A 72,089-nucleotide genomic window follows, 5' to 3' on the forward strand; every position below is an offset into this window, starting at 1 on the left:
AAGGCCCTAAAGCCTATATCTTAGAAGCCTATCTACCTGATTATGCAAAATGACCAAAGAATTGGTAACAAACAATCAGACATCAGCACCCTTCCAGAACCCTCTCAGCAGAGCCAGTTCTCCTCAGATTTTCCTAGCACGAGTGGGAAGCCAATATCCCAAAACATAGAGAACTGACTCTACGGGGAGGAGGGTGGGTGCATGTGAAACTATGAAAGATACCAATACTGGATAACTGTAGTTACAGGTAAGTAACTTGTTTTCTTATCCAGTATTGGGGTATCTTTCATAGATTCACATGCCTGAATCAGAGTAGCAAGCAGTATGCCAAGTATACAGTTGTTTGCGGATGGTGGGAGACTGTTGCTGATACACTCCCAATTGCGCCCGCAATTTGATAACCAGAGGTATAAGATGATCAATCTTAAAATTCAAACATGTAACCTACACAAGGAAATGAAAGATGCAGCTTAAAAAACAGTAACTATGAAAAGCAAATTTAAAACGTATAAATATACACAACACATGAAATTGTGCAGTATAAGTAAAACATAAATCTGACCTTAGTTTAAAAGATGTTGAAGTACGGCTTGTCCTACAGCTGTATCTTCCTGCAGAGTCGATTGTAGACAGTAGTGCTTTGTGAACGTGTGGACATTCCCCCACGTTGCAGCACGACAGATGTTTTCCAAGGTTACTCCTGCGAACAATGCAGTAGAAGCTGCCATAGTTCTAGTAGAATGCGCCCTGACTTTCCTTTGTAAAGGTTTGTTGGCTTTGTCATGAAAGAAATGAATTGTAGAAGCCAACCATCTGGCTATAGTTGCTTTAGTTACAGCAGCCCCAAGTGTAGCTTGACCATAGGCTATTAGCAATTGATTGGACCGTCTGATGTCCTTAGTCCTTTGCAAGTAAAATTTTAGATAACGTTTTACATCAAGCGAATGTAATGCTCGCTCAGATGGAGTGGCTGGATCTGGAAAGAAAACTTTCAGTTTCACTGGTTCATTTAAGTGGAAATGAGAGGGAACTTTAGGGATGAACTTTGGATTTGGTCTGAGAGTGACATAATCTTTAGAGAAGTGCAAAAAAGGCTCTGAGATGGTGAAAGCTTGGATTTCGCTAACTCTTCTAGCCGATGTAAGAGCCAAAAGAAGAGCAACTTTCCATGTTAGAAATTTAAGCTCAGCCTTGTGGATAGGTTCAAACGGTCTTTTCATTAATTGAGCTAATACTGTGTTCAACTCCCACTCTGGAGGAGGTGCACGAATTGGGGGAAAAACTCGGAAGAGCCCTTTCATAAATTGTTTTATTAATGAAGAGGAACAGAGCGAAGGTTTAGAAGCAGTCTTCCTGAACCTTGAGAGAGCAGCAAGATGAACTTTTATTGAGGAGAATGCCCAGATTTGGCCAAGGATAACAAATAAGGAAGAATTTGCTCTACAGGAGCTTGTAGAGGGTGGACATCATTACCCTCACACCAATGACAAAACCGTTTCCATTTTAAGCGATAAGTTTTTAATGTACTCTGCGCGCGTGATTTAGATAGAATTTCACGGCATTCCTGTGAAATGTTAAGATCTTTGTATTCTAAGAAATCAGGAGCCATGCGTGCAAGTGCAGCGACTGTGGATCTGGATGGAGTATTTGACCCCTCTCCCTTGTCAACATCGTGATTGTTGGTACTAGACGGATAGAGTTGTTCTGAGATAGAAGAAGCAGCTCCTGGAACCAATATTGTCTTGGCCAACGGGGTGCAATCAGGATGAAACGGCACCCCTCTATCTTCACTTTGCGGAGCGCTTTCGGAATTAGTGGTATTGGGGGAAAAGCGTACGCACAAAGCCCTGACCATCTCATGGACAGGGCATTCCCTCTTGATCCCTGTTGAGGGAATCTGCTGGCGTAATATCGGCATTTCTTGTTTTCTTTTGTCGCAAACAAATCCAGTGCTGGTTTGCCCCAAATTTGAAAAATTTTGTTTAGTTGCTTCTGCTCTAATTCCCATTCGTGACAGCCTGCAAGAGATCTGCTTAGATTGTCGGCCAAAGTGTTGTGAAGGCCTTTGACGTGCTGTGCTCTTAAGGTTATCTTGTGTGTTGTAACCCACTCCCACAGTTTCTGAGCTTCCTGCGAAAGAGACAGCGACCTCGTTCCTCCCTGCTTGTTGATGTAAAACATGCTGGTCGTATTGTCGGTTCGGACCAGCACTGAGGCACCTGCAATTCTTGGGAGAAATGCTTGCAGAGTGAGAAAAATGGCGAGAAGCTCCAATCTGTTGATATGCTGTTGACGGTATTCTTGGGACCATTTTCCCTGAATCTGTAAATCTTGGAGATGGCCTCCCCACCCCTCCATGGAAGCGTCTGTTGTTACAACGAATTCTGGAGGAGTTGGCAGAAAAGAAAGACCCGGAGCCAGGTTTTTCATCTGAGACCACCAAGCAGAGAGACTATCATGCGCGGTGTTATCATGATGGAGTCGTCGAAGGACCCTACAGCTTGTTGCCATTGCAGATGTAACTGCTCTTGCAGAGGTCTCATTCTGAGTCGTGATAACGGTACAAGATTTAATGCAGATGAACACATCCCCAGAAGAGACGCAAACGTCCGGACAGAAACTGACATTTCTTTTTGCGATTGATAGTGCCAGCTTTTGTAAACGAAGCTGACGGTCCTGTGACAAGAATGCCTTGCCTTGTATGGTGTCTAGCATCGCTCCCAGAAAAGGAATCCTTTGTAGAGGACGCAGTTGAGATTTGCTTTCGTTGAGAGAGAGGCCTAGATTTGAGAATAGACCTAGGCATGCTGAAACTGCCTCTTCGGCAGTCTGCTTCGAAGGGCCTTTGAGCAACCAGTCGTCCAGATATGGAAATACTTGTATTCCCTGAGATCTTAGAGTCGCTGCTACCGGTGCGAGACACTTTGTGAAGATTCTTCGTGCAGATTTCAGCCCGAACGGAAGGACTTTGAACTGATAGTGGACGCCAGCCACTACAAATCGTAGGTATTTGCGGTGCTTGGGATGTATAGGGATGTGAAAGTAAGCGTCTTCCAGATCCAGAGAAGCCATAAAATCCCCTTTGTTCAGGCAGCTCAAAACTTCGGCCAGCGTAACCATCCGAAAACTTTGCTTCTTTAGAAATTTGTTGAGCTTGCGGAGATCCAGAATCGGGCGCCACTCTCCTGACTTTTCTTGATGAGGAAAAATCAAGACTTGAACCCGGTTCCCTTTTGGGATGATGGAACCTTTTCTATTGCGTTCTTGTGGAGCATTTTTAAGGCTTCTTTGAACAATAAGTGAAGACGAGGGGGAGGGGGACCCTTGGGCGGGGTAGTGGGTGGTCGTTTTAAGAATTCCAGGGTGTGACCGTTTCTGACTAGGTCGATGACCCAACGATCCAAGGTGATCTTTTCCCACTTGTGTGCAAAAGTTGAAATCTTTGCGCCCACTGGGAGGGATGACTGGCGTCCTGCGAAAATCATTGCTTCTTGTTGGTGTCGCGACCCTGATTGTTCGATCGCTTCCGTCCGCCCTGGCGAAAGATACTACTCGAGGAAGATTGTCTGTATGATGATCTTCCATAAGGCTGTCTACATTGAGATTGATATTGCCTGTTTTGCCGACTTTGATAACCGCCCCTTGATACAAAGCCACGGCCTCTTGCACCACGGAAAGATCCACGTTTATATTGGAGAGCAGCTAGCGATTTAGCTGTATCCGTATCGGTCTTAATCGCTAGGAGGGCCTCATCTATATGTTTCCCAAATAAGGACTCTCCATCATAGGCCATATCAATGATCTTTGCTTGAACCTCTGGCCTAAAAGATGTTGCCTTAAGCCATCCTTGGCGCCTAAGAACTGCAGCACCGTCTATGATCTCTCATGCGGCTCGTTCTCCCTCCAATAGTATCTTCCTTGCCTCCTGTTTACGATCTTCCGGAATGAGGTCTATAAATTCCGACAACTCTGACCACATCTGGCGGTCATAACGACCGAGTATGGCCAACGAGTTTGCTGCTTTAATAGAAGTTGCCGCCATAGTAGAGAACTTTTTACCAATGAGATCCAATCTTCGTCCTTCCCTATCCGGCGGCGTTGATATCGGCATAGCTGGATTTTTGGACCTTTGTTGAGCAGCTTGCGATATAATGGAATCTGGTGGGGGATGACCGATTAGACAAGATGGCGTTTCTGGAGGAGCACAATATTTCTTGTCAATACGAGGGAGGACAGCAGGAACGGAAGCAGGTGTCTTCATAATTTTTAATCCCTCATTCCATATAAAATCAATGATGGGAATCGCTCTGGTAATTTTTCTGTGCTCCTCTTTAAAGTTATGAAGGAAACAATCCGTATGTTCCACTGCGATTGGTAATTGAAATCTGACTGCGGCACGCTGCATTAAGTTGTGAAAGCCGCCTATATCCTCAGGAGGAGAATCCGATGGCTGAGGAATGGGTGGAGAAGGCATAGGGATAATATAGTCATCCCAAGGATCCAGACTGGTGTCCTTATCAGGCACTTCACCTTCTTCGATCTCTTCCTCATCAGAGGAAATGGTATCATGGTGTGATTGCGGCCCAGAACCAGTAGGATGAGGTGGCGAACTTGGAATGTCCGTCGGAAGTGAGTGTGTCTCTTCAGCAGGTTGTAAATCAGGAAGAGGCTGTTGTGGAGGAAAATGTTGGCGGTAATCCGACAGCATTGCCTGAAGATCCTGTATCAGTGTAGGCGGGAGGTGACTCGTTTCTCTACGATCCCAATCCCTTCTGGGATGTCTGTAACCTGGTGTAGCAAGGCCTTCCTGATAAACATGCTCCTGGTAGTCGTCCTCCTCATCCTCATCTTGACATTTTATATGTAGTTCCGAGGGGTGCCGAGCTATTCCTAAAGGACCCTCGTCATCCTCCTCATCAAAATCATCCTCTGCATAAGAGTCTAGTATATGTGAAGGTAATAAAGGAGATATGTTGCTGTAATCCTGCCTGTGGAAAGTTTTCAACTGAATATGTGTGTAAGCAATAGGCGTAACCTGTGTAGTTGGTGGAATCGCCTTTAATAAACTTCTCGTCGACGGGCTTTTCGTCGTCGACGGAATTGCTGCCGTCTGGTGCGTCGACGGGATCGTCGTCGTCGACGGGATCGTCATCGTCGACGGGAACGTCATCGTCGACGGGATCGTCATCGTCGACGGGAATGTCGTCGTCGACGGGATCGTCGTCGTCGACGGACTCTTCGTCGTCGACGGGGTCTTCGCCGTCGACGGGGTCTTCGCCGTCGACGAGGTCTTTGCCGTCGACGAGGTCTTCGTCGTCGACGGGGTCTTCGTCGTCGACGGGGTCTTCGTCGACAAGGTCGTCCTTGATGGAACTTCCATCGAGCTCGACGTCGACGCGGTCGTCGACGGAGTCTTAGACGTAGATGTTTTAGAAGACATAATAGGTGAAGAAACAGACGTAGTGGAGACTGTAGCCGTCGACAGAGGAGCAGCAGAAGTCACAGAGACTGTATATGAAGACCCCAATGTCAAAGTTTTAACCTGAGCTTTACTCACGGTTTTAGATGTTGAAGATCTTTTGGATACCTCAGAGTGTGATGGAAGCGATGACTCCGAGGAAAATACTTGTGACCTCTGGTCAGAAGTTTCATGAGAGGCCTTATGATGCTTTCTTCCTTCACTGGAAGAACCATCAAGCGATCTAGCCCTCTTGCTAGATGTCGAGGCCTTGTCTTCTTCCTTAGCCGAGGAAGATTTCAGCCATAATAACAACCTTGCCTCCCTGTCCCATAAAGTCTTAGGAGGGAAAGTCCGGCAAATTCTACAATCCTTAGCAACATGCTTAGGATGTAGACAGTATATACAGTCCTCATGCTGGTCGTCCACATGGACCCTCTTCTTATCACAGGTCCTGCAGGGTCTAAACAGAGCTTTCTTGTCAGACATTTCTGAAGAAAAATGAAGAAACTGAGTAGGCACTCAGGAAGACTCCCTTCCACACGACGTGCGGTGAAAATCTGAGGAGAACTGGCTCTGCTGAGAGGGTTCTGGAAGGGTGCTGATGTCTGATTGGTTGTTACCAATTCTTTGGTCATTTTGCATAATGAGGTAGATAGGCTTCTAAAATATAGGCTTTAGGGCCTTTTCTTTGGGCCTACTACTAACACTAATACTTTTTGGCACTACTTTTTTATTTACCGGGACTCCCGTCTCGGCAACGGGGAATGATTCAGGCATGTGAATCTATGAAAGTTACCCCAATACTGGATACATTCTCTACCTCTAGGGACACTGTTGCTGCCACCAGGGGTATCTAACCCCTCTTTTCTAGAAGCTCTCTGGAGCTCAAAGGCTTCTCTATCTAGGGCTAATTGCCTGGTTCTGAGGGTAAGCCTAGATGCCTCATACTGGAGCATCTTGTACCTTCTTTCAGAGGAGGTCTCTCTATGGAAGTATGAGTTCCTCTGATGGACAGAATCCTTGTCAGAGTGATATGAGTGATTAGATTTCCTTGATAGGGACCTAGGCCTCTCTTCCACTCTGTCAACTCTCTTAGGGAGAATTCCTCTGTCCTGTTCAGACCTTTCTGGGTCTGGCCCTTCAATCACAGACTCCAGGTCATCTTGATTTTCATCATCAGACCCAGAGACTATGGTTCACCCACCCCCTGATCCAGATCCACTAGCTCCTATAGCTAGTCGAAGATCATCTGCTACTAACAGATCTATCGGGTGTTGGGATGAGGGACTCCGTCCTCGCTTCAGGTGTCTTTCAACACACATGGCCTTCAAGTCAGTGTAGACATATCCTTGTACTGAGGCTTGGTGGACCCACTGGCTCCACCTTTTAAGGACATTCTAGTGTTGTGCAGTGTTGTACTACCTACACTAGTTTGTGGCCTACTGAACCTAGCTTGAGCTGTAGCAAGGGTGTGCTATCCCTTCACAAACAGCTCTAAGTTCAGTAGAACTTATTGATACTAAGCTTGACTTTATATGTACCTTGAGTACCTTTAGTGGTTTTCAGTTAGTAATTCAAATAGAGATTTTCTGGTAAAACAATGGCAAGCTGTAATCCCACACGCTGCCCACCAATGTGAGAAGTTGGCCTGGCATATGCTGGTCACTAGTTATAGTGGCCACCTTGCACCAGTCTAATTCGACTCTAATGGTAGATAGGTTTAAGACAACCTTTTAAAGAAAGCTATCCTAGTGGTAGGTGTGGAGAGCAGCCTTCAGGCTAAGTCTCAGAGGAATGTAAAGCAGCTTGTTTTACCTTATAATCTCTTGAATTACCAAATGAAAGGACACCACACAGGTATATATATCAAATATATATATGTATTTATTACTAGACACACTCTACTAATCTATTTATGAGATTAGAAGCCAGATACACATCCAAATGTCAACGTTTCACAATAAATTAAGCACAAATATGGCTGGAGCCCTAGGGGCGTACCAGACCATATACTAACAAAATGGTATAACAATGTCGACTCGCAAAATGACAAGGCCTAGGGCCTGGGGAATCGCTGGGGCTTCACTACTGCAGTGTTAGCAGGTAAGTAACAGGAGACGCGTGCAGTGTGTGAACACAGCCGCGGGTTCCCTATTGATTATAATGGAGCAAGTTTTGGTTTGATTTTTAAAGTTTTAGGGTACTTCGAGGAAGCCTACAAGCAAGCCACTTACAAGGTAAGTAATTCGAGGTCCAACACACACTAGGGCACCAGAGTGCACGAGTTACCTCACCCAGGGAAGCCGGGTGCATAGGTGTCTTTTGGTGTCGGGTCGCGTCGCTGTTTTGGAGACCAAAGAAGACTTGCTGCTTGTGTCGACTGAAGAAGTGTCCGGTGAAATCCAAGGGTGGATTCAAGATGCTGAAGACCTGAAAATTGAAGGGACAGTGTCCAAAGTCACTTGCCAGTGACCGGTGACCGGTGGCCAAGAAGATGGATGACCACAGATGTCGGGTGAATTCAGGTCTTCGATGGTGTTTTGACTCTTCGCTCACGAGGTCCAGGAAGGATCGACGATGACCAGCAGCTGGATTCGGAGTGTCCCACAACGTCTGCAGCTGACTGCGGTGTCTTAAACCGGATTGGAGCCAACAAGCCTTGGCAACTGCAAGTCTCGTATAGACTGAAGAAAGTCGATGGTGCAGACCAGCAAGGTCTGAGGGACTCACCCAGCGAGGGTAAGTGAGGGCAGGCCTGGAGCAACCAGGGGAGCCCTTTGAGTTGATGAGAAAGTCTTCGGGGGACCCACTAGCCAACGAGCAAGTGATCATGAAGACGCCTCTTCAGGAAATGCTTCACAGGAGCCCACGGTCACTCGGGATGGGGTAGGCCTCTGATTTTTGCTGCAAAACCTGCAGGAGGCTTGGGCCACAAATGGTCCAAAGCACAAGTTCGTAGAATGTCGTGAAGGGATTGCACTCAACAATAGTGCACGGTCCCAGGGTATTGCTGTTTCTCGTCACTCGTGGGGTCCACTCGCCACAGCTTTGCTGGGGACTCACAATGGCCGTCGAGAAGTCAGGAAATGCACTTTCGGGGCAGCAGGGACTTCGAACTCCGGCGGGAGCGGGAAAGTTTGCAACCGTTGATTAAGGTTTTTGGTGCCTGCCAAGCAGGGGAGTCACTCCTTGACTCCAAGGGAGATTCTTTTGTCTTCCAAAGGTAGTGGAATGTCGAAGGGCCAGGATTCTTCTTTGTAGATCGTCGTCCAGGGTTATCTGCTTTGCAATGGCAATGCTTGCTATCTTATAGTGAAGATAGGGGAGGGACTAGCTCTATGACCACTCCTCTAGGGGGTCAGGGTAGGGGGTGGTTACACCCCCTTCCCTTTGTCCAGTTTTGTGCCAGAGCAGGGACAGGTAGCCCCTGAACCGGTTGGCTGGCATATGCACAGAGGAGACATATACCATAGCGCTAACGCGTAGCTGATGCTGCCGGTCTATTTCTTATGCTGTTTTAAATATTGCAACTCGCCGTTTTAAATTTTGCAACTCGCGCTGTCATTCTTTGCGCTTTGTACTTTCTGGGGCCTATTATTACAGGGAATAGTTAGGTCATACTTGCATCTTAAATTGGACAACTCACCTGCACTTTGCGGGATTTAGCCAGAATCGGGGGACTATCTGGGACGCGGTCGCGGCGTTCCGGCCGCCATCTTAGGTGAGGTCTACTGGATCAGACTGCCTTCGGGTGCCATCTTTGGTGGGGATAGAGGTGTGTCCTCGCAGGACTCCCGCGCATTGATCAGGATATTTAAGGTGCCTTCCTGTGCCTTCAGGTAGACATATACCATAGCGCTAACGCGTAGCTGATGCTGCCGGTCTATTTCTTATGCTGTTTTAAATATTGCAACTCGCCGTTTTAAATTTTGCAACTCGCCCTGTCATTCTTTGCGCTTTGTACTTTCTGGGGCCTATTATTACAGGGAATAATTAGGTCATACTTGCATCTTAAATTGGACAACTCACCTGCACTTTGCGGGATTTAGCCAGAATCGGGGGACTATCTGGGACGCGGTCGCGGCGTTCCGGCCGCCATCTTAGGTGAGGTCTACTGGATCAGACTGCCTTCGGGTGCCATCTTTGGTGGGGATAGAGGTGTGTCCTCGCAGGACTCCCGCGCGGACCGCTAGCCACTGTATATAAGCGATGTGTGTACCAGCGCGTAGCGTTGGCGCGCAGCGAGCGCGACGGCGGCGCGCCGGAGGTGCGCCAGAGGTAAGCCCGTTTGCGCCCGTTCGCGCACAGGTCGGGCCGGGAGCCGGGGTCCCTGTTTCACTGTCAAATGCCCGGATAATATATACCAGAGACATGCTGTTAAAATGCAACCTGGAATTGCACCATCAGCCACCTGCTATTGAGCAGTGTGTACAGCCTCTGTTGTGCGGTCTGCTGAATGTTAGATCACTGAACAAACATCATATGGAAATAGTATTTCTCATAGAGTCCAGTAAGGTCGACATTCTGTTCATGACAGAAACATGGACCAGAGCAGACTGCACGGTGGAGTTAGGGTTAGCATGCCCTCCGGGCTACAAGATCAGACACAACCCACGGGAGGGAGCTAGAGGAGGGGGTGTGGGTCTTATATTTAGGGAATCGCTCGATGTCTCATTGCTTGATACCAAGAACATCGTGGGCTGTGAGACTCTGGCCTTCTCCATCAAAGGGCACGGAGGTACCCTTTATTCTGGGCTGCTGTGCTATCGGCCCCCTGCCAGTACCCTGTTAGCAGTACCTGAGCTAATTGATACTATCTTTGAACTCTCTAACACCCATGCCAGGACTCTGATTTTGGGAGACTTCAATCTTTGTCCTGATGGCCCTACAAGGTCTGCTCTCTCGGAGCTGGTTCAGGCCTGCAGTGATATTCACCTGCAGCAGCTGGTTCACTCACAGACTCACTCTAAGGGCAATACTCTCGACCTGATCTTCGCAGATTCTGGCCAGGTGGTAGTTCGTGACATCCTCCCTCAATGCTGGACGGATCATGCTTTGGTCCTCTTCTCCGTTGTACTCCCTACGGGATCAACTGGGAGCGGAGGTATCGGCACTAGGACTAGGATGGGTAGGCAGTGGTCAAAGCTGCTTAAACAACCTTGCCTACCATCCTTGTTGGGTGGTGATATTTCCTTAGGAGATAGTGTGGATGCAAGCTATGAGTGCCTCAGCCGAAAAATCATTAATTCCCTAGATGGGCTGGCCCCTCTACACAAAATTAGAGATAGATCTAGGATTGCCATGCCCTGGTTTACCGCTGAGCTATTGCAACTGAAGCTCGGTTGTAGACGTGCGGAGCAAGCATGGAGAAAAAATTATTTAGACCCTGAGAAAGTTCTCTTTAAACAGGCCTTATCGACCTATAAAATACACATCAAAGCCGCAAAAGCACGATTCCTGGAGGATTCACTCGTAAATGCTCCAAATAAAACGCAGGCCTTGTTTAAGATTGTTGGAGACCTTGCCCGACCTGCCTCCGCTGCCAACGATATCCCTGCCTCCCAAGCTCTGTGTACTTCTCTGGCGCAGGCTTTTGAGGATAAGATCGCCCTGATTCTAAATAAGCTTGCTTTAACGACTACACCTGTTACTCAACCTGCACAGGGCCCCTTATCTGTGACTGCCACAGTGAGGGAAAGGGTAGCTGGCAAACAGGTATTGATGGACAGTTTTCCCCTCCCATCTTTCGAGGAATTCTGCTCGGTGGCTAATAGTGTATCCTCCGGCTCCCCGTTTGACCCACTGCCACATAAATACTGGAAAGTATTCCAGGCGGAGCTTTTTCCTCCGCTGCATGCTATTTGCTGTCAGTCCCTTTCCTTGGCACGTGTCCCGGAGTGTTGGAAACTGGCAGTGGTCTCACCTTTACTGAAGAAGGAGACCCTGGACCCCACCTGCCCAGCGAATTATAGACCTATATCGCTGCTCCCTTTTCCCATAAAGATTCTGGAGAAACTGGTTACTAGGCATCTATCCAGTTTTTTGGAGACCAATCTCTGCCTGGACATGTCTCAATTTGGCTTCAGACCTGCACATGGCACGGAGTCTGCCCTGGTGACCGCCTTAGACGATCTTCGTTCGCGGGCCGACACTGGTCGAGCAGCCTTTTTAGTGCTGCTCGACATGTCGGCCGCATTCGATACGGTCAACCACGACATCTTGGTCAGAAGACTTGAGGATGTAGGGGTGAAGGGCTTGGCCCGTGATTGGCTGGTTTCCTATCTGGGTGATAGGCAGCAGGTAGTGGCCTTGCCACCTTTCCAGTCGGAGACCAAAGCAGTTAAGCAGGGTGTTCCGCAAGGGTCTGCCATCAGCCCTATTTTGTTCAACCTCTACCTCTGCCCTCTAGTGAGTCTGATTAAATAATTCGGCATCTCGGTTATTAACTATGCCGATGATACACAGCTCATTTTTTCCATCGAGGGCAAAGATGCGGTGCCTTTGGAGACCTTCCATCAGTGTATGGCGTCAACTGCGGAATGGTTGAGGCAGAACTCTCTGCAGTTTAACGGCTCAAAAACAGAGGTATTACACTGCTCGTTGGATCGGGTCCCACGGCCGCTGCCTCCTGACTTTTGGCCTGCCTCTTTTTTGGATGCTCCTTTGGCAGCAGCCTCTGCCAGGAATCTGGGTGTAGTGCTTGGGCCCAATCTCCAACTGGACCTTTTTGTAAATAAAACGGTAGCCACTTGTATGATGCTGCTCCGTATGCTGTGGAAGATCTTGCCGTTGCTGCCGACCCATGTTCGGCCAGAAGTAGTGCGCTGCACCATACTGAGTAGGTTGGATTACTGCAACGCACTGCTTCTGGGAGCCCCAGCCAACTTGGTGGCTAAATTGCAACGTGTGCAGAATATGGCGGCCAAGTTGGCCTTGTCCCGGCGCCGTTCCGACTCTTCTTCTAGGGCACTAGCCGATCTTCATTGGCTACCTGTCCCGCAACGAGTTATCTTCAAAGCACTTTGCTTAGTGTTCAGAGGATTACATGGACAAGGACCGGTTCCGTTGCAAGAATTGTTCCAGTGGTATGTACCCACTCGCTCCCTTCGGTCGCTCTCAGCACATTTTGTGGTAACCCCTAAGGTAATGAGAGCTCGGATGGGTGGGCGAGCTTTTGGATTTGAGGCCGCCAAACAATGGAATACTCTTCCCTTGTCGCTAAGAAGCTCCGGAAACTTTTTCTCTTTTAAGAGGGAACTCAAAACATTTCTCTTTCCTAGGTCTGATTAAATCTTTTCAACTACTCTGTGTGGTGTTGGTATAATTGTCTGAAGCGCCAGGATACCCTTCGGGTGACAGTCTGCGCTATACAAGTACGCCATACATACATACATACATACATACTGCTCCCCCAGTGCAGGACTTCAAAGCACTCTAGGAGTGCACCCACCCAGCTCCAATACACTAAATCCTGTCTGGAAGGTGGCGACACCTCCCTGTGACAGGATGCCTTTTGTTGGGCTTCCTCCACTGCGAGTTTCAGTCAGCAGCAGGAGGGCAGCCCAGTGTCTGTGCTGGTGGCATCCATTTTGTGATGCCAGGGCTCTATAGGATTTCTATCGTTTTACATGTCGTCCCCTCTAGAAGGGTGGGGTTATGCTCCCACATCATGGACTGGTGTGGGGGAATGATTCCAAGTTGTTTGACACCAAACACGACATGAATTGATGCAGTCATTCCAAAGTTAGCATTTTAATGCACTTAAGAGTATATGGTTTAACCGCATCCACAAACAGCCATAGAGAATTGACTCTGGTAGCTGCAGAGGGGCCCCCTCACATTGTAAACCACGCACCCTGCCCTCAGGATTGATATGGCCTGCCATAGGGGTGGCTGATAGGTTTATATGTGTGTGTATGGTGAGATATAGGAACCTATCTCTGTGAGGAGTGCTAACACTACCTCACAGAGGCTGCAGTAGCAGGCCTGTGGTGTCAGATTGAGAATGCTTCCCAGGGATGGCATAATACATGCTGCAGCCCCTGGTAGGCCTGTGAAGTGCCTATGCCCTAGGTACCTAAGGTACCATATACTAGGGGCTCATAAAGTACCACAGTATCCAATCACTAGTCATCTAATATGCACACCAAGTCGTTTAGAGAGAACAGAGAGACTGGGGCCCTGATTAGCAGGGACCAAGCCAGACTATAGCCAGAAACCAGTGTATACATCAGAAAAAAAGTGGGGGCAACATAAGTGCAGATCCTACTCTCCTACACAGGGGGTCTGTAAATTAGCAGCCCTGAAAAGGTATGGGTGGGAGTGAAAGTAATGGTGTATTGACCGCATTCACAATCTGGAATGGGAAGGTGTTCCGAGAGTACATTTAAACTCCTCTTTAGCCACTATTGCGAGACCTCCTCCATTCTTCCCCATATGGTTGAATCTATGAATATGAAACCCAGGGCAGAAGCAGCACAAAGTATTAATCCGCTTTGCATCACTGGCACTACTGCTAGCCAAAAGGGGAATAGCAATGCACTGGCGAGCCCCCACAGGACCCCCAATAGCAGCATGGGTAGGAGCAGTGCACAAATGGGCAGCAGCGGACGAGGAAACACTAAGGTAGGAGGAAGTCAAATGGACAAGCAAACACCCATATCCATGGAGTGGACCTTACTGTCACACCAATTCAAACAACAACTGACACATGATGACTTAGACACTACACCGCAAGTCCGGGCAGATCCGCAACCATAGACCCAGACCGAAAGCACACGGAGCGTTCGGAGGCGTTTGCCCGGCGCTCTTGGTGTAAGAAGTGTTAATTAAATAAATAAAGGTTAAATCTTGCATTGGCTGCTGTCCATCACTGTGGGGGAAGGCAGAACATTACAGTGGTGACGAGGCTGGGACGCAGAGGACCCTGAAGGACATCCAGGAGAGAGGAAGCCCCCCAACAGCAGGAGCACCGGAGGAGACGACGCCCTACAGGGGCAGGAACCCCAGGGGGTCACAGGACAGACTCCAGGACACCGAGAGAGCGCGGCAGTGGCAGACGCGAGCCAGAGGGAGGCACGAGAATAAGCAGGAGTGCCAACCAAGTGCAAAGAAGCGCGGTAAGCGACCCAGGGGCGAGAGATAGAAGAGGCCCTGGCGGAATCGGGGAGGGACGGCGCAGAAGGGACCGAAGAGGCCCAGACGACCCAAAGAAAGGGAAAAGGGACGGAAGCACCAGGTAGTCCCAGGAAACAGGCGGAAACCAAGATGTGTGCACAGGCATCAGCGCTAACGACGCCGGTCCCGTTCCTACCAAGACCAGGGGAGCCTCAAATGAAATGGGAGAACTGGAGAGAATATTTCAAAAATTACCTCGAAGCACTGGAAGACGAAAATGAAGAAGCGTTCTCCAGCAGCCGGAGGAAAAGGATACTCTTGCATAATCTGGGACCAGAAGGCATACGAGTATTCCAAAACTTAACACCGGTTACCCGTCCACCAGCGGACGATGATGTGTTCAAACACGCCATTGAGGACTTAGACAACCACTATCACCCTGCAGTCTGCACATCTATCGACTGCTACAATTTCCAGCAGAGGAAGCAAGAAGCGGGAGAAACGATAGAGGACTACGTGGCGGCATTAAGGAAGCTGGCGATAACGTGTAAGTTCGGAGCTCTACACGACGACTTTATAAAGGACCAAATTGTCATGCACACAACAAGCAAAACGGTGCAGGATAAACTGTGGGCAAGCGGAGACGCTACGTTAAAAGACGTGATAGCCATTGTGAAAAGAGCAGAACTGACCAAGTGCTGCGCAGATGCAGCGAAGAGAGACCAGGCCCCGAGACCAACGATAAACAAGGTGGAAGACGCCGACCAATATGGTAGAGGAAAACCGGCGCCAGGAGAAAATAAGGGAATTTACAAAGGGAAAGGAAAGCCGGGACAAATGTGGAAACAGGACAAAGAAGGAACATCGAAGTGCTACAGGTGCGGGAGCCCGAGCCAATCGGCGCACGACAAACGTTGTCCCGCCTTCAGAGCTAAGTGCGCGTTTTGCGGCCTGGTTGGCCACTACGAGAAGGTGTGTCGCAGGAAGTGGAAACAGCGCGCGGTGAAATACGTGGCACAAGACCCAGGAGAGGAAGAAGAGGGCCAGGAAGAAGACGACGAAGTCCTGTGCGTGGAAGGGGGAACTACCTTTACAACGCAACTTTTACAACGCTGTGCTATTACAACGCTTTTTTTACAACGCTAAAACTTTTACAACGCATGCTTTTACAACGCGTGCCATTATATGGTAAGTACCTTTACAACGCATATACCTTTACAACGCATTTTGTGAAAATGCTTTTACAACGCATGTATTTACAATGCATGTGTTTACAACGCAAGATGTTATATTGTAAGTACTGTTACAACGCATATACTTTTACAACGCATTTTTTTTTGCAAAATATTTATCTTGTTAGATTTTCAAAATATTATTACTTGGGTAGCATTAAAATTAATACTTGAGTATTTTTTTTTTTTAATATAGCAATTCTAATTAAAAAAAGGGCAGTAGTTAATAAAAATAAAATTAATACTTGAGTATTTTTTTTTTTTTAATATAGCAATTCTAATTAAAAAAAGGGCAGTAGTTAATAAAAATATTAATATTTGTGTATTTTTTCTGGTAGAAATGTTTGGTTGGTTAGCAGTAAAATAAATACTAGAGTATTAAAATAATTTTAAAAAATGCAATATTTATTTGAAATAAGTGAGTAGTTTATAAAAATAATAATACTTGAGTATTGTGACTAGTAGAAAAGTTTGGTTTGTTTGGTGATAAAATAATACTTTGGTATTTTTAGTTTTGTTTAATAAAGCAATAGTAGTCTCAAAAAAGTGAGTAGATAATCAAAATATTAATGCATGTGTATTTTATTTTGTAGAAAAGTTTATTAATTGATTTTTTTAAATTTTAATACTTGAACTTTTAGTTTAGTGTTTTAAAATATAAAAAATAGATACTTAAAAAAAAGTTATTTTAAATGTTGAGTATTTATCTACTTAAAAATAAGTTTTCTTAAACATTAAAGAGTATATAATATTTAAATATATAGAAAAATGATTGAGTACCTATTTTTAAATACTAGAGTATTTTTATCACATATGAAAAGACAAGAGTATTTATATGTAAAAAAGAAAGTGTCCTTTTATAAATAAATGGAAGTGTTTTTTTGATTAATTTATTAAATAAATAAATTAATAATATATTTAAAATAATAATATCAACATTTAAAAATATTTACAGTAATAATTATACCAATTTAACATTTTTATAATTTAGAAATCAGAAATAACAATTATAACTTACTTTTTGAATTTATTTCCCACGGTTTTCCATTGAAGTCTATGTGCGGGTTTGTCCTTTATTTATTTTGGCAGCCTCAGCATATACAGCCCGCGGAACAAGAAAAGAAGGTACAGAAAGTGAAGTAAGAGGAAGTTTTGAAAGGAAAAGACAATAGAGCCAAGGTAAGGAACATATTAAGTAATTTTACATTTATTAAATAAGAATATTGGAGATTTAAAAACTTAATTAAAAATAATGACAGGAAACAATTTTTTATTTCACAATTTTATTTGATTTATAAAACTTGAAAAAAATAAACATATTTTTCATTAATTTTTCAAAGTAAGTTTTATTTTTTAAACAAAATAAAAATATTTTATTTACATATATTAACATTTATTTACAGTTGAATGTAAAAAAGTAGTCCGCCATAAATAGAGAAGCACGCGATGACGTAAGGACGTGTGCGTCGACGTAATACGCCATTTTGCAGAGCATCGGAGGAGGAAGCAGCAGGAAGCTGATCTGCGTCCAGGTAGGAAATATTTTCTGTTGATATTATAGATTAAACCTTTTTAAGGGATACATATATAGTAAGGAAAGAATAAGGGGAGGTTGCTGGAAAACTAATAGATGTTTTAAAAGTTGTTAAACATGTCCACATTAATGTCACTAATACATGCCTATGTCGGGTCGCTGAAAGTAAGTTAGTTATTGTAAAAAAGTATGTAACTCTTTCTAAATAAAAAGTTACGGTTCAGACAGTTGATTTCTTTGTTTCCGAAGATAAAGATGTACTGTCGATCTTCATTTCTTTGTACAAAAATTGTGCGTACTTTAACATTTTGTAAATCTAAAATTGAAATACAAATGAAAATTCAGCTGCAATGTGTATTAAGGAATATGGTTTTATTTCTATTTTATAGTTCGGATTGAGTTTTGGTGATTGGTTTGGACGGAATTTAAATAGGATTTTTTCGAAAATTTGAAAAATGGCGTACCGATAATGATAAATGGTTCGAATACTATGGAACAGTAAATTTTTCAGCATTGGTTTATTTTGGATGAAATGTAGATTTGTTTGAAAAAATGGAAAAAAACCCGACTTGTTAATTTGAAAAAAATTTTTAAACAAAAAACATTTTTTTGCCAATTGAATCATTGTAATTACTATAATTTTTAGCAAAGCAGGAAAGTAAGCAAATTCATTGTTTTTAAAAAGAAAGAATGTTAGAAAGATTTTCGAGGTAGTCTATAGCCACACACAACGAAAACTGTTGTAGAATTGCCAATAGTCTCTCCGACATTTCCCTTGTTTTGACTGTTACTCGTGGGTTTAGACTACCTGCGAGTGTTTGTGCTATTCTCATTTCTTGGAAACTTTGCTCCTTCTTCAAAGTTTCCAAAAATGAGTAGAAGTTAGGATGTGGTTTTCCAATTGTATGATTGAAGGAGTTATGCCACCCCTCAATGGCATTGTTTGTTTTGGCCTCTCCCTCTAAACAACTCGTGTAGCAGTTCCACCACTCCACATGGAATCGTGGCTTCCTCCTGCGACCCGATCTGCTTAGGTGTCCAATCCATGTGTCCTCAAAATAATTTAGAATGGGTGCCAATTTTTCCTCGTTACTCGTATAATAAACAGATTCTATAATTGCAGTGTAGTACTCGTCCACACTTTCGGGAGGAACAAAACAAAGTGCAGTTAATTTTTTTAGTTCAAACTGTAATTTGCTATCCCGAGAATATTCTGCAACTAGGGATGTTTTTTGTAGTTTACGCCAAAATGCCTGCGAAAAATGGAAGAAACATCCCTGAATTTGGGTATCCGTGTACGTTTTGGTGATCACATTGATCATGCTCAATTCGAAATCGATTATTATTTTTCGAGGACTTGCAGATGTTTTGCTTTTAATCACTGATAAAAGTTCAGTGTATGTTGCAGAAGTCTTATCAGGTAGCAAACTATACACTAAGGGAATTACACTATTGTTAATTTTAGCATGTATAGTGTAAATTTGAGTGAAAGGATGGGGTGTACTTTTAAACGTCCCATCCATCATCCAAATTTCACTACTTTCTAACTTAGCAAGGTTACGGGGGGTACTAAAAATTAAAATACGTTTCTGAGGGTTTTCGTTGTCATGCAGAAGGAAAGGTTCATTAGAAAAAGAAATAGAAAGATCATGAGGAATTCTAATGTCAGAGAATGTATGTGGTGTAGACAATTGAATATTACTTGCCTGCTTTTGTCTCTGAATAATTCTTCTCAAATTGGGTATTATAGGCATGTTGCTAGCAACATGACTGGGGACATGCTGTGCAACCTCCCTTAAAATGGATCCTGTAGAATCATTGGAGGTGCTTGCAATAGCTTTCATCTCATTAATTGTCTCTCTGATTTCTACATCCATTGCAGAGGCAGAGTGGTTATGTTCTGTGGTTTTCACAACCAAATTATCAACAGTAACCGCTCTGCCACTGCAATGGGTAGTGTAGTATTGCACGCACCTCCAATGATTTCTAGTTAAACTTATTCTTTCCTTACTATATATGTATCCACCATGGTTTAAAAGATTTTTGCCCTTCCTGGATTTAATGAAGTTGGCTGCTCCAAGGCTAGACATTATCTGAAAAAAGGAGAAAAGATAAAACATTTAGCTTGATATTTTTTAATATTTGTATACAAAACATAACATGTACTCAATCCTTTCTTTTGCCTACTGATGCACCTTCCTGGAGTTAGAATAGCAAATTGTTACCCCTACACTATCCAACACTTACCCTACTGCTGCACCTTCCTGGAGTTAGAATAGTAAATTAATACACCTACACTATCCCACACTTTCCCTACTGATGCACCTTCCTGGAGTTAGAATAGTAAATTGATACCCCTACACTATCCAACACTTTCCCTACTGATGCACCTTCCTGGAGTTAGAATAGTAAATTGATACCCCTACACTATCCAACACTTTCCCTACTGCAGCACCTTCCTGGAGTTAGAATAGTAAATTGATACCCCTACACTATCCCACACTTTCCCTACTGCAGCACCTTCATGGAGTTAGAATAGTAAATTAATACCCCTACACTATCCAACACTTTCCCTACTGATGCACCTTCCTGGAGTTAGAATAGTAAATTCATACCCCTACACTATCCCACACTTTCCCTAATGCAGCACCTTCCTGGAGTTAGAATAGTAAATTAATACCCCTACACTATCCCACACTTACCCTACTGCTGCACCTTCCTGGAGTTAGAATAGTAAATTGATACCCCTACACTATCCCACACTTTCCCTACTGATGCACCTTCCTGGAGTTAGAATAGTAAATTGATACCCCTACACTATCCAACACTTTCCCTACTGATGCACCTTCCTGGAGTTAGAATAGTAAATTGATACCCCTACACTATCCAACACTTTCCCTACTGCAGCACCTTCCTGGAGTTAGAATAGTAAATTGATACCCCTACACTATCCCCCACTTTCCCTACTGCAGCACCTTCATGGAGTTAGAATAGTAAATTAATACCCCTACACTATCCAACACTTTCCCTACTGATGCACCTTCCTGGAGTTAGAATAGTAAATTGATACCCCTACACTATCCCACACTTTCCCTACTGCAGCACCTTCCTGGAGTTAGAATAGTAAATTAATACCCCTACACTATCCCACACTTACCCTACTGCTGCACCTTCCTGGAGTTAGAATAGTAAATTGATACCCCTACACTATCCCACACTTTCCCTACTGATGCACCTTCCTGGAGTTAGAATAGTAAATTGATACCCCTACACTATCCAACACTTTCCCTACTGATGCACCTTCCTGGAGTTAGAATAGTAAATTGATACCCCTACACTATCCCACACTTGCCCTACTGCTGCACCTTACTGGAGTTAGAATAGTAAATTGATACCCCTACACTATCCAATACTTTCCCTACTGCTGCACCTTCATGGAGTTAGAATAGTAAATTAATACCCCTACACTATCCAACACTTACCCTACTGATGCACCTTCCTGGAGTTAGAATAGTAAATTAATACCCCTACACTATCCAACACTTTCCCTACTGATGCACCTTCCTGGAGTTAGAATAGTAAATTGATACCCCTACACTATCCCACACTTTCCCTACTGCAGCACCTTCCTGGAGTTAGAATAGTAAATTAATACCCCTACACTATCCCACACTTACCCTACTGCTGCACCTTCCTGGAGTTAGAATAGTAAATTGATACCCCTACACTATCCCACACTTTCCCTACTGATGCACCTTCCTGGAGTTAGAATAGTAAATTGATACCCCTACACTATCCAACACTTTCCCTACTGATGCACCTTCCTGGAGTTAGAATAGTAAATTGATACCCCTACACTATCCCACACTTGCCCTACTGCTGCACCTTACTGGAGTTAGAATAGTAAATTGATACCCCTACACTATCCAATACTTTCCCTACTGCTGCACCTTCATGGAGTTAGAATAGTAAATTAATACCCCTACACTATCCAACACTTACCCTACTGCTGCACCTTCCTGGAGTTAGAATAGTAAATTAATACCCCTACACTATCCAACACTTTCCCTACTGATGCACCTTCCTGGAGTTAGAATAGTAAATTGATACCCCTACACTATCCCACACTTTCCCTACTGCAGCACCTTCCTGGAGTTAGAATAGTAAATTAATACCCCTACACTATCCCACACTTACCCTACTGCTGCACCTTCCTGGAGTTAGAATAGTAAATTGATACCCCTACACTATCCCACACTTTCCCTACTGATGCACCTTCCTGGAGTTAGAATAGTAAATTGATACCCCTACACTATCCAACACTTTCCCTACTGATGTACCTTCCTGGAGTTAGAATAGTAAATTGATACCCCTACACTATCCCACACTTGCCCTACTGCTGCACCTTACTGGAGTTAGAATAGTAAATTGATACCCCTACACTATCCAATACTTTCCCTACTGCTGCACCTTCATGGAGTTAGAATAGTAAATTAATACCCCTACACTATCCAACACTTACCCTACTGCTGCACCTTCCAGATTTTGGAAAAGAAAATTGTTACCTCTACAGCATGGTACATTTTAAAAATTGTTGCAACTTACAATGTTGGTCTAAATTACCTTTTTTTTCCAAATTGGTTTTCTGGCAGACTCTTGTTCAGTGGTATTGGTGAGTCGGTTTGTGTAGACACTTTTGAGGTGATTTGTTGGGGATTGGATAAATAAATGTCTGGAAAAGTGAAAAAAGAAAAAAATTTGAAAACAGAACGATGTTGAGAAATGTGTTTAGTAAAATTATTCCTCAAAAATTGCACATGTGATATAAGTTGCTGCACATAACTATTTCCGTAATGAAAAACCATTCTTTAGACATGAAATATAAATCTAAAATTTGAAAATGTAATCATAATTACATTGATTATTTCTTTGAAATTTAGCTATGTGATAGTTAGTCAAATATTTTGAAGGTAAAGAATCCGTGCTGTAAAAAAATACCTTGTTTTGGAGAATTCGCTTTTGTGGATGAGGTGGTAGAGGATGTTTTTCTTTGTTGGCTCAAAATTTTAGTTTTGAGAAAAAAAATCTTTTCTGTTCTGGAAAAAAGTCGATAAAAAGATAATTAACGGTGGGTAGAAATGTAGTACTTGAGTATCTTTAAAATTAAACAGACATACAATAAAACTAGTACTACATGATACTGTCCTAATTAAAACACATTACTGTAGTAGAAATAGAGATATGTACCCCTACCCTACACAAAAATATCACTGATGGTGCTCTTTCCTACAGAAGAAATTGAATATTGTTTCTCAAAACTATCCATTAGTTTTCAAATTAGGTACGATACAGGAGGAATAATTGCAAAAGAAAGGATTAATAATGTATCGTTATAATAAAATGGAAAAGAAAACATACCTTTTCTAGTAGTTTTTTTGTTATCGTGCCTTTATCCTGATGTTTGCTGGAGGTTAAAAGGTTTTTGGGAAAAGATGTTCACTGTTGGAGAAAAAAATAAATAAATAATTGTTCCTTTGTCAACGTTGGTTAGAAAAAGAATATTTTGATTTTTATGCGGCGTGATTGAGTATTAAAAAAAAACACCATTGGCATACAAGACTTTATGAAATTTTTACAAATAAATTTTACAAGTAAAACCATGACACAAAAATAACATTTACCTAAACAATTGAGTTTGTCAGTCGTTTACGTGGTGGGGATGTCCAAATAGGTTCAGCTGCTGTGGAATGTAAAAATCTTCTGATTTTCTGGTTGAGGGAAATAAATTACTTGTTTTAATTTTGTGTTTTATTTTATTGATAATATATTGGAAACAGTTCATTTCTTAAGTTTTTATTATTAAGTGAAAACATATTTTTTGTGGTTTAAGAAAATATATTTTTCTAAAAACTATCGTTTACATATATATTAATAACTTACTAGTAGTTGCTCTGTTGTGAATTCCGTGCTCTCTCTGAGGAGGTCGCAGTGCAGGTGACAGAGGGTCAGCTTATTACGTCTGCTCTCTCTGCTAGTTGATAATCAACTGAGTGCAAAATGGTGTCTCACTTGTATTTATAAGTTTTACTGTGTGTCACTATTAATTTTTTTAAAAACTGCGTTCGTTGTGTTTTTTTAAATGCTTTGTTTTACTGTGGAAAATGATATTTTAATAATGCTTTTAAAGAAATATTGTTTTTATTCATTTGCCCCGTTTTGGCATCCATTTTGGAACATGTCTTTTGGTATTGTTTACATAGAAACTGTGGTAGGACAAGTTTTATAAGTGAGATGGTTAAAATGGCGCCTATGTGTATGTGTGTTATGTTTTCGTTAGTTTACTTAGTTTGCGATCTTTTCATGTTAAAAATGTGTATGTATTGTAATTTATTTTTTCCTTATTATTTAAAAACTTACAAATGTCTTAAAACGGATTTTTATGGGGAATTTCGAGTATTGATTTTAATACTCGAGTATTAATTTTAATACCCGAGTATTAATTTGGTACTGCATTTTGGTCGATTTACGTACAGTTCTTCTCCACGTTTTAATACACTTCCCCACCCTAAAACCCCTAATTTCCCTGCATCCCGTGCCAGATTTTATTGTACTTTTTATTTAAAAAAAAAAAAAAAATCGCGTTGTAATGGTATGCGTTGTAATATACTTCGTTGTAACAGCACTTTTCAGTATTGTAATAGGTTTGGCGTTGTAACAGAATTCGTTGTAAAGTAATGCGTTGTAATAGTACTAGCGTTGTAAAAAATGCGATGTAAAGGTATGCGTTGTAATAGCATGCGTTGTAACGTCATACATCCGCGTGGAAGACCAAGTACTAGGCATCGACGGCAGAAGAGCTCGAAAACCCCAGTGCGACATCCACATCGGAGGAGTGCAAATCACCATAGTAGCGGATTCAGGGTCCCCCTACACGATCGTCCAAAGGTCGGTGTGGGAAGCGAAATTTGAACCGACAGTAGGCCCACATCTGGAACCATTCGACATACGGCCTGTCACCTACACGGGGGAACCTATCTCAATGGTGGGATTTAGAAGACTGCTCTTCCAGTTCAAAGAACGCAGCGCCCAGTGCAAATTGTACGTTGCAGAGAAGGGACCCTCGGTCCTGGGGTGGATGGACCAAGGGGAATTGGGCATACAACTGCATCCGGGAGGAGACACACAAGTGTTAGTAGCGTTGAAAGGAAAATGGTCAAAGGCAGCGGGACTGCGAAGCGCGCATCCGAAAATATTTGGGGACAAGGTATGAACATTGGAAAAGTTTACCCACAAAATCGTGCTTAAGGAGAACGTCCAACCGGTCACACACCAAGTGAGGAACATACCGATTGCTGTGAAAGAGGCAGTGCAACAGGAGCTACACCAACTGGAAAATGAAGGGATCATTGAACCCATTGATAGTGCGGAATGGTTGGCACCGTTAGTGGTGGCCATGAAACCGTCAGGCAAGGTGCGCTTATGTGTGGACCTCAGAGAACTCAACAAGTGTATTGTGGTGGAGAAGTTCCCGCTACCGCGCATAGAGGAGATGCTGGCACGAACAAGAGGGGTGAAGTGGTTCTCCACCATCGATCTAAAGTCAGCGTACCATCAGGTAGTCCTGCACCACACGAGTAAGAAACTGACGTCCTTCATAACTCCCTTCGGGTGTTATCAGTTCTGCCGCATGCCCTTTGGGTTGGCATCGGCAGCGGCAGTCTTCCAAAAGCTAATGGCCCGACTGTTCAAGGACATAGAGGGAGTACAATACTTCCAAGACGATATCCTAGTGATGGGGAAGGAACAAGAAGACCACGACGAGAAGCTGGAGGTGGTGCTTAGGATCCTGGAGGATAACGGACTAATAGCAGAATGGGAGGAGTGCCATTTCGGCATGTCGTCGGTCACCTACCTAGGGCACGAAATTGGAGAGAGTGGAATAACACCAAAGAAGGGGAACGTGACAGCCATATGCGATGCTCCTCCACCCGCCACCAAGGAGGAAGTACGATCCTTCCTAGGGATGGCGGAATACTATAGTAAGTTCGTCCAACACTTTGCCACGAAAACGCACCACATGAGGCAGCTCACGAGGGAGAAAACAGCGTTCGCATGGACGGAAGAAGCGCAAGAAGAGTTTGACACAGTCAAACGAGAAATAAGCCAGGCTATCCCGCTACAAGGGTACGATCCCCTAGGGAAATCGATACTGATGACAGACGCCAGTGAAAAGGGGTTGGGAGCAGTGCTCATGCAAGAGAGACAAGATGGCAAGAAGGAGACGATCAGCTTTGCAACTAGATCACTGACGAATTCAGAACAAAAGTTCAGCGTGATTGAGAAAGAGATGCTGGCCGCAGTATGGGCCATGGGGAAGTATCGCCAGTTCTTGTGGGGCACGCGATTCCTGCTGAAGACAGACCACAAACCCCTGGTGAAGGTATTAACGTCCAGCGGCCATGCCGGCGCGACTCCCCGAATAGCGAAGATGACGCTGAAACTATTGGAATATCGCTATGATGTGGAATATATACCAGGATCAAGGAACAAGATAGCGGATTATCTCAGCAGGGCGGCGGCAAAGGAGAGTACCACCACGGGCACGGAAGAAGATGAGGAGATGGTAGCCTTGACGGAGGATCCGGAAAGGGCAATAAGCAGGAGAGAATGGAACGAAGCCTACGGAGCAGATGGAGATCTGGAAGAAGTCAAGAAATGCATAGTGCGAGGGTGGCCCGAGAGGAGACACCAGAAGCCCCAAATTCGGCAATTTTATGAAGTCAGGGACGAGTTGTCGGTGGGAAATGATGGGGTGTTTGTATACCGAGGAAACCGAGTGGTACCACCAGCAGAGATAATACCACATCTTCTGAAGATAATACATGAGGGGCACCTGGGAATCGTGAAAACGAAAGCACTAACTAAACAGACATATTGGTGGCCAGGCATGGACCTACAGATGGAGAGGCATGTCAGAGACTGTGTGCAGTGCCAAGGAGCGGACAAAATTCTGAAACCCATGAGACCAGCTCTAGGGAGGTTCACGAACCCAAGTAATCCCTGGGAAGAAGTGGCGGTAGACATCATGGGGGCGGTACTTGACAACATAGGTATTCCGAAGTACATATGTGTGATAGTGGACAAATACTCAAAGTGGCCAGGGGTACACATTCAAGAAGAAATCGGCACAGGGACAATCATTCGATTCCTAACCATGGTATTTCTCAGGGAAGGCATCCCCAGAGCCATTATAAGCGACAACGGACCCCAATTTAATTCGGACAAATGGAACCGATTCGCAGAAAGGAATGGCATACGACTTAAACACACGGCGGTATATCACCCTGCCAGCAACGGCCAAGTAGAAAGGTTCAATAGGGTGATAATGGGCTCTATACAGGTAGCCATCTCCGGGGGCAAGGACTGGGAAAAGGAGGTACTAAGCACACTATGGGCATACCGCATCACCCCCACTAGCACGGGGTACAGCCCGTTTCAAATTTTACGTGGAAGGCAACCCTTCACGAAAGACAATGTCGCGTGGCAGGAGAAGACAATCACAAGCAAGTGGTCACCTGCCGTGGTGCAACATAACCTGGAGAAAGCGCGGAAGATATATACTGACCATTACAACAACAGAAAGAACGTGAAAGAGACAGCTTTGGAAAAAAGGGAGTGGGTCAGAGTAAAGCTGGCAGTTCTCAAGAGGAAGGGAGACAGCAAATACTCCCCACCCCTGAGAGTGGAAGAGGTGTATGACAGAGCGGCACTACTCAGTGATGGGAATGTATGGTCCCAAGACCGCATGGCCAAGTGCAACAAAATACAGTGGCCCCGAGAGGACAATGAAGGAGTGACAGTCCCAGAGGACATGTGGGACGAAGAAGGAACACCGAACGGAGAAAAGGGAGAGAGTATGCAGGAAGATCATATTAACGAAGAGGATGAACGAGAAGGACCACATAGGGAAGAAAGGACCCGGGAAGAGGGTGAGAAAGGAGGAAGAGAAGGGAAAGGTACCCTAGAAGGAAGAAGGGGAAGCCCTGTCGCAGCAGAGGGTCGAGAAGGACACGCTACCCCGGTAAGATACACCCGAGTTGGGAGAGCGGTGGTGAGACCAGCCAAGCTTAGGGACTATGAACTAGAATAACAGTTGGACATCGCTCCGGAGGTGGATCAGCGGGGCTTGTATATTCTGGGCATAAAATACCTCAGGGTTGGATGTCACAAAAATGCCAAGGTACCGAAATCCCGCTCTTGTCACGGTCACTTCGCATCCCTCAGGTAAAATCAGGGATGGACGGTTTAGTATATATATGATGGACTTAGGCCAATTAATTGAGTACCCTGATTGTTCCCCCAGGTTCTTGAGAATCAACATGATTCTGGTTATGGAATGTTGTTGGGAGGCGATATAGAGCAGGACATCGTCTGCGTATAAAGGTATACGATCTTTCCACCCTTCCAACCGGCACAGACCCCGTATCAGATGGTCTCCTCTAATCCAAATCGCCAGTGGTTCGAGAACTAATGTGAACAGAAGCGGCGAAAAGGGGCAGCCCTGACGAGTCCCCTCCACAGCTTAAACACAGTGGAGGTTCTCCCATTTACCCCCACTTGTGCCACGGGTCCAAAATACAGGAGCTTGATCCATACCTGATACTTGGGGCCAAACCACATCTTTTCCAACACGGCGAATAGGTATGTCCACTCCACTATGTCAAATGCCATGTGTGCGTCAAGGGACAGACTCACTGCCTCTTCTCTGATCGTATCTTTCCGTCAGAGTGCCCCGAAAGTACCCTGAAAAGGCGACACAGGTTTAGCGCCGTATTTCTTCTCGGCATGAAGCCCGATTGATCCGGGTGGATCAGGCGAGAGACATGCCGATAAAGCCTAGATGCAAGTATTTTGATTTCGGCATTTAGGAGTGCGATGGGGCAGTATGAGGAACAACGGTCAGCCAGTTTGTCCAGTTTAGGTATGACCACTATCGTGGCGAGCCGCTGCTCCGATAGCAGCTTTCCACTGGACACACTTTCTGAGAACATTTGTAGCAAATATGGTGCCACTTGGGATGCCACTACTTAGTACAGTTCAATTGGGATAACGTTTGGGCCCATTGCCTTTCTGGACTGGATAGCTCAGATGGCAGAGGATATTTCTTCAGTTGTAATATCATTAAATAAGTCTGATTTGGCATCCGGGGTGAGGATGGGGAGTGTGAGATCCACCAGTATGGCTTAAGCATCTTCTGCTGTGGCCTTTGGGATTTCTATATAGATGGAGGAATAGTATTGTGAAAATTAGTCCGCAATGTCAGAATTTCTCCCGAATCGGTGGTGATAGCACTTAATTCTGGAAAAGCAATATTATGCAGTGCCAGTGATATGTATACCGAAACTATACTGATCGACCTCCCCTCCCATCTGCATGTTAGGGCAGCAAATCTACCCTGATTATCTGTCACCTTCTTTTCCACCACGAAGGAGAACTGCTTCCTCATCAACACCCCCACCCCTCTAGACCATGTAGTGAATCCAGCACGCACAGCTAAAGTCTATCCCCATATGCCTAGTGCCCTTCATATCTTCCCCACTAGGTGTGTTTCTTTTAGGAGAGCCATGTCTGGCAGGTGGTGCTTAATGCACTGGAGTACCAGGCCTCTTTTCAGCTTATCCCCCTACCCATTATCATTTCACGAGAGAAGCCTCAATTGGGGAGTGGTAACTTTGTCACTCATCCCTGTGTTTACGATCCATCTTATGTCTGGCCCTTCCCACTGTGTAGGGTGGATAGGTATTTCCGGAGGAGGTCAAACTTTTGTTCAGCCGTAACTTTAGGGGTATTTCTACATATATTTTTTATCGAAATAAAGCCTTTGACTGACTGACATGTATTTGCTGCCTACATAAAATGTCACTAGTTGTCTCAATATAAAGAGCTACTTGGGACATCACCTTTTGACAAACCTACCATTCTACTATTAAATTAATTTAAAACTGAACGATTCCCCCTACCTGCCTCCCTGCATCTCGGGCCTAAAACTACCTGTGTCCCCAACTCTGCAGAGCGCCCGTCGTCCCTAACTTGGGGGGCAGTGTCCCAGCCTTTCCCGCTTCTTCTTCCCTTCCTTCACTAATAATATGAAAAGCTGGGCACAACTTTACCTGATTAGGGCATATATCTTCAGATGAGCCTTATACTACTTGATGCTACGTATCTATTTTCGACCCCGGCTCCGCACGTCGAGTCTTGAATTCTAGCATCACGATCACAAAGTTCACTTGTTTATCATGTCCATATTCTCTCTGATCTCCTGTACCATTGCTTCAGTTGCCAAAGTGTTCATGTAGGTTAACAGGAGTGTTCTACATTTCCTGGCTCAGATGCAGATAGATTCCCTTTGCTTTGGGTTACATCGGTTTTGTTAACGCTTCCCGGTTCCATTAATATCTCTTGACGTCTGCCTCTCATCTCTTTAGTGTTGGGATCTCCGACTCTTCTCCAGCCCTCTAGCCACTCCCATGCTTCCTCTGGGGTATCAAAGAACCAGATTTCCCCTTTTGCTTCAACCCTTAGCTTTGCCAGAATAGCATTGCATATTTTAGGTTCCTCTCCCTCAGAGCTTCTTTACTTCCAGAAAGTTACGTCTCTGAACCTTTAGTGTGAAATCTGGGAAAAATGTGATTACACTATTCTCACATCGCACTGGCGGTGCACTTGGCACTGTTTGAAGGATTGCATCTCGGTCATAGAAATTGAAGACACGTGCCAGTATCGGCCTCGGAGGTGCCCCAGACTTCGGTCTTCCCCCCGGAACTCGGTGGGCACGTTCTATTGAAAAATATTTGGAAATGTTTTTGGGCTGAAGTATTTCAGGATTAAGTCTTCAACAAACAGGTCTGCCGCTGGTCCCTCAGCTCATTCTGGTACTCCTTTGATTCTGACGTTGTTGCGTCCAGACCTCCCTTCCTCGTCATCCCGTTTGGCTTCCATTTCTCTGCTACTTTCGGATGAGTTATTTAACTCGTTGCTTAAGTGTAGCCATGTCTTGATGTAGGTCTGCTGTCTTTTCCTCCACTTCCATTTTCTTGAGGTCTGCCCTAATTAGGGAGACCTCTGTGGTGACTGAGTCAAATCTAGATTCCAGTGATGTCTGTACTCTGTTTAAGGCCGCCATTATGTCTTGCAGTGTTATACTTCCTGTGGAGGCTGGTTCCGAAGCACTAGCTGTGGCTCCTGCGCTTATATTTGTTTCCGCTTCAGTCTGTTTTGTCCAGGTGTATTTGTCCAGCTAAGCTTGATGAGTGCTTCGCTCTCCTTTGCCACCTCACATGGTGGCGAAGATGCAGTTGTTACTGAGGTTGTGATGATTACTGTTGTTCTGTCCCCGGGTTCTTCCGCCGCACCCGTTTATGCTGTTGTGGGGCACTACACGGCCTATTACGCTACTGTTGCTGTGGGGAATGTCACTTACCTCCTTCAGTTTCAACTCTCCTCGTGATAAAGCCTTCCCCTTTTTTCAGTATTGAAAACAAGCAATGCGTCGGAACAAATATATACTGAATAGTAGAATGAAGGAAACCTTAAATTATTCCTCCCCACGAGATTCACTCTCTTGATTAATTAACTGTCAATTTAAATCATGGACAAAAAGCAATTCAAACAAAAGTCTTGAAAAATTTTTAACAAAACTTTTTATATATATTTTTGGGATTTCTCTATGTATGCATATATAGAATCATATATTCTTATATACAATACATCATTTTTTTCTTAAACATAAATAAGCAAAATACTCAAACCTAATCCAAATATATCTTCTATTCCTTATTACCCTATTAATAGGTCAGGATGCTCTCACTTTATTAAAAAAGTAGCATTCCTTTCAACAAAAGATCACCCTACAAGAAAGTGCTCTGAGGTACACTACTCCAACCTCTAAGTATTTAGTACTTTCATATTTTTAACACAAAACTTTAAATTCACATGGCCGTCCTCAAATACTAAGGTCGACGCGTTTCAGCCCCACTGGTATCGGGCCTCATCAGGACTAGGGTGTATAAGGATAATTTTTCAACCAAATTCCCCACTGTGATGTAGATTTCGACAATTTCTGCAAAATTCAGTTTCTGAATATAATGCCTCGATGGCACGGTAATTAAAGAAGAACAGTTTCACTGAGATGCCGTGTTACTTGTTAGTCTCATTTTGAATTCGGATTCCGTTCTTTCCTTTCTTAACCATGCGCGCTGTCTCTTCTCCAAACGCTATTTAATTCCGGGTCTGTGTTGGATCCCCTTCTTTCAGAGTGTATGTAGGCTGTGTTGAAACTCAACTAGTGGCCACTTGCTGTTTGGGTCTCTGAACCCGGTGGATCAGCATCTGTGGATAGCAGCCTCGCCCTTAGTAAGTCATCTTTTATTTCCCCTGCCTCTTATTGCCGTTAATAATGCGGGGCTCTGTCTCTCTGAGGTGTCCGTCTCTATCTTCCTGGGCTCAGCTGGCGCTAGTCTCGATTCGAGAGCTGCTCCGGATTACATGCCTGTGCCCGGCTGTAGCTTCACTTTCTTCTTCTCCATCGCCTCGCAGGCCTCCAACGCCCCGAATCGCGCCCCCCAGCTCACCTTGGTCCCGTGGGGGTCCAAGCGCATCTCTCGTTTAAGGGGGCTGGGGCCCGTGCCACCTCTGTGTCTCCCGCTCCACCCGGGCACCGGGTCTCCAAACTCGAGTCCCCGGCTGATGGCCACTAAGCAGGCCGCACTATGGATCTCGTCGCTCGCTTCACCCAGAGGCTTACTTTCTCGGCCCCTGCACTCCGGAACGTTCGCACGTTCAGCGACGTCTCTTCTTGTTGGCCCAGCATGGATATTTTACTTGGATTTTCACATTAGAGGGTTTGAGGAACAGGAGCTTCCTTAACTACTGGGCATCTAGAGTCGCCACTGGCCACGACCCTCCGGCCTCAAGATTTTGAATGTTTTTTTCATGTACTCTGCCATCTTGGAACATTGGCCTAGTATATAGTCTACTACATCTTGTTTAGGTTGATGGAGCGGCCTCTCCCAACCTTCTTTTACAAGAGCAAGTGATCCACTCACAGGATGGCCAAACAGAAGTTCAAAGGGGAAAACTCTGCTACCTTCCGAGGCACCTCTCTGTAAGCAAAAAGCAGGCATGGAAAGAGGGCATCCAATCTCCTTTTGAGTTTTTCAGGGAGCCCCATGATCATGCCCTTCAATGTCTTGTTGAATCTCGCAACAAGACCACTGGTTTATGGGTGGTAAGGTGTAGTGAATTTGTAGTTCACCCCACAACACATCTCACGTTTCAGGTATGCAGACATGAAGTTGGTACATCTGTCTGACACTACCTACTTAGAAACCCCACTCTGGCAAAGACACCAATGGGGGCCTTGGCTACTGCAGGTGCTGTAGTAGTTCTAAAGGTAATTGATTCAGAATACCTGGTAGAATGATCCACTACTACCAGTATAAATGGGATTCCTGAGGCCTTGGGAGGCTCAAGTGGACCCACTATGTTCACACCAAACCTTTCAGAGGGGACCCCAACCACTGGCAGTGGAATTAAGGGGGCCTTTGGGTGTCCACCTGTTTTGCCACAGGCCCGACAGGTGACACATGAGATTACAAACTCTTTCACTTTCTGGGCCATCTGGGGCCAGTAGAAATGGATAACAAGCCTTTACCAAGTTTTAGTCAGACCCAGGTGCCCAGCTAGGGGGATGGCATGGGCCAATGTGAGTAAGAACTCTCTATACAGTTGAGACTCTACCATTCTCCTAGTGACATCAGGTTTGGGGTCTCTGACCTCAGTGTACTGCAGTCCCTCCTCCAAATAGGTTCTGTGGGAGCCACTGACATCTCCCTTTTACTATGCAGCAGCTTGCTGTCGAGTGGGAGAGACTTGCTGTCCAAGCCACAGCTGTTCCATAGAGGAACCCCTGAGCCCAGGAGCCTAACCTGGTACGGTCCAAGTTCCATGGGCTCAGTTCCCTCTGGGGGGGACAAGACCTCTCCCTTAGGAGAGGGGCCCTGAGCTTTTTGCTGTATAGAATATGGTCCCCCAGTCCTCTAAACATTCCTCTTGGAAGGCCGGGCCATCCTTTCAGGCTCCAACACTTCCTGTTTACCCTGTGCTCGATTTTGTGCTCTGGTCTTCACACACACTACCTTAGGGATCTACAGCATGGCTGCATGGGTTTTTCATTCTACCTCTGCCCATGCTGAGGTCTTCAGTTCATTTCCAAGCAGGCAGGCAGCTGGAGGAAGCTTTGGAGAGACCACTACCTACATCAGGCCTGTAAACCCCCCGGCTAAGGTTGCCATTGCCATGGAATGGACTGTAGCGACACTGTCAGCGTTGGTGACTGGATAGGGTTTTCCAGTCAAGTATTGATCTGGGGAAACCAGTTTATCTCTCATCATGGTGACACTGGCACCTGTATCCCTCAGGGCTTCTATCCTAGTCCCATTCACTAAGGGGTATTGCAAGTACTTTTTGAAGTTAGGGAGTCAGGCAGCTAAAGTGACCAACTCTCCCTCGCCTTAAAAAACTTGAACAGCTGAAGTGTGGACCCTGATTTGCTCTGGGCACACTGCTGATCCAATCTGGCGATTTGCCACACCAGTGCTAACCGAAGGTGGATTAGGGGCATTTTTGATGGGACTGGCAGAATCTACAGTTTGGTGTCCAATCTTCTTACAGGTGCAACACCAGGCCTTTAGGGGATCAAAGGTGTTACGGTTATACCCACCAGTGGGCTGGGAAGACTGTTAGGACCTACCCTCCTGAACAGGTTATTGGGGGCCTTTAGATGACTCTTGTTTTTTTTTGTTTAGGGTGGGATCACCCCCTTTTTCCCTGGGGAGGTTCTGTTAACCCTTTCTTTTGGTCACCACCCCCAGTGGACGTTTTGGTCACTGTAGTCTTGATCCAATGGTCTGCCTTCTTTCCTAATTCTTGGGGAGAAATTAGACCTAGGTCCACCAGATACTGATGCAACTTTTCATTGGTGCAATTATTTAATATGTGTTCTTTCATCAACAGATTGTAAAGTCCTACATAGTCCTGTTAATCACTTCCAGTTAACCAACCATCCACTGTTTTACTGAGTAGCCCATTAGGTCAACCCAAGATTGGCTTGGGATTTTGTGAGCCCCCTCAAATCTAATCTTATACTCCTCAGTTGTGAGTCAAAAGCCCTCAATCAGGGTGCCCTTCATGAGGTCATAGGACTCAGAGTCTGTCCCAGTGAGGGTCAGAAGTCTGTTGCTGCAGTTACCAAGGAACAATTCCTAAAGTAAGGCTCCCCAGTGAAACTTCTTCACTTGCCTCATTCTACAGGCCCTCTCAAAAGCTATGAACAACTTGGTGATGTCAACACCTTCCTTATATTTGGGGACAATCCCTTTGGGGATTTTAGGGTCATAACTACTCTCTTTTTCCCTAGATTTGATATTGCTGTCACCATTGATGGGATGTAAGCCCATCTGTGCTCTTTCTTTTTCTAGAGCCAGGAGTTTGGACTCTAGGTCTAATCTCTTGGTCAACCTTGCTAGAAGGATGTCCTCACCACTGGGACTGTCCTCCGTAATCTCACCAGCACCTGACCCACTTTGTGGGTTCTAGTTGTTGTGAGCACTATCCTTGGAGTCGGGGTCTCAAGTACCTTGTCCTCCCTATTTAGTGAGTAAGGTTGGGAGTTGACTTCCCCACCACTAACATCTTCTTCTGAGGTAAGATCTCCCCCCTCAGAAGGGTGGTCCTTAGCATACTCTGCTAACAGCTCCACAAGCTTGGACCTGAAAGGATGGGAATCCACAGAAACCTTTTTAAGTTTGCACAGAGACCTTACCTCTCTCATATCTAGATGGAGGCAGGTGGTGAGGTCGAGCTCCTCAGTCATATTCTGTGCATCAGTCATGGCTTTATTAACAGTGGGGATCTTTTTACCAGAGGTCAAAAACTTCTAGGATACCTTTACCCCTAACTATAGTAAAATTTAAACCTTTTCAATGATAAAAAGGGAATTAACCAAGGCCCTAGCAAGACTTTTAAAAATTTAGAAAAAATGTAAATTCAAAAAATTAGTTGAACTAAAGGCAATTTTTGGATTGTAGTCTAGTGATCAGGTGTTGAACAAGTGGTCCAACAAATTTAACGTCATAGACCCCACCGCTGATCCACCAATGTAGGAAGCTCGCTCTGTATATATTATAAGGTATAGTGTGCACAGAGTCCAGTGAATCCCCAGAGGTATAGCAGAGAATAAGGTAGGCAAAACCTTACTTTCAAGTTAGTGGTAGCTGGGTTAAGCAGTTAGGCTTATCAGAGGGTAGTGTTAAGCATTTGTTGTACACACTCAGGCACGAAATGGTGACTAAACCCAGACCAACTGTTTGTATAACAAGTTGTTACTTTGTTATTTTTATTACTAGAACCAAGAATCACTAAGTGCAGCTACGTTATGCAGTTTGCAAGAATGGCAATACTTTTCAAGAATGCAATATGGTTTTGTAAATGCAGTAAATGCTTTCTTAAGAAGGCTTTCTGTAAATGTCAATCAGTTACAGTGTTTAGAGTTTTGCAATGTTTAAGATAGGCAATTCAATGTGATGTTTCAGTTCAATGTTTTCCAATGGAGGAAAATAGGGTTAGTGACATACATACCTGGTTTTGTAGTTCAGTCTCGGGCTGATAGCACTTACACAAGGCATGGGTCAGGTGGGTAAAGAGAGTGCACCCTCAGCGGCACATGAGTGGCAGGCTATAGAGGCCAAACGAGAGGTTGGGCCCCATGTAGTGCTATGGAGACAGGGGATACATAGAAGAGCAATGGTAACAGGTAGGGACCTGTGGTTTCTGGGTCAGGCAAAAACACAAGAACTACAGAGGGGTGAGAGGTGTATCCCTCTTCGACCTCCCGCTCAGAGAATGAATATCAGTGGTTCTGCACTTTCAACTCACCGTTAGTCCTCACAAAATAATCTTTTGTTTGTATGTGTTGTTTGTTTCCCCTTTCCCTATTGCTCCACCTCCAAGCGTTGGGTTGACGCGGAGGTGTAGAAGCAGCCCTATGATGAAGCATGACACAGCTTGCTGTGTGTGAGGGCAGTTTTACAATTTTGGTGTATTCCCCACTCACTTGTTCGGTCTCCACATAACATATGTTTGTTTTATCCCACTTCTTTTTGTGATATTCGTTTCTGGGTCAGGGCCAAGGGATCAAAGGTAGGCACAAAGGGTGCGACAAGTAGGCACCAAAAGCGCACCTTCAGCAGCACTCATTTGCAAGGTGCATGGTGCAAAGTAGGCGTCGGGCTCCCAATGCAAAGCAATGGAGTACGTTAGTTGGGAAAGAATGCTGCAGGCTTGGACCAGGAGGCCGGAAAAGGGCAACCAATGGCGGGACAGGTACGTTGGATAGCTGGGGGACACCATCAGCTGGGCTCCCCAAAGTCAGAAGTGGAGGATGCAAAGGTGCCTTTTGGTGTTGGGTTTCCTTAGCTGGATCCGGTTGGGAGACCCTCCGAACAGAGGCTGCAAGTGACGATAAGAAGTTTTGGTGAGGTCAGCCACCAGAGCACACGAGGTCAGGATTACTGAGGAGACGTTGAACTCAGGCCATAGGCATCGGGTGCAGAGTGGTGCGGTGATCCGCCGGGATCTGAAGACTGGTGTTGGTTTCTTTGTTGGACAAATCCGGTGTCCATGGGTTACTGGAGTCTTTGTCAAAGACAGCACAGGTCCTGTGGGGTTCTTGAGGTTGCTAACTGCGAGCCATGCCGATTTTTGGAAGCAGGGTCGCTGGAGGAAGATACATGCGGGTAGGGCTGAGGCCAAGTCAGTTGTTGTTTTCTTCTCCACTGGTGCACTGCTCTTTCATCATTCTTCTTCTTAGCTCATCGTGTCTGAAGAGGCAAGGTTCAGGGATGCACTAAATACTAGATTTAGGGGCGTTACAGGGGTGTGCAGGCCGGGACCAATGGGTCCCTTTCCTGTGGTGTCTAGACCCCCTATTATGCCACCCTCCAGAGGGAGGGGGTGCATGGGCCTCTTCCTTATTGGGTGAATCCCCTCACCTTTAAGATGGAGGGTAATGAATTGTGTGGTTCACTTCGCCTCCCCCACCTGAGAGGTGGGGTTGGCAAAGGTGGACACACCTCCCTTCCTGGCTAGGTTTTCCCACTAATTCTACCGCCCAAAGTGGGGGTCAGCACCGGTGGGGACCAGTTTCTGAAACCAGCAAAAACCTAAGGGGTATCTGACAAAGGCGGCAGGCCTTTGCAGCTTCCCCGTTGGGTACCCTGCCTATTCTGAGGGAGGAGGCATGATACCTCTGCCCAAAATGGACTTTGTTTCATGACCCAGAGAGCAGAGGCTCTCTACATAGGGCTCCAGAAACCTGTCTTGAGGTGGTAGATAGCTGGTAACCAGTCAGGAACCACACCAGGGCTAGTCTTGTTTTCAGGGGGCATCTCTAAGACACCCTCTGTGTGCATTTTACATTAAATCCCACACTGGCATCAGTGTGGGTTTAATGTGCTGAGAACTTTGGTACCAAGCTACCTAGTTTTCAGTAGAGCCATTCTGGGGCTGTGAAGTTCGTAATGGCAAACTCCCAGCCCCTATACTCAAAAAAGGTGTCACTGCACTTAAAATGCCTGTGAATTGCACAGACACTGTAGGTGCATATTGCTCATGCAGCTATGCCATCACTTGTGGTAGGGGGCACCCTGCCTTTAGGGCTGTATGGCCTGCTTGAGGGAGGACTTACCCATGCCACAGGCAGTGTTGGTGAGCACAGCACCCAGGGATGAGTCCCATGTCGACTCTTCAGTTTAGTCTGTACCAAAATGCGGGGTCTCTGAGGGTGGCATAATACACACTGCAGCCCTCAGATGACCTCTCTGGTCACAAGGCCCTTGGTACCTGTTACAAGGGACTTACATGTGACCAAAAGGTGTGCCAATTGTGGAGACAAAGGGTTTTTGGGTACGAACACAGGCCCTGTGTAGTGCTAGAGGCACTCTTATGGTCTGACACCCTCTGATGACCTTTGACTACCATTATTTTAACTGACTTTGGTGTGTTATTTTCTCCTAGCCTGAATGTACGACGTTCCTGCATATGCCTGATTCTCTTAAAAGTTTATTTCTTGTAATCTTGCTGTCTTTCAGTAGGAGCTGTCACGGAGTAGAACAGCCTTGCCAAGAACAGAACATGCGGGATGTGCATTTGAAAGCGTAAGAGGGAGAGATATGTGTGGAATGTACTTTTTGGTTTCGAAGTGCAGTGATGCACACATGTGCTCGGTGTTGTACATTGAGAGATGAAGTATGTGAATCTATAAGCAGTTGTGCACGTTTGTGCATTGTGTTGTACATTGATGACAATTATGAAGTTCTTACTTCGGAGCGTGGAACCCTGCTTGCTGAGGCTCTCAGTCACGGCTGTTTAACTTCCCCAGTCAGGAGTGGGCTGAGGTGCAGTGTTTGCACCAGGTGAAGTATTGAGTTTTGGTTATTGCCATTGTGATGTTTGGCCAGTGGCTTTGATCATTTGATGTGTTTTCTTTGTGATGTGTGAGTGAGTCAAGGTGCATCTCCAAAGTACTCATTTGGTGTATTTAGTGTATATATCTTTCTGATGTCTTGCAGGACGTCCAGCATACTATATTTTCTTCAGTGCTATCTCATATTATTTGCTGCTTGTTTATTCATCAGTATTATCCAGCTGTTATATTTACCAAGTGTGTTATTATTGTTTGAATATATATATATATTATAATACAACATAGTCAGCAACACAAGAAGATTGAATCCATAATAAACCGCAACTGGCCCATGGTCCTTAGTGACCCAATGATTGGTTCTAAGTTACCTAAAAGACCATCTATAACTTACAGCAGAAGCCGCTCCATGAGATATGACTTAGTTAAAACAAGTCAGGAAATTATTGAATCTACGAGTTGGCTACAAACTCACACTGGCTTTTTTAAATGCAAAACATGCAAAGCATGTCTACAGGGAGAAAATAAAACATGTTACACCACACCCTTTAGCGAGAAAAAACATAAAATATCTAAGCTACTTACATGCAAAACTGAGTTCGCAATTTATGTATTATCATGCCCGTGCAACCTGCATTATGTAGGAAGCACAAAGCTTCAAGTACACAAACGTATTTTACAACACTTAAGGGCAATAACTAATCAGGATAATACATATCCAGTGGCTCGACATTTTAAAGCGAAGCACAGTTCTAGAAGTAGCGAGCTCAGGTATTATGTTATTGACTCTATTCCAGCCAGCAGAAGAGGTGGTGACAGGGAACATAGACTACGCCAGTTGGAAACAAGATATATCCTGGAACTCAACAATAAACATCCATCAGGTTTAAATGTAACAGAAGACCTCTTTACATGTTTATAAGACCCCTCAGAATGTGTTAACCTACTGATAATTGATTTTACAAGTTTTAGAATATAATGAATGTATAACATTTTAGGAATTTTAGGTGTATTTATTGATTATTTATTGATGTTTTAGTGGTCCGCTCATACATATTTATCTATTTATTATGTATTTAAATATCTAAGCAGAATAGCATCTATTTTGGATTATATTTATGTTGCTTATATGATATGGTATCATACATGGAAATTACTTATTTATTTATGTGACAAGGACTAGAGAACGTTATTATTATGATCTATATAGCTTACACTCTATTCACCTAATTATTATTTAAAGAACATATAGGCAAAAAATATATATAAAAAAAATGTATATTCATATAAACTGTAAACATTGAACTCAGACTATGAGGTATAGAGGCCTAATAAGATAACAAAATATGACAAACACTGGGTCTACTAGCATTTAACTTTTTAAATCCTGGTTGTGATGAATATAATCAGATCAGATGCTGATCGTAACCCACCACAACACGCCGGTTTGCTACTCACGTAAATATACACATCAAAGGAGTTGACTAAAAGAAATATGAAAAAAGTAATGCAAGATGAAATAGATGTAAAATACATATAAAAAAATTAATTAAAAAACATACCGAAATAAAACACTGGGGCTCCAGTGATAGTCTCAAGATTTAGGCATTTAAGCTGAGGATTTTATCTAAAAAGATTTCTAGCGAAATTCTTCACGTAATTTTGGTGGTCTAGGGTATTTTAGATGGGTACACATAGGATAATATATGAAATCTGTCCTATTAACACTATTACTACTATTGTATATTTTAAATGTGTTCTCTCTCACATTTGGTACTTTGCACTTTATAATCTCAAGACATCTACATATATAATCAGGCAAAATCAGATATATATAAGTACGAGTTCTGACTATTTTAACTGAATCTGAAATAGTTTTATTGAGAATATTATTCTTTTAAACAGTTTTAAGATTGTTTTTGAAACTTGTATAATTTTATTTGTTTACTTGTATTATACTTGTATTGGTAGCCTACAAAAACTCGTGATATTACAGCTTGTAGTCTTTCACCCTTGTCATTTGTTGTTCACAACACATGTGCCAATCATTTTGCTTGTTAGAATGCACCATATAAACCAATAGGGTGATACCTTACCGTGTCATGTGATCAAGGCCCATGGTCGGGCTGAAACGCGTCATGGCGGCATTGTGCGTGTTTAAATAGACAAATTTGCACCAAACTGTGGTCCGTATCCGTTGTCCATGAGGAGGCAGTAGCGGAGTTCTTGGGATATGTATATATATATATATATATTCAACAAAACTTCCTCACAAGTAGGAAAGCCGACGCCGTGTCTTGTGCTTCAATAATTCTTTTTATTCGGTCAGCTAAAACGTTGAACGCGTTTCGCTTGTCCCGCAAGCTTGTTCACCATAGGTTTCACACACGTTATAGTTAGGAATTAGCATTTAAAAAACCTTAGAAATTCAGTGAAAAAACCATAGGTTTCACACATGTTATAGTTAGCTGGACATTTTACTCGTAAAAAACCAATGAAATTGCCCCGTTATAGTTAGTTCAGCTAACTATAACTCGCGCGCCCGCAATGCACTGCTGATGACGTCACATATTACATCACTCATGACATGGTCAGTGACATCACTCATGACATCACTGATGACATCTCAAATGACATCACTGATGACATCATCCAGTGAATGTGTATTTTTCTGAAAATTAAATATGTTTTATATATGTATATCTCAAGGACGATGGAAGAATAAATGGGTATATAAGTGTCTAAATGGATGATTTGTTTTTGAAAAATTGATTGTATAACTGACTGATTAAGTGTATCTTAGTGAATACATGGCTTAGTGAGTAATGTTTAAATATGTAAATATCTGTATCAGTCTCTCACTTTGTGTATAAGTGGCTGCATGGGTTGGTGAGTAGCTACATGGGTGTCTATATAGGTTATTAGTTGGTTGTTTGAGTATCAGTCTGAGTGTCTGCATGGTTCGGTGGGGGGTATTACGTAGTGCATAGGTGCATGAATGAGTGACTCACTGTTTGTATGTGTTGAACAGAGCATGTGTGCAGGACTGCATGGGTGGATGAGTGTGTGTATGGGTGTGTTAGTGAGTGAATGACTGTCTCAATAGTGTCTTTATGAGTAACTACATATGTTTAAAACTAGTATATGTGACTATTGGTGTATATATGTGAGTATATGTGAGAGATTGAAAGAGTTCCTGTATGAATAAGTATGTGTTTCTATAAGTGATTGTTTAAAAGACTAAGTATGTGTAAGTTTCCGTAGAAGTAAGTGTGGTGGTGTGTGTATAACTGTATATGCAAGTAAATGTATGTTTGATTCTTTATTAGCATGAGTGACTATGTGTGTGAGTTGCTCTATGGATGAGTGGCATTGTGTAACAGGATGTATAGGTGTATGAGTACATATGATGAGTGAGTACATGTATGAGTGACTGTATTGGACTGTTGGTGAATGAGTGGATGTGTATGTGGATCTTAGAATTACTGAAGAGGTTGTTGTAACTGTTATTGGTATGTCCATTGTTTTGTAAATTTTAGTCTCTATTTTTGAATGTGTGTGTCAAAGGTTATATTAGGGGAAGAGGAGGTCTGCCACTCTATCACAAGGATGATGTCATCAGTGATGTCATCAGTGATGTCATTTGAGATGTCATCAGTGATGTCATGAGTGATGTCACTGACCATGTCATGAGTGATGTAATATGTGACGTCATCAGCAGTGCATTGCGGGCGCGCGAGTTATAGTTAGCTGAACTAACTATAACGGGGCAATTTCATTGGTTTTTTACGAGTAAAATGTCCAGCTAACTATAACATGTGTGAAACCTATGGTTTTTTCACTGAATTTCTAAGGTTTTTTAAATGCTAATTCCTAACTATAACGTGTGTGAAACCTATGGTTTTTTCACTGAATTTCTAAGGTTTTTTAAATGCTAATTCCTAACTATAACGTGTGTGAAACCCATGGTTTTTTCAGTGAATTTGCAAGGTTTTTTAAATGCTAATTCCTAACTATAACGTGTGTGAAACCTATGGTTTTTTCAGTGAATTTGCAAGGTTTTTTAAATGCTAAGTTACTTTACGCCATTCGTGGCGTGCGCGCCCACTTAACGCCACCAAAAGCACAGGGGGTGGGGTCAATGTGGATAGTGGTTTTTTATTTCGATTTTATAATTTTATTATAATTTAATGCAATTTTTTTTTATTTCATTTTTTGTAAGCCTTTTTTTAATAATTTATGTACTATATCCTGCATTATCGAAAGGTTTTTTTTTATGCATTTTTTTCCGTGCGCGTACGGTAAGCTGACGCTACGCGCTTGTAAAATACGCGTACGGTAAGCTGACGCTACGCGCTCTGGACGTAATTAGTGCAGCGCGCCTACGTGATACGTGCGTGCTGTACGCGTATACCCGGAAGCAACGTCGCGGTTACGCAGGGGCGTGTAATGCGCATGCGCGATACGTGATACGTGCGTGCCGTACGCGTACACCCGGAAGCAACGTCGCGGTTACGCAGGGGCGTGTAATGCGCATGCGCGATACGTGATACGTGCGTGCCGTACGCGTACACCCGGAAGCAACGTCGCGGTTACGCAGGGGCGTGTAATGCGCATGCGCGAAAGTGACGTAAGCGCTGCGTAAGCGCACCGTAAGCGTCACGTGCGCGCACGGTAGGTCATGTGACTTACAAAGAACACTTTTTATTGGTTGAAATTACTTTCACTTCCAGAAACTTCCCACACCACACCCCTTCCCCTCTTTACTGCTTGAAAGAACACTTTTCATTGGTTGATACTACTTTCAGTTCCAGATTCTTCCCACACCACACCCATTCCCCTCATTTCTGCTTGTGATTCTCTAGGAGCAGGAGCTGGATTGACATTGGGATACAATGGCAGAACAGCACACCTCTTCTGAGAGTGAGGCCAGCAGCACCACCATGATCCAGAGAAGGAGGAAACAAAAGACTTCTTTTGTATGGGAGTATTTCACTTTTCCAGAGGGGGAGAAAAAGGTCAATGCTCCAAAGGTCACTTGCATACTTTGTGATCGTGTTTTATCAAGAGGAAATCCAAGTAGGAAATATTCCTTTGGAAATCACTCTATGATGAGACACCTTCAGGACAAACACCCAAGGACCTTTGCTCAACATACTGGAGAAAACTCTTCAGTAAGTCACCAGAGCCCAGCCTCAGATGCTCAGCCGAGTACATCATCGGCAGCTCAGCTGAGCCCTCCTTCGGTTGTTGGAGCATCACCTTCTTCTTTTCCTTTGGACATCAACCCTCGACTTGCGAGTGTTGAAATGAGGTGTACAAAATGTGGTGGTCTTATTGTTTTTGGGGAGGTCAGTCTTCCCCTTATTAACAATAAGATAGACCAGCATGTTTGTAGACGCTCATAATACTCCCATTCTTTCTTTCCTCCATCCCTGTATGAACCCAACGGCTCTTATAAGAGCCAACCTTACCTCACAATTTTTTTTATTTTTTTTTAAGCTTTCCTTTTCGCAAAAATTTTTTTTGCGTGCGCGCACGGTACGCGTAATTCCGCGAATTTCGCGGAATTCCGCAGGTCGCCGTGCGCGTACGCTACGCGCATACGGCGATTTTTCGAAAAATATTTTTTTTTTTATTTTTGCCCTTGAGGGTCCTTCTGGGACCCCCTGACCAAGGCTAGGGGGTCAGGAACTGTCGAGCCTGCCCCCTTTTCACATTATCCACCTTTTTTATTCACCCCCCTGACAGTTCGAGAGAGAAAATGGCGGCCGCCGCTTCCTGGTTTCGGCCGATTCGAATGTTTACTAAGATCTAACAGCCAATCAGAATCGCGCTCGCGCACGACACCGTACGCGTACCGTAAGCTTACCGTAAGCGCACGGTAAGCGCACCGTAAGCTTCCACAGATATATATATTGATTTAAAGGCTATTTTCTCAGGATCTACTGAACAGATTTACACCAAACCTACAAAAGGCACTTCCTTGACCTGAGGACTACCTCTCTGCCAAATTTCTAGTAATTCTGTTCAGCCGTTCGGGCTGTAGCTCGTTCTAAAGGTCCTATGGAAAAATGCATGGGAAAAACGCGTTTTGGGACCCCCCTTTTATCTCAGCCCCCGCTTGACGAATCCCCCCGAGACTTTCAGGGTAGGAGCGGAGCGTAGCGCCCCACCTATTTTGAGAAATTCGCGAGGATTCGTCGACCGGCGCCAAAGTTATTCAAAATAGAATGTTGAGGTTTTCCTATGGAAAAGGGGTCCTAACTATAACTACCTACTGGCGACCGCCAGTAGGTAATATATATATATATATATATATATATATATTCACTGAAAAAACCATAGGTTTCAGGGACGTTATAGTTAGTTGCACATTTCACTCGTACAAAACGATAGAAATTCGGTCGTTATAGTTAGCTGAGCTAACTATAACTCACGCCCCCGCAGCACTGCTGATGACGTCACATATTACATCATTCATGACATGGTCAGAGACATCACTGATGACATCTCAAATGACATCTCAAATGACATCACTGATGACATCATCCATATGAAAATCTGATGCACCTCTTCATACCTTAGTAAAACCTTTGATACACCCACTCTAAAATACAGACTACCATTTTCGAAACAATAGAGGCACCAATACCAGTTACTACGTACGCACGCACTGATTTCTAGGTCTTCACACACATCCACTCATTCACCCATACAGTCACTCATACATGCAGTGACCCATCAATATAACAATATTATAGGCACTCATACACTTATACAAACAGTCACACACCGCCACTCATCCAGAGCGACTCACACAACTAGTCAGTCATGCAAAGAATCAATCACACTTCTATTTACTCAGCTATACAGTTATACACACACAACCTCACTTATTCATAGTGATACTAACATATACCTACTCTCTTATACAATCACTGATACAAGTACACACTCATCCATACAGCACTCTCACAATCCCTGACACTCACGCATAGTCATTTAGATACTCCAACTCTCTCATGCACTGCGTTTTACTTATGTAGTTACTTGGACATGTAGCACTGAGATATCCATTCACTCACCAACACACCCATACACACACTCACCCACCTATACAGCTGTTTCCACATGCAGTCTTGAACCCATACACCCAGTGAATAAAGAACTCACACATCTATGCACAAAGTCACATACCTCCCACCCCCCACACACACACTCAGGCCCCCATACAAATACTCAGGCAAACAATCAATAACCCATAAAGACACTCATGTTGCTACTCATCAACCAATGCAGCTGCTTACACAGCAATAGACAGACTAATACAGACATTCACACAGTTTAGTCACTAACCTATGAATCAAGACACATTTAATCACTCACTTATACAGTCAGTCACGCACCTACTAAATCCTCCATCCACACACTCATACACCCACTCATTCTTCAATATACCTTGGTCAATATATTTCTAAAACATATTTAAACTTTACAGAAACACACAGTCACTGGATGATGTCATCAGTGGTGTCATTTGAGATATCATCAGTGATGTCATCAGTGATGTCACTAACCATGTCATGAATGATGTAATATGTGACATCATCAGCAGTGCATTGCGGGGGCGTGAGTTATGGTTAGCTCAACTAACTATAACAGCCGAATTTCTATGGTTTTGTACAAGTGAAATGTGCAACTAACTATAACGTCCCTGAAACCTATGGGGCCCGATTCACAGAACTAACTTAAGACAAAATCCTAAACTTACTACCATTTTGTATTCACAGAGGGACTTACTCATTTTGGTATTCACAGAAGACACTTACTCACTTCGGTATTCACAGAAGTTAGGAGTCCTAACTTTAGGACTCCTAAATGCCTTCTGTGAATAGCGAAAGTCTTAAAATTAGGATTTTTCAACCAAACACCACTGAAGAAGAGAGCAGAGAGCTCTCGAAACGCGTATGGTGTATGAATCATTGCAGTCGTTGGTTGTTCACTCTTGCTGTCAGCGTGCTGCCATTAAAATTTGTGAAAGATTATCATTCCAGTGGCTTTATTCGAATGGGTATCCTGCATGCGTTGGATTTATAGGCGGCTGTTCCCGGTCGCGAAGACAGCCCACCGCTGACCAGCGGGTCCTGCCAGGCCCTCACAGGTGTCTGGCCCTTGGAAGGAATGTGAGCTGGCGCTATTGCGGGGTAGCGCCCGCTCTTTTCACTATGTCAGCAACGAAGCAGGGCAGCTGACTGAACCTCATGTGACTCTGATCCACTTGGGACTAAAATAAGGTTTTATTTTTGGAATGAAAAGCGCACCCACTGGGGACTTGATGTACTACATTATCCACACGGCCGTGTTGTCGACCACGCCTTCTGAGGCAGGTGATACATATAGACTGTGCGTGAGCACTGGTGCTTTCTTCCAGTCAACCAAACACCACTGAAGAAGAGAGCAGGGAGCTCTCGAAACGCGTATGGTGTATGAATCATTGCAGTCGTTGGTTGTTCACTCTTGCTGTCAGCGTGCTGCCATTAAAATTTGTGAAAGATTATCATTCCAGTGGCTTTATTCGAATGGGTATCCTGCATGCGTTGGATTTATAGGCGGCTGTTCCCGGTCGCGAAGACAGCCCACCGCTGATCAGCGGGTCCTGCCAGGCCCTCACAGGTGTCTGGCCCTTGGAAGGAATGTGAGCTGGCGCTATTGCGGGGTAGCGCCCGCTCTTTTCACTATGTCAGCAACGAAGCAGGGCAGCTGACTGAACCTCATGTGACTCTGACCCACTTGGGACTAAAATAAGGTTTTATTTTTGGAATGAAAAGCGCACCCACTGGGGACTTGATGTACTACATTATCCACAAGGCCGTGTTGTCGACCACGCCTTCTGAGGCAGGTGATACATATAGACTGTGCGTGAGCACTGGCGCTTTCTTCCAGTCAACCAAACACCACTGAAGAAGAGAGCAGGGAGCTCTCAAAACGCGTATGGTGTATGAATCATTGCAGTCGTTGGTTGTTCACTCTTGCTGTCAGCGTGCTGCCATTAAAATTTGTGAAAGATTATCATTCCAGTGGCTTTATTCGAATGGGTATCCTGCATGCGTTGGATATATATATATATATATATATATTCACTGAAAAAACCATAGGTTTCACACATGTTATAGTTAGTGGAAATTTTACTGATAAAAAACCAATGAAATTGCCCCGTTATAGTTAGCGCAGGCAACTATAACTCACGCGACCACAATCCTCTGCTGATGCTAATACTGTATTTAGACACTTATTTGCCCATGTCTTCTTCCATACATTTTTAGCTATACATATATTACAAATATTTTTTTTTCATAAAGACACATATGTCATCAGCAGAGGATTGCGGTCGCGTGAGTTATAGTTGCCTGCGCTAACTATAACGGGGCAATTTCATTGGTTTTTTATCAGTAAAATTTCCACTAACTATAACATGTGTGAAACCTATGGTTTTTTCAGTGAATTTGCAAGGTTTTTTAAATGCTAATTCCTAACTATAACGTGTGTGAAACCTATGGTTTTTTCAGTGAATTAGTACGGTTTTTTAAATGCTAAGTTTTTTTCCCTTATAATAAGCCCTGTACATTTGGTGGCCTACGGCCACCAAAAGCACAGGGGGTGGGGTAAGTGTGGATAGTGTTTTTTTCCATTGTAATAAGCCCAGCACATTTGGTGGCCTTCGGCCACCAAAAGCACAGGGGGTGGGGTAAGTGTGGATAGTGTTTTTTTTATTTTTATTTTTTTACCGTACGCTTACCGTAAGCGTACGGTAAGCGTACCCCGCGAAATTGCCGAAAAAAAAATAAAACCGTTTTTGCACTTGGGGGATGTTTGGGGACTCCCTCAACATGTGGGAGGGAGTTGTCAAAACAGCCCCTTTACATGTTTTTGGGCTTCCGATTTTAAAAATCTCTCTCAGTGCGAGAGACAAAATGGCGGCCGCCGCTTCCTGGTTTCGGCCGATTCGAATGTTTACTAAGATCTAAGAGCCAATCAGAATCGCGCTCGCGCACGCCACCGTACGCTTACCGTAAGCGTACGGTAAGCGTACCGTAAGCTGGCTCAGATATATATATTGATTTAAAGGCTATTTTCTCAGAATCTACTGAACAGATTTACACCAAACCTACAAAAGGCACTTCCTTGACCTAGGGACTACCTCTCTGCCAAATTTTGAGTAATTCTGTTCAGCCATTCGGGCTGTAGCTCGTTCTAAAGGTCCTATGGAAAAATGCATGGGAAAACGCGTTTTGGGACCCCCCTTTTATCTCAGCCCCCGCTTGACGAATCCCCCCGAGACTTTCAGGGTAGGAGCGGAGCGTAGCGCCCCACCTATTTTGAGAAATTCGCGAGGATTCGTCGACCGGCGCCAAAGTTATTCAAAATAGAATGTTGAGGTTTTCCTATGGAAACGTGGTCCTAACTATAACTACCTACTGGCTATCGCCAGTAGGTAATATATATATATATATATATATATATATATATATATATATATATATATATATATATATATATATATATATATATATATATATATATATATATATCTGTGTATTTAATGTTCTGCATTTGGCATCTGGGAAAGCCTTTCTGTTAGAGAGCATTGTGTAAAATAAAACCCCAAGCCTTATTCTAAAAGAGAGAAAATCCTTGCATTTTGTAAAATAAAACCCTTTTCTAAAGGCGCTGTGTTAAAGTCTTTTGCTTCGCCGGGTGTTGAGCCATCGTGTGGGAGCTGTATTATCTTATAGGCGCAAGCAAGACACCCTGGGAACCTGATTGGCAGAGACCTAGGGCACACTCCGTCAGGTGAGCATCATGTATCTGTCAAAACGTTAGGGGGTAACAATGCAAAAAGGGGCAAGTTCCTACATAATCTCACCCCAAACAAAAGAGGGTGAAACTAATCTTTCCCAAGAGATCTGTTCCTTGTCTAAGTAGATGGACCTGAAAAGTTTATATGTCATGGCATGTGCAGTCCCAGGTCTGTGTTCCACTGTAAAGTCCAGTCCCTGTACGGAGATGGACCACCTCAACAGTTTGGGATTTTCACCTTTCATATGAATTAGCCATCTGAGCAGTCTGTGGTTAGTTTGGTTTAGGAAGAGAGTCCCGAACAGGTACAGTCTCCGCCTCTTCAGGCCACAAAACACAGCAAAGGCCTCCCTCCCAATGGCACTCCATCGCTGTTCCCTGGGGAGTAGCCTCCTGCTTATAAAAGGAACTGGTTGGTCTTGCCCATCATCATTGGTCTGGGACAGGACCACTCCTATCTCTAGCTCAGAGGCATCAGTCTGCACAATTAACTGCTTGGAGTAGTCTGGAGCTTTGAGAATAGGTGCTGAACACATTGCTTCTTTCAGGGTGTAAAAAGCCTTTTGACAGATCACTGTCCAATTCACTTTCTTTGGCATTATCTTTGAGATAAGTTCTGTGAGAGGGTCACAATGGACCCATATCCCTTCACAAACCTCCTGTTACATTCAGTAAAGCCAAGGAATGCCCTGACTTAGGCCTGGGTTGTTGGTGCTTCCCAGTCCAGAATTGTCTACATCTTGTAATGTAAAGGTTGAACTTGGCCTCCACCTACCAGGCGGCCCAAGTATACAACAGTTCCCTGCCATATCTGGCACTTGGATGCCTTGATAGTTAGGTCTGCAGATTGCAGGGCCTGTAAAACCTTCCCCAGGTGGGCCAGGTGATGCTGCCAGGAGGAGCTAAAGGCAGCAATATCAGCAAGATATGCTGCGCTAAATGTCTTCAAACCAGCATGGACCTGATTCACCAACCCTTGGAAGGTGGCAGGGGCATTCTTTAAACCAAATAGTATGCCAGTGAGGGGCGTGGCCAAGCCAGTGACTACAGTGGCCGCCTGGCTCTGAAGCTCCGTCCAGTCTCCCAGCTAAACGGCGTGTTCCTGTGGCCAGCGCCGACATCGCAAGCGCGATGTAACAGCCAGTCGAAACAACACTGAACCCTCCGGTGCAGGAACGGGACTGCTGGGTGCCCGAGAACAGCCGCAACTGCAAAGTGCTGGCCTGCGGCGCGGTTCTTCCGCCGCGGGCCCGACTCCCTGCCATTGCTCCAAGACACATGGCCTGATCCGCCCGCAGCAGTAAGCCGTTCGAGATGCTGGTGAGAGCCGCTGCGTCTCCCCCTAACACTGCGTGCCGGCAGCCCCTCTAGGCTATCTCTGACTGCCGGAATATCTATCGGCACTGTCGGCGAGCCGCGCCTCGATCTCCAGCACGGGTCCTGCTGGGGGAGGAGCGCACATTACAACTCCACGCGTCTCGCGGCCGCCGGCTCCGTCATATATCCTGTCTCGGCCCGTATAATTGGATGCAAGCGTGACCGCTATCACAGGAGGGTGCAGGAGTGCAGCGCCCCGTGGGATGTTTCTGTGGACAACGCTGGTTGTGTGATCTCAGCTCTTCTGCCCTGATATGCCACAAGTAGTCGACGCCATGAGCTAGCGCACTACGTTTTCCTCTCTATTGGAAGTCGGCCCGTGTGGAGGGTCCGGACATTGCAGCCAGACAGACTCCCGGATCCTGCGCCTTAGGAGGAGATGTTAGTTCAGGATCTCCCACCTCTCCACTGTCGCTTTGCCTGCACAATACATCGCTTACGCCCTCCTGATGCATGTGGGTGCCTGCCCCCCGCTGGCAATCGCAGTGACCTGGATAAGATTAGCGCGTGTGCAGCGCTCCCTCCATTTCTGCTTGCACAGACAATCAAGGTGGTACCTTTCCGCACGCTCTCCGCCCGTGGTGCCTCCATAAGCTGTCCTATTGGCCCCCTGTATTCTCACTGACAGTCCCGCTGTCGCCACCTGACGCACCACACACCGCTGCAGGAGGGGCCGGCCACTCTTGATTCACCCGCTGCAGCCAGACAGATCGCAGCAGTCCCACTCTGCGCGGCATGGGCCGCAAAGATCCTAAGCAGAGAACGCTTCCTTTTGAGAAGATCTCAGACACCACCCCGGCGCACAACTACACCATGGCGGAGTCTGCACAGAGCTTGGGCCAGGGAGATGGATCCTCAGAACCAACGCATTCCCTGCTCCAGGAGATGAGGGCCGGTTTTAAAGCACTAGACAGCCGCTTCGATTCCCTTGACAAATCCATTTCCAGCCTCGGTGCTAAAGTTCAAGCTCATGACAGAACATTGGATGTGGCTGAGGCACGCATCTCAGACATTGAGGATGGAACTGCGCAATCCGTCGAACGTCTAGAGCGCATGGAACGCATATTAAAAGAGGTAGCTATTAAGAACGAGGACTTGGAAGCACGCAGTCGCCGAAATAACGTACGTATTATTGGAGTTCCCGAGACGACTCCCACTGGCCGCATGGATTTGTTTCTTGAGACTCTGCTTTTTGGATTATTTGAAAAAGAGGCATTCACCCCAGGCTTTGTCATAGAGAGGGCGCACAGATCACTGAGCCCTCGTCCTAACCCCGGTCTACCTCCTAGGCCTATTATAGCACGAGTCATGAACTTCCGAGACAGAGACACAATACTCCGTCTGGCAAGAGAAAAAGGAGATGTGGACTGGCAGGGCTCCAAATTGTCCATTCATCCAGACTTCACTGTCATGGTTAAGGAGGCGTGGCGGAAATTCACTGGTGTCAAAGCCGCCATGAGAAACCTGGGACTGCGCTATGGAATGCTGTAACCAGCTAGACTGAAAGTTGATGTAGATGGCAGGGCCCGCATCTTCGATAGCCCAACGGAGGTGCAGGAATTCTGTCGAATCTACAAACAAAAGAATAATCCCTTGGACAGAATGGATTCCGGCTCTTCTCCCCCACATAGCGGTTCAGATGCAAGTGCGGAACTGTTCTCCAGTGCTGGAACAGGATGATCAGCACACTTCATACTTCATTTACTCATGTTGACAGGAACACAATACATAATTCTATATTGCTACTACAGTTAACTGGAGACATGCCGAGGCGTTGCTGCCCCCCATGGTGTATCCTTTGTGTATGGTTTGGTTCACTTTGGGGTACTGTTTTTTGGGAACGTCATTTCAGTGTAAAGCAATTTGGTACTTTACGTTCATTATCATTTGGGATGTGGCCCTTCCCCGGATGGGGTCTGGCTGGGTGGGGGGTGGCGGAAGGGTAATTTAATTTGTTAGTCAATTGCTCTTCATACAGTCAAGTCATTCAAGATTGATCGCTGTTGTTCATAGTCGATTGTCTGCTATATTTGAAATGTTACACCAACTAGATGGCAAAGTTCGGTAATGTAGAGGGTCCATCGAGCCTCACGCTGCTCTCATGGAACGCGAGGGGCTTGAATAATACTCGAAAACGTAGACAGGTCATCCACTATTTACAGGAGACACATCTCCCCAAGTCTGACAGGGCAAACTTTAGGGCTAGCTGGGGCACAAATATATATTTTGCAAACTACAGTAACTATGCCAGGGAGACAGACATTTTAATACACAACATGGTTCCATTCTGCCACAGTTCCACTCTCCAAGATTGCGAGGGAAGATATTTGGCAATATCCGGGGCCTTCTTTGGCAGGAAGGTTACACTAGTGTGCATATACGCCCCTAACATGGACAGCCCAGAATGTTTCACTCTCTGTGGTTACAACTGAATAAGCTTGATCTGCAGTCTCTGATAATAGGTGGGTATTTCAATCTACTTCCCGACCCCATCGCTGACAGTACCTCTGTGGCGCAGGATTCCAAGCCCCGTGCCCGCCGTGCACTCCTAGAGCTCTGTGACCGGTTCACCCTACTGGACGTTTGGCGCTAACGTAACCCCAACTCGACAGAATACACACACTATTCAGGCCAATACAACACGTGGACGAGGATCGACTTTTGGCTGATCTCGCCCGATGTTTCAGGTTGGTGCTCGTTGGTTGAGACACTCCCTAGCACCTATTTGGATCACTCTCCAGTTACACTGCATTTACGGATCCCCCGCCAAGAGAGTTTCGAGCGACAATGGCGATAAAAAATAAATTACTTTTTTTTTTAAAAAGAGCATGACAGTAAACTGATAATGCCCATCAGGTGTGGAGAATGCTGTTTTCTCTTTGGCCCCATGCCAGTCTGCCAGAACCCTGTAGTTAAGTCAAAGGTGCTGAGAAATTATGCTGCCCTTAGCTCATCTATCAGCTCATCAGCCTTGGGTATGGGGTAACCATCTGTCTTAGTGACAGCATTGAGGCATCTATAGTCCACACAGAACCTCACCTCTCTTTTTCTACCCTGAGGTTTGGGGACTAACACCACTGGGCTTGCCCAGGGACTTTCAGATGGCACAATAACCCATAACTCCAGCATCTTGCTTACTTCAGCTTTTATGTTCTCCTTAACTTGGTCAGACTGCTGATTGATCTCTGTTTGACAAGTAAGCTGTCCCCAGTGTCCCAATCATGAGTATGCCAGTGTGTCTAGCCAGGGGTTAAGGAGAAGAGCCCAGCATACTGCTGCAGGACATGCCTACAGTCAGCCTGCTGTTGGGCAGTGAGGATTTCTAATCAGATAACTCCATCAACTGACCCATCTTTTGGACTATAAGAGAGGAGGTCAGGGGGAGGTTCACTCTCTGTCTCCTGATCCCCATCAGTGACAAACACCATGGACACATCAGCTCTGTCACAAAAAGTTTCAGGCGGTTCAAATTGATCTCCCTCTTGGGGTGCCTGCTTTTGCCCAGATCTACCAAAAAGGGGACCTTGATTTTCTTTTCAAGGTTAGGGTAAGGGCTACTCCGTTTTACCTAAAGGGCTCTTCATGCCACAGGCTCCAAATGAGCCTAGTATATAGTCCACCACATCTTGTTTAGGTTCATGGAGAGGTCTTTCCCAACCTTCTTCATAGGAGCAAGTGGTCCCCTCACAGGATGGCCAAACTGGGGCATAGTTTAGCTGAGTAGCAAGATGGTCGCTCGCTAAGAGGGCTCTGCCGGCCGAGACATTATCCGTCATTAATCCTTCATACCGAGAAACCAGGAGCATCAACAATATCAGCAAAAACGTTGTCCAACCGATTCTGAATTGGACAAGCTGTCTCCTTGGATCTAGGGATTCAGAACACTGCCTACTGGAAGCTGGATAAATCAGGCCCTACTGAAGGCCCTGAATGGAAGCCGAACTGAGCCTGCACTAAGTGACGGGCACGATCGGCCCTGCAATGGGGAGTAACTGGAGCGGACATAAGGGTAAGCGGCCACTGCAAACATCCGGGAGAAACAGTGAAACCGATCAGCCAGACAGACGCTGCTGGGCGCTCAAACAACCTTGTCCCCCTACGCCCCCCAAGTCCCATTCCTACCTGCTGCTACGTTCTACTTGCTGGCCGGCTGCGGAGAGCACTGTTCCCACAGCTGATTCTGCTCCTGCTGCAGATGTGGTCGCTGCAGGGGACGGGGGGGCTGGGGGGGGGGGGAAATCCCTGCTGGGGCCAGAGGTGAGGAGCACAGATTCTGGGCCTGTTGCACAATAGGCCTAACAGCCGCCCCGGGAGGAAGCTGAGGCACGTCCCTCCGGAGGGCGGCCTAGGCCAAGGGTGGAGAACATGGGCCGGCTGTGCGGCGCCAGGAAGACGTGAAGGCTGAGGCATGCTGTGGAGACACTAACTGAGGTGAGGCCTGTACCACAGGTGCTAGTTCTGTGTTCCAGTACTGGCCTGGGCCTGAACTGATTTTCGGGGTGCCCCCAAACCCTGGGAAACTCAAAAAGTCCTAATATGAGGCCTGTGCACCCTTGGAGCTGTTGAAACGTTCTTGAACGGTGATCCCATGCACATACAGACTGGGTTTGAAACAAAATCAGGAGTTTGGGTGGTGACTACTCTGCTGTGCAGGTAGAACACGGGAGTGTGACCTCCAACAGCGCATAACAACCTTCAATATACCATATGGCTCTTGCACATAGGAGTGCTAGACCCCGATTCGCTCTTCCAGTCCTGTTTCTACTTATTGCAGTCCTCTGTAAAAAGCGCTATTTTAACTGCCCTAGCTGCTCTCCTGGTAGGCAACATGAGGAAACACAATACTAAACAAACTATGCTGTAGTTTGAAAATAAAAGACTCATGCGCCAAATAGACACTGAAACTGACATGGCAACTAAACATAGGGAAGACTCAGATAGCCACGGCAAAGACCTTCAAACTCTCCTACTTGAAGTTAAGTAAAGCCTCAAAACAATCAACAATAAACTGGAAAAGCTCACATCACGACTGTACCAAGTCAAACAACAGGTCGACACCAGTGGTGGCTGGTGGAATTTGAAACTGGTAGGGCGTATGCAGAACCTCATTGACAGATTTCTAACTCTATCCTCGACTGGGCTCCCCGATGATTTTAAGATCAAGCATTGGTTTTTGGTGTATTGATCAGCTGCTCTCCCTTTTGTTATTGAGTAAATCATGATCCTCAAAACATTTGTCTATAATAAATTAACCTCATAAACCATTCACATACCAGGCGATGGAGAGAGAGTGAGCCTTTAACACTGAGCGTTTGAGTTGTGTTCTAAACATAACAGAGGCCATCTTTAAACTCAGTTACTCAGATTGAACAGCATTGCAAAACGTGTGGCGGCTTCCCCTTTACATCAGGTAAAAGAAAAAAAACACGACGAAAGTGAAATGGGAAATACATCTGGGATAAAGAAGTCAAGTCTCGCGCTCAGAAAGACTCCTCTGTCCATAGTTATTGGGCAAGTGCGACCCTTTTTCAGTTCTACACAAACACCGTCAGCATTATTTATTTTACAATGCATATAATTCTCCGAATTCGCGGCACTTCCCGGTCGCGGCACTTAATATTCACGGGGGGTGGGGGGGAAGAAATCGGAGGGGGGTGTCACGCGGATGTTGCAGGGGATGGGGGGATGTAAAAAGAAAATGAAAAGTTAACTTACCTGACCGGGTCTGCCTCTGCTGCTCGGCCGGTCCCGCGCCGTCCCTGCTGCTTCCGAACACAGGAACTTGCATGCTGCTCCCTCCCCTCCTGTAAAGCCAATCACAACGCTGCAATGGCAGCGTTGTGACTGGCGCTGAGTCCGGGGCAGCGCCCAGCCGGGCACCAGTAGGGACACCATTTTCTCTATGTAGGCTGCATGCAGCCTACATAGAGAAAATGTAGAGAACGCATGACTGCTTTGGTCGGCCCCCAGGGCCGACCAAGCAGTCTGGGCACTTAGAGTAGTGCAAGCCACTCCTACCTGGCCCACCCACACGCCCGCCCCCAAACAAGCATACCCTCCCGCGGGAGTCCCGCCTCCCCCGAACCAGGCATACCCCTGACGTCTACTTTCTCGCAGCGCGAGAAGCAGGAAATAAAATGGTATTTTAAATACCATTTTATTTTCTTCTTCTGGCGCGGCGAGAAAGCAGGAGGGCGGCGCCCCAACGCCCTAATGGAGCGGCCGCCACTGGTCGACACCCACAAACTGCGTCTAGACAAGTTAGAAACTACAGCAATAGCCAAGATGGAAACGTTTGTGGAGGAGCTGCTGCGGAAGCTGTTTGGATCGGAGATGTTTATTGTAGAGCAAGCCCATCGTTCCCTTGGCTCCAAGCTTCCTGTTGGGGCTACCCCTAGACCAATCCTGGTGGGATTACTCAACTATCGGGACCGGGACACGATTCTGCGCTCCGCTAGAGAAAGAGGGCACATCAACCACAAAGGTAACAGCTTTGCATTTTACCTGGATTTCACCCCAGCTGTGCAGGTGGCCAGATGAGAGCTCATACCTGTCAAACGCACCCTGCAGCAGGCCGGAATCACACATGCCCTTCTGTATCCCGCCAAACTACAAATAATGCACGAAGGCAATACACACTATTTAATTCATGCTAAATCAGCCTTAAAATTCACAAAGCATATAGGAGGCCCAAAACGTACTGCTATACTGCTATACCCACTGGTCGTGGCTCTTCCTTGTATGACACGGCCACTTGGCAGAGGATAACGAAAGAAATGAATGCACAGATATATAACTCAGCTTCGGATAAAGTCCTCTAAGCCAATTCTATCCTACATTGGCACTGTTAATACTGTCTATTGGACAAATCAGGACACCGCCTCTGGTTTCTTCCTCTATCTCTTGGCCACCGGGCCACACGGCTGGGCAGTTTGCCGGTGGCCTAATGCCCCCAGGGAGAGCTCCTGTATCTCTTTTTTCTTACTATTGTTGGAATTTTATTTTGTTCACAAATGGGTGGCAGGCATTGTATACACAACCTAATTGGGGGGTTGGCATGGGAGAGAAGGTAATCATCGGGGTTAAAGTTGTAGTTTGAGGGAGAATGATTCAGAAGCAGCAAGCACGCACATGGGAAAGGCTGCACTTTGTAAATTGCGGCGCTCTACACTTTGCCAGCGCTTAAGCGAGCTTGGTTTCAGGAAATATTCGCGCTTTTAAATATTTACTGATTTTTGTCATTTGAGTTGTAATATTGTTTATTTACCCCTGATTTTAGTCTGGTCCACTGCCCACACTCTTGCACCATAATCGTTCCCCCACCGCTGCTTTAGCGGGCCGAATTGTGGATCCTAGTGTTTTGCCGCCATCTTGGGGGTAGCTGGGGAGGTTTCGTGGCGCCATCGTGCTGAGCGCTCTAGTGCTCAGGCGGACGTTGAGTTGAGCCCCTACTTAAGACGACCACTTTGGTGAGTCTGTCCAAGGGAAAGGCTGCACTTTGTAAATTGCGGCGCTCTACACTTTGCCAGCGCTTAAGCGAGCTTGGTTGCAGGAAATATTCGCGCTTTTAAATATTTACCGATTTTTGTCATTTGAGTTGTAATATTGTTTATTTACCCCTGATTTTAGTCTGGTCCACTGCCCACACTCTTGCACCATAATCGTGCCCCCACCGCTGCTTTAGCGGGCCGAATTGTGGATCCTAGTGTTTTGCCGCCATCTTGGGGGTAGCTGGGGCGGTCTCGTGGCGCCATGGTGCTGAGCGCTCTAGTGCTCAGGCGGACGGTGAGTTGAGCCCCTACTTAAATCTCCCATGCCTTCGCGCAGCGGTGACGCGCAGCGGGCGCGCCCGACTAGCGCCGGAGTCGGGCCAGAGTCTTGCCCTTCTGCGCCCGTCAGCGCTAAGGAGGCGTTTGAGGCGGGAGACTCTGTGCGGCCCTACGCCCTACGAAATTCCCAAGCAGGTATGTCTAGGGAGTTCTTGCTTTCCCTCAACGTGCCCTACTTATACTGTCATGAGGCTTTAAATCCTGATAATTGGCTTGGCCCTGTGTGTTGTGGTCAGGGTAAATTTACGCCGACCCCAGAGCCTATTTTGAAAGTACCCTCACATTCTTCTGTGCTACGGGGAGGATTAATTAACGCCCGATAACTCTGTAAGAACGCCCAGAACATACATGACCTTATCATGGAGACCAACCTAAACTGGCTCCTGGTCACAGAAACCTGGCTAAAACCCTGGTGTAATCCCGATTTAGCCATAGCCCTCCCGCAGAATTTTCTTATCCAGCGCTTGGACAGAACTGAACAACTGGGAGGGGGCCTGGCCATTATTTACCGCAATTCCCTAAAATGTTCTACCCATGAACTGGTTAATATTAAAGGGGCAGAGGTGCTAGCCTTTTCTTTGGGTATCTATGACTCCTTTACCTTTTCTGGTGCCCTCATCTACCGCCCTCCGGGATCCCCATCGGAGTTTTTGGAAACAGTAGGAGACGTACTGAGCGACCTAGCGCTCAGATTCTCCCACTTTACAGTATTGGGTGATCTAAACCTGCACTTAGACTCCCCTAAAGAGCCAGGCTTATAGTTAAATCCCCCTGCCCTCAGATCTGGTCCGATTACCTCTTTATTCCGTTCCATATTGCACTAAATTATAAACCTATGGCCACCACTACAAAAAATATTAAAAGCCCCGATGAAAATCACAAACCTAATTGGAAGAAACTATCTAGCAGACCTGATGTTGTAGAAATGCTAAAAGCCAGTATACCGGTGTTAACAGGTAACACCTCTGCGGACAATCAGAATTTTTGTGATTGGATAGCCATGGCGGGTGCCTCGTTAGGACCAACTGGCAATAAGAATTCAAGTGCCATTAAGACCAAAAAGAGTGCCCCATGGTTTTCACCGGCCTTGAAATTAGAGTTGGGAGAAGTAAGAGTACTGGAAAGGAGGTGGCGCAGGAACTACGAGGCTACTGCCCGTAATGCCTATAAATCGGCCAGAAGGAAATATCATTCAGGAATAAAGTCAGCCAAGAAAGTTCACTACTTACAGGCCATCTCCACGGCGGGTCAGGGGCAAAAATAAATTTTCAAGATAGTAAAGGATTTCATGAATCCATCAGCTCTTTCGCAGGAGATTCCTCCGTCCCAAAATCTCTGCAATGCGATATCTGACTATTTTGAAAATAAGATCCTCGATATCGTGAAGACTTTCCCTCCAGTACCCTCGATGTCGGGAGCTGCTGAAAGGATAGAGGGGGAGAAGACTTTAACTCGCCTGGAGGGATTCGCCCCTGTCTCCCTTGAAGATACCTCCAAGGCCATTCTGGCCAGCAAATCTGGATCTCCCTTTGATCCATGCCCCCCTTTAGTCTTACAGACTCTAGTGGAGGTGGTTAACCCTATCATCAACAGTATTATTAACTCATCATTAGCTACGGCAGACATCCCTAATGATTGGAAGCTTGCAGCCGTTAAGCCTCTCCAGAAAAAGGCACTGGTTGACCCAACCACCCTCTCCAACCTGCGTCCTATTTCCCTGCTTCCGGTGGTGTTCAAACTGGTAGAGAAGTTCGTCAATAGTCAACTTACGAGCTTTCTGGAGGAGAATAACATCCTACATCCTAACCAGTCAGGGTTTCGGTCAAAACATTCTACCGAGTCTGCCCTGCTGTTTACAGCAGAGACCCTACGAATGGCCATTGACCAGGGAAAGAAGGCTGTTTTAATCTTACTTGACCTGTCGGCAGCCTTTGATACGGTTTCACATAACATCTTAGTGGACCGGTTGGCTGCCGCAGGAGTAGGTGGGGAGGCTCTGGCATGGCTCAGAAACTTCCTTAGCAACAGACGCCATGTCACAGTGCTGGGCCAATACCAGTCTGAAGCCAAGGTCGTCAGCTCCGGGGTCCCTCAGGGCTCGAGTCTAAGCCCCGTACTTTTTAATTTGTATATGGTACCCCTGGTGAAACTGATCGCATCATTCCAGATCAGCACAATATCATATGCTGACGACACCCAGCTTATCCTGGTGCTGGATAGGGAACGGCCTGGCGCCGAGGAAAATCTTAAGGAGTGCCTAGCAGCAACATTCAAATGGATGACTGATAATCATCTAAAATGTAATGCCAGAAAGACAGAAATTCTGCCATTTGGAAATCAAAATCTGTTTTCCCCCAAAACCTGTTGGCCTGATGATGCGGAAGCCCCCCCCCCAACACCATTACATCTGCTCGAAACTTGGGTATCAAGTTTGACGACCAATTGTCCTTTAAACATCAAGCGGTGGCCGTAGCTGGCACGTGCTTTCATATAATAAAAGCTCTAAGGAAGTTTTTTGATCTCCTCCCGTTGCCGGCCAGAAAAACGGTTGCAGTTGCCCTAATAACCTTCAGGTTGGACTACTGTAATGGCTTATATGCTGGAGCCAATAAGTCCGTACTCCATAGGTTACAGATGGTCCAACACGCAGCGGCCCGCTTGGTATTACGTTGGCCCCGCAAGTCATCAGCCTCAGCAGCGCTTAATGCGCTCCATTGGCTACCAATTGGTAAAAGGATTCTTTTTAAGATTCTACTAATTACCTTCAGGGCATTTCAACAGCAAGGACCAAAATACCTGTGTAATGGTTTTAGACGGTATCACCCGACACGTTGCCTGAGGTCTGCCGGTCAGAATCTGCTTATAATCCCCAGATTTAAGTTGGCAACAAAAGGTGGCAAATCCCTTTTTGTGCTGGGTGCCAAGGCCTGGAACAAGCTCCCGCCCTTCCTACGATCATTGTTCCACGAAACCCAGTTTAGGAAAGCATTGAAAACCTGGGTGTTCTCTCTGACTGATGCTGCCTGCAGAGCACTGGTGTAATGTGTAGTGTAAAGTGTAAGCTGTCTCTTTTCCCTCCAACCCTTCCATCTGGGTTGGGTGAGCGCCAAGATACTCCTTGGAGTGATAGGGGCGCTATATTAAGTGTCCTTTACATTACATTACATGTAACAGGGCAAACAGACACTATAGAGCTTCGCAGGTCATAGACCAACAATGGTGCAACCGGTTGACATATTACCGGAATAATATAAGAGACTATAGGACACCACAGAGTAGAAACACAAACAAAGGTACACGTAATACACCCCACAAACACACATGACGATATATAATTATCTCACTTGGAATATCAGAGACCTGAAGGATTATAGGAAGGCTCGACTTATCTAGTCCTATGTGCCCACATAAAATCGACGTCTCTTTTCTCCAGGAAACACACCTGAACAGTACGGCGATATATTTAAACTACGTAAAAGATGTAGCCATTCTAATACGGCGTGGTCTGGAGTGGAACACAACACCTTTACAACTCGATGCTGAGGGCCAATTTGTAATACTTGGGGGAACACTAGGGAATACTAAGATTGCCATGGCAGCAATCTATGTCCCCAACACAGACGACCCAGAATTTTTCAACACCATCTGGGCAAAAAATCACACTGCTAGAATATAGGACTATTATATGGAGGGGGCGATTTTAACGCCATACTAGACGATACCCTGGACAGACGAGGAACATCCCGGAAACTTCATCCCAAAGCTAGCGCGACTCTAAATACAATCATGCTAGACAATGGGCTAATGAACATTTGGAGGCAATGGCACCCCGAGGCGACTGAGGGCACATGCATTGCGACGCTACATAACGCCCGGTCCAGACTTGATTTCTGGTTGGTATCCAGAGACATAGCGACATGGACAATAGACATCAGACACCTTCACAGAACCCTATCCGACCATCTTCAATTCAAACTTCTGTCATCACCTAGTCGGGCATTCAGTTGGCGACTACCACCCCTAGCCCTGTTAGACATGGCTTTCTGTGAAAGAATTTGGGGCGACATAATAGAATATTTTACACTCAATGAGGGATCAGTCTCCTCCCCAGCTTCACTCTGGGAAGCCTTCAACGCAGTTTTACATAGGAAATGTATAGCTAGACAAGCTGGTGTATTAAAGGCCATCATACAGTGATTTCAGAATCTAGAATTACATATTCGGGGAGTGGAATTACAATATTACAACACCGACGATACAGGCCAACTGTCATCGATAAGGGCAAAAATATATGAATATGAGGAGGAGGCACAAAGAGAGGCAAAATTCTGGGGGAAATATACATTAGCTAGAAACTATGGGGAGGGCGAAAGGGCCAGGCAAAATGCTCGCCACCATCCTTAGGCCACTGCGTAACACATCATATATTACAGAACTCATAGATGAGCACCACAATACTGTGAAAGGTCTGCAGGAGATATCAGAACACCTCGCAAGTTTATACTCTACGTTGTATTTTTCTTCCGCTGCCAACATATCTGAAGACCTCAAACTATATTTAGACTCCGTAGAACTGCTGTTGTTGAATGACATGCACAGAGCTTACCTAGACGAGTCTTTAACCACAGAAGATATTCTGCAGGTCATCAATGGCTGCCGAATGACAAGGCTCCGGGATGGGACGGACTAACCACATCCTTCTGTAAAACCAGTGAGACGGTCATATTAACATTGCTGAAACCCATAAAATCCCAGAATAACCAGGATTCCTACTGCCCACTGTCACTCATAAACATTGATAATAAAATATACGCCAAACTCCTTGCACATAGGTTACAGCCCCTCCTCACCCTCATCGCCAGACCCGACCAATCCGGCTTTATACCAGGCAGGTGAACTGCGCACAATCATTTTTTAAGGTGCTACATTACCTAGCCCCCCAAACACCTGCACTGGCAGCACTACTGGACGCCACCAAAGCTTTTGATTGCCTGGAATGGCCATATCTCTTCAATATCCTGTCGAAACTGGGAATCAGCACATTATTCATACAGTAGATTAAACTATTATATTCTGCGTCCACAGCTCGATTACGAGTAAACTGCTTCCCCATCACCCAAGACAGGAATGTCCCCTATTCCGCTCTTATTTGCAATAACAATGGAGCCGCTGGTGGCTCGTCTTAGACAATACCATGCAGAGGGCTGGGATTTACATCTAGGGGATTGATTGTCTCGCTATATGTAGGGGTGGGCGGAATTTGAGTAGTCGCGCTACGCAAAGCTCCTCGAAACGGTAAAAATCTCCGCGAACACGCAGAAATTCCGCAAACATGCGGAATTGCTTGTCCGCGATGCTTTTTTCCTGTTCGCTATCGCTATTTGCGTGCTCGGGGGGAAATATCTCGCAAACATGCATTTTGAGAACGCGAACAAGCAAAAAATTCTGCGAAGCCGCGGAACGCAGAATTTTGGGCAATTCCGCGTTCTCCGCAGAACGCAAAATTACCCAAATTCCGCTTCGAATTTACTGTCCTGGCCTACTTATATGCAGACGACATCACACTGTATGTAAACAACCCAGAAGAAAACATACTCCCTGTTCTCTGAAAAAAATCAAAAAATTTGGAGGCTTGTCAGGCATTTATATTAATTGGTCTAAGTCAACACTTCTCCCCCTAACTGACTGTACAAAACCGTGTCAGCTTGATTACCCTGTTAAATGGGCAGCTGGGCCAGTTAAGTACCTAGGAATTTGGTTGACCTGTGACATGCAGGAGCTCTGGAGTATGAGCTATGGGGGCACAGCCACCTGGCTAGAAGGAAAGGTAAACACATGGTCCAAATTGCCGCTGTCACTGGCTGGTACAATAGCAATTGACAAAATGGTTGTTCTCCACAAATTATTATATTTCTTTGTTAACCTCCCTCTACCACTCACTCAAACCTTCTTAAAGTCGCTACGTTCATTGATGATCTCTCCTCTGAGTTACTTATGCTCCTGCTCAACCAGGCGGACATTTCCCTATATGCCTACTGTGCACAAGCCCAATTTCTACTTTACTGGCAACACCCCACTCCGTTTCAACAGCATGTAGCAATTGAAATGGATGGAGCGGCCCCCACTCTTTAAAATGTGGCAATATACCAAACGTACAGACGACCCAGAAATGAAATTGATACGGATGAGACACTGCACTGGGCATGGGACGTGCTGCGAAAAAGAGCGGGTGCCAAGGTGCTCTATGCCCCCTAGATTCCCTTGGCATACAACCCCCAAATCCCTGCACTGGCTGACAAAGGTAGTGTGATAAGGACGGGACAACTTGGCATAAGCACACACGCGAACCTATACCCCGACAATATCTTTACTGCCCCACCATCATCGATCGGTGAGTCCTCACCGTGCTTCTTGGGCCTACTACTATATCACTGCATCAGAGTGACATGTTGTCAGTTACACAACACCTTCCCAAAACCCCCGCCTACGCTTCTGGCCCTAGAAAACATGTTAACTGAACCATCTCCGCGCAGACTCATTACATGGCTATATAAAACCATACAGCGTACCTCCCCAGTAACTAAGTCAAAAGTGCAACAGGCAGGATGGAATGCCGAGCTTCACACACCCATTACTGACGAGCAATGGTGTTTTTGCTGTGGAAAGCTAGAAGTACTGTCCCCAAACTAGACTTAGACTAATTAATTTCTAGTTTACTCACCGCTACTATAGGACACCCACGCCACTCCACTGTATGGGTATTCGTCCGGATGCTAACTAGTGGAGATGTCATCCCGCACAAACATCCTTCCTACACCTGGCCTGGGATTGCCCTACTATTGCACAATACTAGGAGGGCATCTCTGTAAAATATGTGAAATATTAGAGATTCAAGTGGAACCCACACACCCATTAGGGTTATTGGGTATGTTAAAGATACCCCAGTCGAGGTCCGACGTCTTCTTGCCATGTTACTGTTACCGGCGAAATACAGAGTGGCCATGCACTGGGGAAAGCTGAACGTTCTACTCCCTATTTGTTTCTTTGTTGTTAGGTTGCGGGAGCATTACCGGCAACAGGATGTGCGCTAATCAATACTATTCATGTGTATATGACATATCTAAATGGCAATGAATTAGTTTAAAAAACTTTCAAAGGGACCTCAACCAGTGGCAGTGGAATTAAGGGGGCTTTTGGGTGTCCACCTGTTTTGCCACTGGTCCGACAGGTGACACATGAGCTGACAAACTCCTTCACTTTCTGGGCCATCTGGGGCCAGCAGAAAGGGCTGGCGAGTCTTTACAAACGTTTAGTCTGGCCCAGGTGCCCAGCTAGGGGGATGTCATGGGCCAATGCATTGTGAGTAAGAACTCTCTTTACGGTTTAGGCACTGCAACTCTCCTAGTGACACCAGGTTTGGGGTCTATGGCCTAAGTGTACTGGAGCACCTCCTCCAAATAGGGCATGTGGGAGACACTGACATCTTCCTTTTACTGTGCAGCAGCTTCCTGTCACAGTCTTTTAAGAGTGGAAGAGACCTCCTGTCCAAGGCACAGCTGTTCCCTAGAGGATCCCCCTAGGTCCAGGAGCTTAACCTGGTATGGTTCAAGTTCCATGGGCTCAGTTCCCTCTGGGACTGACAAGTACTCTCCCTGAGGAGAGGGGTCCCAAGCTTGTTGCTGTGTAAAACATGGTCCTCCAGTACTCTAAACGTTCCTCTTGGAAGGTTGGGCCATCCTTTCAGGCTCCAACACTTCCTGTTCACCCTGGGCTCGAGTTTGTGCTCTGGTTCTCACTTACACTACCTCAGGGATCTACAGCATGGCTGCATGGGTTTTTCGTTCAACCTCAGCCCATGCTGAGGTCTTCAGTTCATTTCCAAGCAGGCAGGCAGCTGGAGGAAGCTTTGGAGAGACTAATGACAGCTTCAGGCCTGTAAACCCCCCGCCCCCGTCTAAGGTCACCATAGCCATGGAATGGACTGTAGCGACACTGTCAGCGTTGGTGACTGGATAGGGTTTTCCAGTCAAGTATTGTCCTGGAGAAACCAGTTTATCTCTCATCATGGTGACAATGGCACATGTATCCCTCAGGGCTTCTATCCTAGTCCCATTCACTAAGTGTTGCAAGTACTTTTTTATGTTAGGGGGTCAGGAAGCTAAAGTGGCCAACTCCCCCTCCCCTTCAGAAACTAGAGAAGTTCAGTGTGGACCCTGATTTGCTCTGGGCACACTGCTGATCCCATCTGGAGATTTGCCACACCAGTGCTAACTGGCGGTGGACTAGGGCCATTTATGATGGGATTGGCAGAATCTCCAGTTTGGTGTCCAACATTCTTACAGGTGCAACACCAGGACTTTAGGGGATTAAAAGTGTTACCCTTATACCCACCAGTGGGCCGGGAAGACTTTTGGGACACACCCTCCTGAACTGGTTTTTGGGGGCCTTTAGAAGACTCTTGGTTTTTGTCTTTTGGGGGGATCACCTCCTTTTTCCCTGGGGAGATTTTGTAAACTCTTTCTTTTGTCACCCCCAGTGGACGTTTTAGTCACTCTAGTCTTGACACAATGGTATGCCTTCTTTCCTAATTCTTGGGAAGAAATTAGACCTAGGTCCACCAGATACTGATGCAACTTTTCATTAATGTAATTACTTAACATGTGTTCTTTCATTAACAGATTGTAAAGCCCAACATAGTCCTGCACATCACTTCCAGTTAACCAACCATCCAGTGTTTTTTACTGAGTAGTCCATGAAATCAACCCAGGATTGGCTTGGGATTTTGTGAGCCCCCTTGAATCTAATCCTATATTCCTCAGTTGTGAGTCCAAAGCCCTCAATCAGGGTGCCCTTGATGAGGTCATAGGACTCAGAGTCTGGCCCAGTGAGGGTCAGAAGTCTGTTGCTGCAGTTACCAGAGAACAATTCCTAAAGTAAAGCTCCACAGTGCCACTTCTTCACTTGCCTCATTCCACAGGCCATCTCAAAGGCTGTGAACCACTTGGTGATGTCAACACCTTTCTTATATTTGAGGACAATCCCTTTGTGGATTTTATGGTCATAAGAACTCTCTTTTTCCCTAGATTTGGTATTGCTGTCACCATTGATGGGGGTAAGCCCATCTGTGCACTTTCTTTTTCTAGAACCATGAGTTTGGACTCTAGGTCTAATCTTTTGGTCAACCTTGCTAGAAGGGTGTCCTTTCCAATAAGGCTGTCCTCAGTGATCTCACCAGGATTGGACCCACTTTGTGGGTTCTCGGTGTTGTGAGAACTATCCTTGGAGTAAGGCTCTCAGAAACCTTGTCCTCCCTTTTAGTGAGGGAGGTCGGGGGCTGCCTTCCACATCACTAATATCTTTTTCTGAGGTGTAATCTCCCCCCCTCTAAAGGGTGGTCCATGAGCTTGGACTTGAAAGGATGGGACCCCACAGAAATCTTTTTAAGTTTGCACAGAGACTCTCTCATTTCTAGATGGAGGTAGGGGGTGAGGTCGAGCTCCTTAACCATATTCTGTGCATCAGTCATTGCTTTATTAACAGTAGGGATCTTTTTTCAAGAGGTCAAAACCTTCTAGGATAACGTTACCCCTAATCATATAGTTTACACTTTTTCAATGCTAAAAAGGGAATTAACCAAGGCTCTAGCAAGACTTTAAAACATTTATAAAATGAGTTGAACTAAATGCAATTATTTTTTTTTTTTTTTTTTTTTTTGAAACCGTTTATTGCAGTTTGAAAAAGTTACAGGTATGGGCCTACAAGCACTTGGCCGGCCGCTAGAGTGACAAAAGCATATTGCGTACATACATTAAGAGTCTCTTGGCAGTGCAGATTAGCAAAACAGGAGAAAGCAATGTTGCAGGCCGCATAACTCCATGCCCACGGTACGGTTCCCTTTTATCAAAACAAAACAACACAAAAAACCACACCCGCAAGGCAACCCGCAATCCCAAGTGACAGCACGTGCTCCAGAAGTGGGGGATCCAAACCAGCAGCAGAACTCTGAGGAGGGGAAAGGGAGTAGATCAGGGACTGGGGGACCGCGCGCCCGCGGCAGAGGGAGAGGGGCAGTCTAGGGAGACGGAGCAGGCGAGGCAGCCGGTAGCAGTGGTGGCTCACAAATACCCCCGCGGTAGGCGTTCCAGGGGCCCCAGAGTTTCACCCACGCCCCAGGCTTACCCCTCGCCACATACACCACCTTTTCATGAAACATACACCAATCCATATGCTCCTTCCAGGCCGACACCGCAGGGGGCCTCTGGGATCCCCACAATTGAGCAATGTCGCGCTTAGCTATCATGTATCCCAGAGTCACCCACCGCGTCTGCTGGACCGAGTAGTCATTCGGTTCCCATATATTCAGCAAGCATCTCCTCGCTTCAGGCAGCAGCGTGACACGCGTCACCACACGCAGGACCTCATGCACACCACGCCAGAATCGCTCCACCTTCGGGCACTCCCACAGTATATGCATAAAAGTCGCCAACGCACCACAGCCACGCTTACACATTCCGTCACAAGCAAAACCCATACGCAGAAGCCTTGGCCCCGTCACGTACACCCGGTGAAGGATCTTGAGCTGGACGAAACGAAGGCGAGCCGGGATGGCCACCTCCTTCGGAGAGGCCACCGCGGAAATCCAATCCTCGTCGTCCAGCTCCAGCCCGTCGGCAACCCAGGCCTCGCGAAGACTAGTCAGCAGGCACGATCTATCGTTGATCAGTTTTTTGTATATGAGGGAGATCGTGCTGTCCGGTACATGGCCATCCAGCACTCTGTCCTCCAGGGGGGAAGACTCCGGAATGGATGCGACATCCGGGAAGACGGAGCCCAGCGCATGGCGGACTTGTAGGTACCGAAAGTACTCACTGCCCTGCAGCTGAAACTCCGCCTGCAACGTCTCAAAAGTTTTGAGTCCCCCCCTCGTCCAGAGATCTCCCACCGTGCTGATTCCGATCGTGTCCCACTTCGCGAAGCCCTTCGACGTCCACAGGGAGCCCAACCTCTCAGACGCATACAGCGGTGACGCCCGGGTCAAACGGTCCTTCCACCCCATAGCTGCATTAGCCGCGTGCCAGACACGCACCATGACACGCGTCGGTCCCGTCAAACGGGAGTCGGGCGCGCAGGAGTAGAGCGCGCGATTGTAATCGCCACCGGGTAGGAGCATCTTATCCATCTCAAATGCCGGGTTCAAGGCGGGCCCGTAAAGGCCATGATTAATTGCAGCCAGTTGGGAGGCCCAGTAATACCGTTTAATGTCCGGGAGGGCAACCCCCCCATCGTACCACGGGAGCGTCAATTTAGCCAGAGCAATGCGCGGCCTCCCGTCCCAGAACAGGCGCCGCTGGAGGCCCTCCACCTCACGGAAATAGCGCGCCGGGACCAAGTCCATAGTATTCTGGAGGGCGTAGAGGAAGCGCGGCAGGGACATCATTTTAAACAAGGCCGCTCGGCCGAGCGGCGAGAGCGGCAGACGCCGCCAGCGCACCACGTCCTCCCTCAAGCGCCGGAGGGGGGGTAGCAAATTCCGTTCATAGCGGGCCTCCGGGTCAAGAGTGATATAGATACCCAGGTACCGAAAACCTTGAGAGGCAATCTGGATCGGACAGTCCCGTGGTAGGACCGGAGCCTCCCCGGAAAGCACGTAGACACAGGATTTCGCCCAGTTGATGACCAGACCTGAGTTGCGACCGAATGAGCGCAAAACATCAACCAGGACGATCAGTGATTTACGCGGGGAGGCGAGATACAGAAGGATATCGTCAGCGTAGAGGGACACACGGTCCTCATGCTCGGGGGTCCAGCGGAGACCACGGATAGAAGGGTGCCACCGCAGCCACTCCGCCAGGGGCTCCAGGGCCAGGGCAAACAGGAGAGGCGACAGGGGGCAACCCTGTCGCGTACCTCGCCCCAGCGCGAATGGTGCCGAGACTCGCCCATTCACTACCACCTGCGCCAATGGGCCCGAATATAGCAATTTGACCCAGCTAATGAAACCCGGGCCAAACCCGAATTTCGCCAGCATCGCCCAGATGTATGACCATTCAAGCGTATCAAACGCCATGGTGGCGTCCAAGGACGCCAAGATGGCCGGCTCCCGCACAAATGGGACACGCGCGAGCACCCCGTGCAAGCGCCGCAGATTGAGCGCCGTATTGCGGTGCGGTATAAAGCCAGATTGGTCTTGGTGGACCAAATCGCCCACCACACCAACCAACCGGTTGGCCAACACCTTAGCGAGGATTTTGGGCTCCGCATTCAAGAGCGAAATCGGCCTATAGGATGTGACCCGTTCACGGGGCTTCCCCTCCTTGTGGATAACCACTATTGTGGCCAGACGCTGGTCCGGCGGGAGGGAACCCTGCGAGTGGGCCGCTAGGAACATCGCGCGCAGGTGGGGGGCCAACACATCCGGGCGCAGTTTGTATAGCTCGATGGGAATACCATTGGGGCCCATGGCCTTGCCGGATGCAACCGAGCGAATAGCCAAGGCAATTTCGTCCGAGGTGGGAGGGGCGTCCAGCGAATCCCTGTCCTCCACCGTAAGGGAGGGCAGAGCGATGTCCCGAAGCAGGGCATGGGAATCTTCCTCCGAGCAGGGGGAAACCGGGGAGTAGACTTCGCGGAAATAATCCGCAAAGCAGGAGACAATGGCTTCCGGCTCTGTGACACGCACACCATCAACACTCTCAATCAAAGGCACCACGCGGCTAGCTCTCTCCCTCTTATCCAACCACGCAATCAATTTGCCAGCCTTATCACCCACATCATACAATCGCCCCTGCTGCTCTCTACTGAGACCCCTGGCCGCCTCCGTAACGAGGGCCCGATAGGCCGCCTGCTTTAGGTGTAGAACATGCAACTTGGCGTCTGTTACCCCGCTCCCCAGGTCACCCTCCAGTTCTGCAATCTCGGCCTCTACCCGGGTCACCTCCTCCCGCTCGCGCCGCCGGGCATGGGAGATAAAGGAAAGGGCCTCCCCTCTAAGGACTACTTTGAAAGCCTCCCACAGGGAGATGGCCGAAGAGACCGACCCCACATTCTCGTTGAAGTATCGCTGTAAGGATTTGATCAAATCAGCACGAATGGTGGGGTCGCGCAAATACCATGCATTGATAGGGGCCACCCTGCCATCCCC

Source organism: Triturus cristatus, chromosome 4_2 (genome assembly GCF_964204655.1).
Source record: "Triturus cristatus chromosome 4_2, aTriCri1.1, whole genome shotgun sequence".
In the NCBI taxonomy this organism is placed as follows: domain Eukaryota; kingdom Metazoa; phylum Chordata; class Amphibia; order Caudata; family Salamandridae; genus Triturus; species Triturus cristatus.